The sequence below is a fragment of the Saccostrea cucullata genome, unplaced genomic scaffold (genome assembly GCF_032062105.1).
Source record: "Saccostrea cucullata isolate Sc308-1 unplaced genomic scaffold, CSIRO_AGI_Scuc_v1 ctg2074, whole genome shotgun sequence".
Lineage (NCBI taxonomy): Eukaryota > Metazoa > Mollusca > Bivalvia > Ostreida > Ostreidae > Saccostrea > Saccostrea cuccullata.
The window spans coordinates 11303-83391 of NW_026938183.1; the positions used below are offsets into that span (position 1 = coordinate 11303).

Consider the following 72089-nt stretch of genomic DNA (forward strand, 5'->3'; position numbering starts at 1 on the left):
TAATATTAACAATTTGAAGTGGAAATTCTTGTTAGTTGTCTAAGTTAGTCAAAAAATAACACAAAATGCAATAGAAATTCTTTTTAGTTGTCTAAGTTAGTCTAACTAAGGGATTTTTTCTTGAAAACCCCAAATTCCAATAATCAAAATAATTCCAATTTTAAATAATACACTGTTTTATATATAGCATTCAATTTTTTTTTTGGGGGGGGGGGGGGTGTAAGATCAGTTTTCACTTGATCATGTTGGTAGAATATTTTCCAAGTAAAGAGGATGGTCTCTACATGTATTTTCCAAAATGCCCCTCCCCCCTTCTCTGGCAAAAAAGTATTTTTTTGTTCAATGTTTAAATTGACTATACTAGTGCACAAATAACACAGTCCAAGCAGGTAAAAAAAAAATTATACCTCCAAACTTAAATAATTTTTGCAAGTTTTAGCAAGATTCATACCTATTACTTTCTCTAGTGTAACCTTACTAATTTTTTGATTAAAGAAATTGGATGTAAATACCCTTTTTATATTCCTTTTGTTCAACAATTGTCATGTCAGCCCAGGTGTGCTAATTGTGTTGGCATTTTTTTTTAAATGAATGGAATACAGATATATGAACTTATCTTTAAATTAGGCACTTGTTTAAATAAAGATTTCAATATGAAAGGATATCAATAGTAATTAAACATGTTAAAGTATGTAAAAATTAATAAATGTTTATAATTTTAAAGACATTATCATTTGTTTAAAACATAGGTAATCAAAGATTACGAAGCTCACCTCGACGAATGTTATTAGTTTTAGTAATGCAAATCTCACATCATATTTTCTTAATATTTAGTATTCATCCCAATAACAATATTCTTGCAAGTTGTGTTTAACCCCTTACATGGCATATACACATTTCTATGCGTGTAGCGTGAAAAACATGTATAGTGTAAACAAATATTCATAACTGTTAATACTGCAGATATCAAGGACTTCAAGTTCTTTTGGATTGATCTGTTCCCAAAACTTAAACCTGGTCTCTTGTATGGAAAATATAGGTCAGATCCAGCATCCGAAGCAAGTCTGATAGTGTCCATCCTTAGATGCATTATCCATGCAAGTTTGGTTTAGCTAGGGCTTATAGTTACTTGGGATTGAAAATGTAGGTCAGATCCAGCATCCGAAGCTAGTCTGGTAGTGTACATCCCTAGATACATCATCCATGCAAGTTTGGTTTAGCTAGGGCTTATAGTTACTTGGGAATGAAAATGTAGGTCAGATCCAGCATCCGAAGCAAGTCTGGTAGTGTCCATCCCTAGATGCATCATCCATGCAAGTTTGGTCCAGGTTGGACTTATAGTTCCTTGGGAATAGACCTGCTCCAAAAACTTTAACCTGGTCACTCAACTGGAAAATGTAGGTCTGATCCAGCATCCGAAGCAAGTTTTGTAGTGTCCTTTCCTAGATGCATCATCCATGCAAGTTTGGTCCAGGTTGGGCTTATAATTCCTTGGGAATAGACCTGCTCCAAAAACTTTAACCTGGTCACTCATCTGGAAAATGTTGGTCAGATCCAGCATCCGAAGCAAGTCTGGTAGTGTACATCCCTAGATGCATCATCCTTGCAAGTTTGGTCCGGGTGGGCTTATAATTCCTTGGGAATGGACCTGCTCCAAAAACTTTAACCTGCTCCAAAAACTTTAACCTGGTCACTCATCTAGAAAATGTAGGTCAGATCCAGCATCCGAAGCAAGTCTGGTAGTGTACATCCCTAGATGCATCATCCATGCAAATTTGGTCCCGGTAGGGCTTATAGTTCCTTGGGAATGGACCTGCTCCAAAAACTTTAACCTGCTCCAAAAACTTTAACCTGGTCACTCATCTAGAAAATGTAGGTCAGATCCAGCATCCGAAGCAAGTCTGGTAGTGTACATCCCTAGATGCATCATCCATGCAAATTTGGTCCCGGTAGGGCTTATAGTTCCTTGGGAATGGACCTGCTCCAAAAACTTTAACCTGCTCCAAAAACTTTAACCTCGTCACTCATCTAGAAAATGTAGGTCAGATCCAGCATCCAAAGCAAGTCTGGTAGTGTACATCCCTAGATGCATCATCCATGCAAGTTTGGTTTAGGTAGGGCTTATAGTTACTTGGGAATGGACTTGCTCCTAAAACTTTAACCTGGGACGCCAACGCCGGGGGTATAGCATAAGCTCATCTCGACTTCGTCGAGGTGAGCTAAAAAGTGCTTTTTGTAAATACCCTTTTTATCTTTATACCCTTTACCACTGCTTTGTGGAAAGGACTTATATAGGCAATGCCTGCTGTCCAATCCTTTTATGTTAATTCATAATAAAATATTGTTTAAATCAAAAAAGTGCTTTCAAGAGATCCTGTCGTGCGACACAAAGTGCCCTTTTGATTCCTTGATTACCATGCCCTTTTTAGGGTCTAGATTAAACACTATTTATCCATGCAGGAACACAGTATTTTGTGACATTATTTAATTTTTATGCACCAATCTGCATTAATGTAGGAATGCTGATGCATATTTACTACAAAAAAATGGGAATTTTTCCAAGTCCAAAAGGGCATAGCTCTGTCAAAAATGGTGTGATTGTACATGTACCCAAAACAGAACTTGCCCAAGATAGTCATCTGATAAATCTGTGTACCAAATTTCATATGTGCAACTTCTGCAAAGAAAATGTAAGGAAACTGCAAATAATTGGAATTTTTTCTTAGTCCAAGGGGCATAACTCTGTCAAAAATGGTGCAATGGTACCCAAAACTTAATTTAATCTAGATATTCATTTGATAAATCTGTATACTAAATTTCTTCTCAGTATGTGCAATGGTTGTGAAGAAAATGAACAGAAACTGCAAATAATTGGAATTTTTCCAAGTCCAAGGGGCATAACTCTGTCAAAAATGGTGCGATCATATCCAAAATAAAATTTGACCTAGATATTACTCTGATAAATCTGTACCCTAAATTTCATTTCAGTATGTGCAACGGTTGCAAATGAAATGAATGGAAACTGCAAATAATTAAAATTTTTCTAAGTTCATGGGGCATAACTCTGTCAAAAATGGTGCGATCGTACCCATAACAAAATTTGACCTAGATATTCATGTGATATATCTGTATACTAAATTTCATTTCAGTATGTGCAGCGGTTGCGAAGAAAATGAATGGAAACTAAGTGGACCGACGGACCGATCGACAGACAGCAGCAAAGCAATATGCCCTCCCTTCTTCAAAGGGGGGCATAAAAAATCACTTACTTTTATAGGGTCAAACTTTTGTGGTTTTGAGGAAAAAAATATTTATTCAAGAAAATTCAATTTCATGGGTTTACTTATTTTTTTACTGTTATTTAGAGTTCTAACATTTCTTGGTTGACATGCATAAATTCTAAGGTCTGTTCATACCACAGAAAGCAACAAGCATTATAAAAACCTATATGTACAGCAAAACTCAGTTATAACAAAGTTCCTGGGACCTTTGAAATTACTTCGCTATATCCATAATTCGTTATAACCGTAAAAGAAATTCATTAAATTTATACAGCGTGGGATCAAAAATGACTTCGCTATATCCGTGAATTCGCAATATCCGTGTTCGTACTAAAGGAGTTTAACTGTACTATGAATTCCTTTGGTTGTGGATGACCTTACCCTGATTGGTCTGGGAATATCAGGCTCCCTATACCTCATATAAATCTGTCCTGCAAACACCATGGTCAGGACAGAAGCAAATCCAAATCCCTCCATCTCGATCAGAAAAAAGATATCTTTGGACGAGACATATAGCATCGTCAAAAGAAGCTGTAAGAAAGAAATATGTCTCAGCATTAATGAATCTGAATTAAGAATTCAAATATTATTTAAATGATATTTCTAACAATTAATGAAAGAAAGTTATTCAAAATCAGATAGATCCTATCTTATTCTATCTTATAAATCCTAGCAGATAATACATACACATTGTTACAGTAAATACATAGATCCACACTATGTCTGATGCTAAGTAAGTCAACTCTACATACAAGTATACAAGACAAGAACTAAAAACAAGAGGCCCATGGGCCACATCGCTCACCTGAGCACCAAGGGTAGGACTAGTATAAAATGGCTTTTTATTGTAAAGTTTAAATCCAAAAGTAGTCCCATGACCAATCATGGATTTGCTATTTTTTAGAAAATGATTGAGAAGAAGATTTTTAAAGAATTTTCCTATATATTTCTATGTAAAACTTTGGTCGGCCATTTTGACCCCGCTCTACCCCCAGGACTCATGATTTGAACAAAATTGAATCTACACTACCTGAGCATGTTTCCATATAAATATGATGAATTATGGCTTTGTCATTCTTGAGAAGAAGATTTTTAAAGAATTTTCCTATATATTTCTATGTAAAACTTTGGTTGGCCATTTTGCCCCCGCCCTTACCCGGGGGTCATGATTTGAACAAACTTGAATCTACACTACATGAGCATGCTCCCATATAAATATGATGAATTATGGCTTTGTCATTCTTGAGAAGAAGATTTTTTAAGAATTTTCCTATATATTTCTATGTAAAACTTTGGTCAGCCATTTTGGCCCCGCCCTACCCCCCCGGGGTCTTGATTTGAACAAACTTGAATCTACACTACCTGAGGATGTTTCCCCATAAGTTTCATCTTTCCTGGCACAGTGGTTCTTGAGAAGATGATTTTTAAAATATACCACTAAATTTTCATTAATTCCCAATTATCTCCCCTTGAATAAGGGCGTGACCCTTCATTTGAACAAACTTGAATCCCCTTCACCCAAGGATACTTTGTGGCAAGTTTAGTTGAAATTGGCCCAGCGGTTCTTGAGAAGAAGTCGAAAATGTGAAAAGTTTACAGACAGACAGACGGACGGACAGACAGACGGACAGACGGACGCCGGACAAAATGTGATCAGAAAAGCTCACTTGAGCCTTCGGCTCAGGTGAGCTAAAAATTGACTTTTGTGGTGGGAGGTTTTACATGCTATGCAAATATGATAAACATTTGGGATTGACTGACTTCTCTCAAACAAACATTAGTTAGAAACTTTCTTTTTTTAAAAAAATATTTATTCTAAATAAACAACAGCACTAAATTTCCATCATTTTTCAAATCCTGGTAATATTATACAGAGAATGATAATTTAATTAAGGAATTAAGCTTATTTCAACTTTTGTTATACTATATAACATAACTTGGGGCAGTTTACGCTTTGTAAACCGCAAAGCGGTTTATAAAAAAGCATAAACTGCCCCAAGTTATGTTATATCATACATATCATAAGTTGAAATAAGCTTCATTCCTTTTTCATGTAATTCAATTTCGGTGTAGAAAATGAGACAAATTTTCCTCTGGAAAAGGGCTACAAATTTAGCATATACTGTAAACGTATTATATTTGGCTGTGTATTCTTCTTAGCAGCTTTGGCAGAACGCAGCAACCGCTAAATCAAGTACAACGCTAAATGTCTTTCACATATACACATAAATAAGACAAGAGGCCCATGGGCCTTATAGGTCACCTGAGCATCATGCAACAACTTTACAAAGATCGACTCTGGTTCATGTTTTAAACTAGACGTCATGGCATTCACAATTTTGAAAGACGCACCATTGCTAATCATAACTAAACACTTAGCATGTTTAGTTTGGTTACTTAATACCCATAGACAGAGTAGGGGAACAAAAAAATGCATTCTACTAATCACGCAAGTGAGTTAAGGCTAAATATAGAGGTTTTTATGCAAAATATCTAATTAAATTCCATAATTGCTCTACCTACCGCACAGAAAATGTTAAGACTTGTTTTCTTATACATTACCCACGACATGCAATATCCAGTGTACAATGACGTCATATTATGACGTCATATCTACTACACAAGTTTATGCCACATACCACACACAAGGTATGAAAAGACGCAGGATATTCCAAGGATTTACGATATTGCTGCACAAATGTCGGCGCTGCAACTGTGAAGTTACTATCCGTGCAGTTTTAAGTTTAAACAGGGTAAAAATTCACAGTCCCGTGTAAGTTTCCAAAAATTTTTTTCGATTGAGAAAGTCCATAGGATTTGTGCAGCAATTTTATTAATTTTAATGATATTCTCCTTAATATCATACATTGTTTATTTAAAATTAGATAGGACATGCCCTTGCGCCGACGTGATTTTGTTGATATGATTTATTACCTTGAATGGGATAGAACAATGACGTCATAATATGACGTCATAATGCGCACTTGCATTAATAAACTGTGGGTACTTAGTATGTATAAGAAAATTTGAACTTTTGTACATAAAATATACAATTTATGAATTTTTAAGATTATCATATCAAATAATTCATTACCACACACGAACCCCTGACCCTTGGTCCACACATTTCACAATTTTGGAAAAGGCACCCTTGCTTATCAAAAATATTTGATTGATACAAAGGAGAAGATTTCAATCAAATAATTCATTTTCATAAGTAGAACCCCCCCCCCCGGTCCAGGGCCATTGAAATTCACAATTCAGGAAGAATGGCCCTTGCTCATCAAAGCTATATAGGTAGTTCATCTGCTTAATACCCAGGAGCAGAGAAGAAGATTTTCAAACAATTTCTGCATTTTCTCTATATAACCAATAGAGCCCTGTCCTAACAACAGAAAGCCTGACCCTCGGGTCATAAAATTCACAAAGGTTTTCTTCCACATCATAACTATGTACTTCGTTAGTTTATTTAATACCCAGGAACAGAGAAGAAGATTTTTAAAGAAATAATGTATTTTCACTATATAATCAATAAAGCCCCACCCTAACACCAGAACCCCTGACCCTGGGGCCATAAAAATTCAAAATTTTGGAAGAAGCATTCTTGCTCATCATAACTATATACTTAGTTAGTTTATTTAATACTCAGGAGCAGAGAAGATTTTCAAAGAATTAATGTATTTTCACTATATAATCAATAGAGCCCCACCCTAACACCAGAACCCCTGACCCTGGGGCCATGAAATTCACAATTTTGGAAGAAGCATTCTTGTTCATCATAACTGTATACTTAGTTAATTCACTGAATACCCAGCAGCAGAGAAGAAGATTTTCAAACAATTTCTGCATTTTCTCTATATAATCAATAGATCCCGCCCTAACACCAGAACCCCTGACCCTGGGGCCATGAAAGATGTTCTAAGAATTCATGTATTTTCACTACATAATCAATAGAGCCCCGCCCTAGCACTAGAACCCCTGAACCTGGGGCCATAAAATTCACAATTTTGGAAGAAGCATTCTTGCTCATCATAACTATATACTTAGTTAATTCGTTGAATACCCAGCAGCAGAGAAGAAGATTTTCAAAGAATTAATGTATTTTCACTATAATCATTAGAGCCCCTCCCTAACACCAGAACCCCTGACCTTGGGGCCATAAAATTCACAATTTTGGAAGAGACATTCTTGCTCATCATAACTATATACTTAGTTAGTTTGTTGAATACCCAGGAGCAGAGAAGAAGATTTTCAAACAAATTCTGCATTTTCTCTATATAATCAATAGAGCCCCACCCTAACACCAGAACCCCTGACCCTGGGGCCATGAAAGATGTTCTAAGAATTCATGTATTTTCACTACATAATCAATAGAGCCCCGCCCTAGCACTAGAACCCCTGACCCTGGGGCCATGAATTTCAAAATTTTGGTAGAGGACTCAATGGTCATTACATTCATGCTAACAGTTTGACTGCTTGATGTCCAGGAGAAAAGAAGAAGATTTTTAAAGATTGCACTAATTTTAGTGGTTTTGGCCCCACCCCTCAGACCCCAGGGGGGCAGGGACCATGAAATTCACAATTTTTGTTCCCCTTTACCCATAGATGCTTTATGTAAAATTTGGTGGAAATTGGTTGAGTGGTTGCAGAGAAGAAGCTGAAAATGTTCAAATGTTAACACACGACGAACGACGACGGACGAAAACAGATAGCAATAGGTCACCTGAGTTTACTCAGGTGACCTAAAAATGAGGAAATGCGCTAAATCAAATCTTCGCTTACTTATTCAAAAGTCAATTTCCGCAAAATATCGTACACACTAAATATACTACGTTTACAGTATTTTAAAAGTAATGTCAAGCAGAGTAATACATTTTTGACGTAACTCATTGTGACGTAGGCAAGTTATTTTATACAAAATGAATTAAATCTTCTGTAAATCACCTTTTATTCATGACAACTTCATTTCGCGATTTACAAGGATAAACTAGTTCGCAACGATTAATTTTGCAATCAAGCCTTTTTGGATCTGTTATTAATAGACACATAAACTTTAAGAACCAGCTCGCAGAATAAATATTCACCATGACAAGGCTCTCACGAATTTTGGAATATTTCTCACATGCAAGTTTTAACATTATAATAAAAATATTACTTTCCGATTGATATGGATTTTTGCATGTTGGTCTGATATAGCTAGGTTTTCGGGCCATCATTGATACAAACCTATTTAGTTAGTAGTGTCACTCATAACACACAATGTGAAATCAGAGTATCTACCACTAAGCACTTGACAAATGTTTGGTCGCAGGATTTGTTTAATGGAAAAGAGGTGAACATTTGTGAAACAAATAAGATGGGATAGGAAAGAAAGGGGTTTCTTGAGTGACAAAGTGGGATAAGCAGATATATGAAGTAGGTGATCACTAGTTTCTCCTGAATAATAACGGTCAAAAAGCTGTCCAATACATGTGAATATAGGGCTCAACATCAATGTCCATCCATGTTTAATTCTCTACTCATAAGTTTGATTGTATCATGTCCTTATAAATTAAAGGTCTTTTCACAGTGAAAACCCTAGAACCAGCCATTCAAAAATTATAGTCAAGATTAAAGTCAATAAAGGAATGAAGCTTATTTCAACTTATGTTATATGATAAAATTGTAACTTGGGGCAGTTTATGCTTTATAAACTGCAAAGCCGTTTATAAACAAGAGGCCCAAGGGCCTTGAATCGCTCTTCTGATAAATTGTAAAATCTATCACTTCTATTAGAAGCCTCCAACTCTATTAGTATCATAAGACCCAAAATGCATCAACTTACAAAGTTTGATAATATTTAGCCAATTATGAAATACCATAAGTAGGTCACAGTGACCTACCTTTTGATTGAAATTTTCTGAGGACTCAAGATACATTAATTGACAAAGACTGATGCTGATGATTCTAATTAAATAAGTACCTGAGATATTCAAAAGTAGGTCATCATGACCTACTTTTGGTCAACATTCTCTGAAAACCCAAGATGCATCATCCAACAAAGTTTGATGATTCTAAGCCGATTAGTACCAGAGATATTAAATATAGCCATCAAATGTCAAAAGTAGGTCACGGTGACCTACTTTTGGTCGATGTTATCCAAAAACCCAAGATGCCTAAACTGACAAAATTTTATAATTCTAAGCCAATAAGTATCTGAGATTTTCAAAAGTAGGTCACCTTGACCTACTTTTTGGTTGACATTCTCCGAAAACCCAAGAATGCCTCAACTGACAAAGTTTGATGATTCTTAGCCAATAAGTGCCTGAGATACTTAAATATAGCCATAAAATGTCAAAAGTAGGTCACTGTGACCTACTTTTTGGTCGACAATCTCAAAAACCCAAGATGCATCAACTGACAAAGTTTGACGATTTTAGGTCTATAAGTACCAGAGATATATAATTATAGCCACAAAATGTCAAAAGTAGGTCACCATGACCTACTTTTTGGTTGTCACTCTCCGAAAACCCAAGATGCATCAACTCACAAAGTTTGATGATTTTAAGCCAATAAGTACCTGAGATACTTAAATATAGCCATAAAATGTCAAAAGTAGGTCTTCGTGACCTACTTTTTCATCGTCACTCTCCGAAAACCAAATATGTATCCACTCACAAAGTTTGATGCTTTTAAGCCAATAAATACCTAAGATACTTAAATATAGCCATAAAATGTCGAAAGTAGGTCATCGTGATCCACATTTTGGTCAACATTTTTTAAACACCCAAGATGCATCTACTGACCAAAGTTTGATGATCATAGGTCTGAAGGTAATCAAAATATGCGTTTTAAACAATTTGAAAACAAATGTCAGCAAAATTCAAAAAGTAGGTCACAGTGACCTACTTTTTCATAAATATGTTTTAAGGTCCCAAGATGCATCAAAGTACAAGATTTGATGATTCTAAACCTCCCAGTGTCTGAAATAATGGGATTTAATGTTTTTAAAAGGATAAGTCATAAAGTTCAAAAAGTAGGTCATGGTGACCTACTTTTAAGTTGACATTGTTTGAGGACCCAAGATACATCAACTGACAAAGTTTGATGATCATAGGCCTTAAAGTGTCCAAAATATGCCTTCAAATCAATTTGAAAACAAATCCCCGCAAAATTTTAAAAGTAGGTCACTGTGACCTACTTTTGAGTTTACATGATGTGAAGTCGTAAGATGCATCAACTTACAAGATTTGATGATCCTAGTCCTTATAGTAAGCAAAATATACACGTTTTTATTAATTGTAAATTTAGGTCAACTTTGAAGTGACCTTGAGACCACGCCCTTTGCCCCAGGGTAATTCCCCGTGCAAATTTTAATCTTCGACATATCCTGATCCTTGTATGTAAGTTTGGTGAAAATCTGCCTGGTGGTTATGGAGAAGAAGATTTTTTAGCAACCAGTACTTTTGGTTTTGTTTTCCTGATTATCTCTCCCTGTTTAAGGGTCCTAACCCTTATTTTAGTATAAATGGTAGTCCTTGGGCCAAGGATACCTTGTAGCAAATTTGGTACTGATTGGCCAAGGGGTTCTTGAGTTATGGCCCATATTCTAAAAAGTTTACGCACACCGCACAAATGGCCTTAGCATTAGCTCTTTGAGCCTTTGGCTCAGAAGAGCTAAAAAGCATACGTCATTGACATAAGTTGAAATAAGCATCATTCTTAATATTATTTAATTTCAGTGTAGACAATGAGACAATTTTTCCTCCAGAAAAAAGGCTTCAAATTGAACATATTTTAAAAGTAAGGTCAAGCGGAGTAATATATTTTTTTTTAGAAGTAAGGTCAAGCGGAGTAATATATATTTTTGACGTAACTCATTGAGACGTGGGCAACTTATGTTATATGAAATGTATTAAATCTTTTACCCAGTCAAATGAGGTGTTACAACTACCGGTAAATCTAATTAAAATTATATATTTGATAATCAAGGAAAAAAAAAATGATACATTATATTCCTGTATTACACATTCATTTCAAAAAAGCCTTTGAGATTTTACAACTCCCCACTGCCTATGATTAGAATCTAATACCTTGGTTATTCATACATAGCAAGTCTGGAAATGTCCATCCCCTACACCTACCATCCATGCCAATTTGCTAAAAGTATGGATAAAATTCACGCATGTGGAAAACAATAGCCTTATAGGTCAGATCTGAAGCAAGTGTGGTAGTTTTAATTAGGGCTGCAAAATAATATCAAGATTCTAGTATATTGAGATTCATTAACAAAAAAATATATTGTAATACAGTTTTCCAGTACCAATATACTGACAAACTCTTTGGGCTTTAGATTTCATAAATAAAATATTAAATTTAATATGTCAGAAACATTTTTAATCATTCCAAACAGTGCCAAATGGTAAAGTTGCTGTAAAATGACCATATTGTGTTCATTTTGTTCCAAAACTATAGTGAAATTAACTAAAACTGCTTTGTAACACTGTGTTAATAGAAACAGATGCAGGTTTATAAAATAGGAAAAAGAGAAATTTAAGTGTCTTTTAACATATTGCACTACAAATCACAATAAGATATTTCCAGCAGATACCCAGCCCTTAGTGCCAATCCCTAGATGTGCTGGTACTATATATATGCAAGTTTGGTATAGGTAGGGTTTGTAGCTACTTGGGAATGGACTTTCTCCATATACTTTAACCAGGATGCCTTCACTGAGGGTATAGCATAAGCTCATCTCGAATCCCTCTAGGTGATGAGCTAAAAACATGTAGTTAATCAAGAATTGACTGCAGGATATTTCAATGAAAAAATTTCAACAATTGAGAATATATCAAAATAAAGTTCCATATTCACATGTATTTTTTATGAATGTTGAGCCCTTTTATCTGAAATAGTATACAGATTTATACATTTATTATACTAAGCAGATATTACATCTTTTCTTCATGAGTGTTCTATAAACTCTTTTTAAACCTGTTTAGTTAAGTTCCTTTACGTGGCTGTACCCATGTTTTGCCAATCTGAAATACATCTAATGAAGTCCCTTTGTCATTAATGAATGCTTTATTTTGCATGATTTTCTTTTAGCATCATTATTATGAGATTGTTAATTTAAGGAAGGCCCACACTTTTACGGATCCGGTTCTAATTTTACACAAATAAAATAAAATATAAAAAAATTATGATTTTCACTTTTCTATTGATATAAATCTTTTTGATTGATTGAGAATGATTTAGCAAGTAAATATTTGTTTATTATAGTGTTATTGTGCATATGAAGCATATAATATACATTATTTATGGAAATTAAAACTTTGCATTCTGTCCATAAGACCTATATGTCATTTAGAACTTATCCAGACACAAAATTCTTAATTGCTTTTAAAGACCTAAATCTTTTTAATTTTCTTTTAAGCAAACTAACCTGAGATCTATTTTTATTGATTAAGAGCCTATATCATCCATTTAATTTCTATTATTTAAAAATTTTACATTGAATAATTGAAAAAATTGATATTTCAAAAATGGGGGGTTTACGTCTTCAAAAGACTGTTTTGTTAAAATTCTCTGGTCAATCATAATAAAGTAGATGTTTTTGTTAACATTAGATATAATTCTCAATAGTTTTAAAGAAAAAATGGCATCTAAACATATTGGATTTTAAGAATTATAAAAAATAAAGATATTTTGAGATTTTTTTCTGAAAGGCATGGACAGATTCAACACCGATTTGTTAATGTTTTGCAGTAAAAATTTCAAATTTTCTCTAGGTAAATGAATATTTTTGATCTTCATATGTTTTAACATAAATTTGATGTGATTTGGTGCATAACTAAGAGAAATATGATATCACACTTTTTTATGTGCAATTTTGGCTGTTGAGTTTTTAGAGGTATGTGTGCTGAGACATGTTGTATGAAAATCAATCTGCAAAGATATGTCTTTTAAGGGTGTTTTAGTAAGTTTAAGACTTGTTCAAAGTATTCAAATTGAAAAATTATCAGTTTGACAGAAAATTCTGAAAGTACGGACCTACCTTAATATTTACCAGTTTAGTCTTTAATATCTAAATGCTGAAATGTAGAATCTTTTGCTGTCTAACTGAATTTATCAATATTTTTTTATAATCTAGACTTTGATTTATAAATCTGGGAAAAAATATCAATATTTTGGTATATTGCAATACAACGACAAACAATATCATATCGCAATACATTTTTGTAATATCGATATACCAGCAAAATGCTTTGACTTAGGAATTTTATCATTAAATATAAGAACAAATGTAAGAAAGGTTTGTTATTAAGCCAAACAGTAAGAAGGAACTGTTTTATGGGTGTATTTCAAAACAGAAATTCAATAAAAACAACAATTTTTTTTCTTTTGCTTGCTTATCATAGTTATATATATTCTGTATGTAAATTAAAGTTAATTTAATAAGAAAATGCCATTTTAATAACATTAAAAATATTGCAATTCATATCGCCATACAGTTAAAATTATCGCAATATGAATTCATTGGCCAATACCCAGTCCTATTGATTTACTTAGGAATTCTGTTGCAACTTTCAGAATTTCAGATATGAATTGATTCCAGATTGCTAAATTTATATGAAAAAAAAAAAACATGATGATTCAATACAAAATCTTTTTTCCCTCCCAAGTTGAATGTCGGTAATAAAATTACAAAAGTATATAACTGTCTTGTTAGTAAAATAAAAAAAAATCTTCCAGAGCAGATCGTGTCACTCTTCAAACAACCTGCTTCTAGTTTAAGAGTAGGACTGAAAGTAGAAATACTTACAATGACAAGCAGGGAGGGTGAAGGTGTCATCCTTTTCACGTCAATCATTGACATAAATGTAGGAAACTGTTTATTCTGGGCTCCCACAAAAAACAACCTACAAACAGTAAAATGCTATCAGTGCATTTAAGGGTGGGAGTAGAACATGATATTATTAATTCAATAAATTATATCAAAAAGAAAATTCAATGTGGCAGGCATGTACTTTTTTTTCTTTGGAAGCAGGTGTTTTTTTTCTTTTTCTTGTCAGTTGATCAACAAAATGATATCAACTGATATTCTTACAGTTTTATTCTCTTATATTAATTTAATTATAAAATGTACTTAGCTTTAAATAATGTTATTTAAGTTAATAAATAAAAATTTCATATCAATAAGAAATATTTTGTGTCTCTCTATAGTAGCATATACCCAGTATGATAAGTGAAATAACTCAACTTTCTTTCCTCAACTTGAAAATAGGAAAGAAGATGGGCGGATTTGGCATGTGATCTGCAGGAATCATTTGTACGAAACATTTATGGTTTAAATGTCCATGATTTGGTTGGTGATCATAGCTGGTCAGAATTTACAAACACGTCCATAGGTTTTTTTTCTCATTTAGTTTGAAAGACCTTGTGAGATTGTAACCTTTATGTCTGTTTTTCGTAGGGGGTACTATAACATAGTAATGTTTCACAAAAAATAAACACCTAAAACATTTAATGCATAGATGCATGATACGTCTACATGTACATTATAGAATAGAAGATTGGAATTGATTTCGCTCGAGAACCAAACTGAACCAAAATTTATCTAAATTCAAAATTTTAATACATCAGAGCAAAAAACAAAACGACAAAATAAATGGTTGTTTGCATGAAAAAATATTAACACCCCATGCCAGGCTCAAACCAAAAACTTCTCACTTCAAGTGCACTGAACAGGTAGCCTTAATTACTGAGCTATCACCGCTAAGCAAGTACAGTAGATTTAACAAGAGGCCCATGGGCCACATCACTCACCTGAGAAGATTTAACCATTCTGTTCTTTACCAGATTTCCCCCTTGTAATACATAATGCATCCCCACCCTACCCCACTTATCATAATTTAGATATTTTAAAATCTACACGACTACCCCATGATCCTTCCATGTGCACATAAGTTTCAGCTTTTCTGGCCCAGTGGTTCTTGAGAAGAAGATTTTCAAAGATTTTCCAATATAATTATATTTCTATATAAAACTTTGATTCCCCATTGTGGCCCCGCCCTTCCCTCGGGGGTCATGATTTGAACAATTTAGAATCAACACTACCCCAGGATGCTTCCACATGAGTTTCAGCTTTTCTGGCCCAGTGGTTCTTGAGAAGAAGATTTTCAAGGATTTTTCCTATATATTTTTATGTAAAACTTTGATTCCCAATTCTGGCCCGCCCTTCCCCCGGGGGTCATGATTTGTACAATTTACAATCTATACTACCCCAGGATGCTTTCACATTAGTTTCAGCTCTTTTGGCCAAGTGGTTCTTGAGAAGAAGATTTTCAAAGATTTTTCCTATATATTTCTATGTAAAACTTAACCCTATTGTGGCCCCGCCCTTCCCCCAGGGGTCAAGATTTTACAATTTAGAATCTACACTACCCCAGAATGCTTCCACATAAGTTTCAGCTTTTCTGGCCAAGTGGTTCCTCAGAAGAAGATTTTCAAAGATTTTTCCTATATTTCTATATAAAACTTTGATTCCCCATTGTGGCCCCGCCCTTCCCCCGGGGGTCATGATTTGAACAATATAGAATCTACACTATACCAAGATGCTTCCACATAAGTTTCAGCTTTTCTGGCCCAGTGGTTCTTGAGAAGAAGATTTTCAAAGATTTTTCCTATATATTTCTATGTAAAACTTTGATTCCCCATTGTGGCCCCGCCCTTCCCCCGGGGGTCATGATTTGAATCGTTTAGAATCTACACTATACCAGGATGCTTCCACATAAGTTTCAGCTTTTCTGGCCCAGTGGTTCTTGAGAAGAAGATTTTCAAAGATTTTTCCTATATATTTCTATGTAAAACTTTGATTCCCCATTGTGGCCCCGCCCTTCCCCCGGGGGTCATGATTTGAACAATTTAGAATCTACACTATACCAAGATGCTTCCACATAAGTTTAAGCTTTTCTGGCCCAGTGGTTCTTGAGAAGAAGATTTTCAAAGATTTTTCCTATATATTTCTATGTAAAACTTTGATTCCCCATTGTGGCCCCGCCCTTCCCCCGGGGGTCATGATTTGAAGAATTTAGAATCTACACTACCTTAGGATGCTTCTACATAAGTTTCAGCTTTTCTGGCCCAGTGGTTCTTGAGAAGAAGATTTTTTAATGACCCCACCCTATTTTTGTCTTTTCTTGATTATCTCCCCTTGTGAGGAGACTTGGCCATTTATTTTAACAATTTAAATTCCCCTTCACCCAAGGATGCTTTGTACCAAGTTTAATAAAAATTGGCCTAGTTGTTCTTGAGAAGAAGTTGAAAATGTGAAAAGTTTACAGACGGACAGACAGACGGACGGACGGACGGACGATGGACAAAATGTGATCAGAAAAGCTCACTTGAGCCTTCGGCTCAGGTGAGCTAAAAAGGACAAAGAAGCACCACATTCATACATTTGAATTTTTTGGGGAAAAGTTCATTTTTCAGTGTCTCTGGGTTCTCTCTCCATTTTTTTTAAAAATATGTATTCGTTTCTTTGAATTAAAATACACACAAATAACGTTTCAAAATCATGGAGAGAAGACCCAGAGATAGAAAAATTTTAGAAAAACGTATTTAAAAATGTACCATTTTGTACCAAATGTCTGATCTGGCCAATTTTCAAGTTATTTTTTAGCAAAGCTCAATTTCGGGAAAATATTTTCCTTTCCTGTTGCACAGGAACCCGATAAATTAAAAGAAATGTTAAAATTTCATGTGATATATCGATAAAATTTTCACTTTTCAATTACGCCCAGATTCCTGCCGATTCACTTCCTTTACAGCTTGGTAGAGGGTTTGCAAAAAGAACCAAAATACATGTAGGGTATTAAAAATGGACAGTGACAGAAAGTGATTAGTATTAAAAAGGCATCAGAAACTCCTTGTATGGCCCTAATTATTATTATTTGTTTATTAATATTTGCTATGTTAAATATAATTACATGTACTATCATTTGAAGGAATAATAACTCATTCAGAATTACATGTAACTATATAAAAAGTTTCGTTATAATTATTAAAATAACTACTTTGAAAAATTCATTTATTCACAAATGAATGGATTAAACAAAATTTCAAGACTTCTACAATTAAGGATGAATTAAACTTATCAACTACCTGAGGAAAATTCCATATCAATTCAACAAATAGATTTGCTGCTCTTGAGCAGAAGATTATTTAAAGCTTTTCAAAAGATTTTTATCCAATTCATTCCCATTGTGGCTCAGCCCTACCCTAAGATTTGTGATTTGAACAAATTTGAATCCTCACTACCTGAGGATGATTCCATATCAATACATGTATGACTTACCATGGGTTTGCTGTTCTTGAGAAGATTTTTGAAGTTCTGTTCTTAATCTTATATATTCCTATGTAAAACTTTGATGACCCCCATTATGGCCTCATCCTACCCCTGGGGGTCATGATTTAAAAAAAAAATCTGAATACATCAGATATATAATTAAATAAGGTTTCCCATAAGATTTAACTTTTTTGGCACAGTGATTCTTGAGAAGATTTTTAAAATACACACATGTATACAACATTTTCACTAATTCTATATTATCTGCCCTTGACAGAGATAGTGGCCTTTCAATTGAAGAAACTCAAATCCTTTTCATACAAGGATGCTTCGTGGCAAGTTAGGTTGAAAATGGCCCAGTGGTTCTGGGGAAGAAGGCCAAAATATAATAAGTTTACACTTAAAGAAGTACATAGAGATGGACTAACAGACAAAAAGTGATCAGAAAAGCTCAGTTAAGCTTTCAGCTCAAGTGAGCTTAAGGTAGGATTCTTCTCACACAAAACTGTATTTCTTGTACAGTGTATTTAAAAATAAATATTTACATTTGTGGTATCTCTCTATTATATAAACATACGGGGAACAAATATCTTCAATTCTGTATGAAGTTTGTCTGAGGTCAGAGGTCAATACGTGACCTAATCACACGGCGCAATAATATCTACCGGTGCATAAATATAACCAGAAGTCTCTGTCGAGACTGAAGCTCTACTGGTTTGTACTTATAGCAAAGGAAGAGAAAAGTACTTAAGCAGTTGGAAATTGAAACTTTTCAAAAGCAATAAACAGAATAATGATCCTTGATTAAGTCTCTTTATGTTCTTAGTGCAGCCTACTTGCATGCCACATTTATATTATAATCAGACTAAAACTGTAGGAGGAGTAGCATTTTGAAAGAATTTCACAGAAATTTCTATTTTTAGTAACCACGGCAATACCGTTCATCAAAATCAAAAACCGATACACAGAATTATGTATCTTAGTGTAGTCTACTTGTGTGCCAAGTTACATTGAAATCAGACTAAAACTTAGTCTACTTGTGTGCCAAGTTATATTGAAATCAGACTAAAACTGTAGAAGGAGTAGCATTTTGAAAGAATTTCACAGAAATTTCTATTTTTAGTAACCACGGCAACATCGTTCATCAAAATCAAAAACCAATACACAGAATTGTGTATCTTAGTGTAGTCTACTTGTGTGCCAAGTTATATTGAAATCAGACTAAAACTGTAGAAGGAGTAGCATTTTGAAAGAATTTCACAGAAATTTCTATTTTTAGTAACCACGGCAACACCGTTCATCGAAATCAAAAACCGATATACAGAATTATGTATCTTAGTGTAGTCTACTTGTGTGCCAAGTTATATTGAAATCAGACTAAAACTGTAGAAGGAGTAGAATTTTGAAAGAATTTCACAGAAATTTCTATTTTTAGTAACCACGGCAACACCGTTCATCGAAATCAAAAACCGATACACAGAATTGTGTATCTTAGTGTAGTCTACTTGTGTGCCAAGTTATATTGAAATTAGACTAAAACTGTAGGAGGAGTAGCATTTTGAAAGAATTTCACAGAAATTTCTATTTTTAGTAACCACGGCAACACCGTTCATCGAAATCAAAAACCGATACACAGAATTATGTATCTTAGTGTATTCTACTTGTGTGCCAAGTTATATTGAAATCAGACTAAAACTGTAGGAGAAGTAGCATTTTGAAAGAATTTCACAGAAATTTCTATTTTTAGTAACCACGGCAACACCGTTCATCGAAATCAAAAACCAATACACAGAATTATGTATCTTAGTGTAGTCTACTTGTGTGCCAAGTTATATTGAAATCAGACCAAAACTGTAGGAGGAGTAGCATTTTGAAAAATTGTTTACAGACAGACAGACGGACAGACAGCTAGACAGACGGACGGACGCCGGACGCATTACTATCGCATAAGCTCTTCTGGTCTCTGACCAGTAGAGCTAAAAATGACTTTCTCTGCTTGCTTTTCATGTATAAAAACGAACAAAATATGCAAGTAAAATAATAATTATTTTATTTACAACCTTAACAAGTATTTCATACAGTTTTTTGGCTATCGATTTAACTTGTGTATACATGGAGAATATACCAATAGAAACTAGCTTTTGTTTACAAGTTTTATGTCACTTTTTTCAGCTGTACAGTTTATCCTTATTTTTTTGGAAGACTTTTAGTTAAATCTTCATGATAAACTAATTTTTTCAACAAATTCTACTCACGATACATGTGTAAATCTGTTGGAAAATATCAAAGCACTGCAATCACGCCACTAACAGCTGACAAACACTTTGGCGCTGTCGTAGTTCAATGTAAGCTTTCGCTAGTGTCCCCGTGTTTTGTTTACATCATTAATATGCCTTTAGTTATTGATATCGTAGGTTAAATGTTTTTGATCTTAAATACTTGATTGCAAATTAACTGGCATGGTCAAGTGTTTCCATTCATCGGATCATCCATCCCTTTCTGGCGACCGAAATTCCTCCAACTTTTTCTCATCGATCTTCGGACGTGTTTCTTGTGTCTTTTCAGCATTGATTATCAATTTTCACGAATAAAAATATTCCCAGACAACAATTTGTTCACTATTACTGATCACAAGTAGCCTTTCACAAAATAGTCACTTAGAAATAAAATCCTTAGCCTGGTAAATTCGAAGCATAACCGCCATTCAAGCCGATTTACACCTTGCGTCATTTTTCAAAATCTACGACGGACGGTTAGTGCAATAATTTATATTCAAAAGTATTCAACCGTCTGTCTCAAATGTATATATAAGTAATAAATAACAAGTTTATAAACTTCAATGGGAATTGAAGTGGGTCGGTAAGTGATCAAATCTTCTGAGAAGGCCTTCGGTCTTCACAGGATTTGATCATGTGACCGACCCACTTCAATTCCCATTGAAGTTTATAAACTTATTTATTTCTAAAATGAAATTTTCACAGAATCAAGAAGACAACATTACTAAGTGATGGTATCAGTTGGATTAGTTTTGACCGTTTAATATTGGAGTCAATGTCAGGTCAAAGTCATTACCTTTTCCCTGGTCATTAAGAATAAAAAATAACTGCATCCATTCATGAGATAGAGTCTTCTATTTCAAAAGATTTAATGTTTTTTTTTTGTTTTTTTTTTGCATAAAAAGATATTACATGTACCATATAGGGTCTATAAGATGATATTACCACAATTGACACAAAAAGTTGAACAAAAATTGTACAAAAACAAAAAGTTTTGACCATTTAGTAAAAGAATAAAAACACTTTCTACAGATTTTTGGCTCGTAACTGTACTTAGATTGGAAGCTTTTAAAAGCTAACATAATTGAAGTTTGTTTGGAAATTCATATTTATTTGAAATCTATTAAAACTTTAGTTTCTTATGATTAATTTAGCTAACATTTGAAAAATTCTTCTAGTATTTGATTTCGTTGTTCTATTAATATTTTGAGAGGCAGAAAAGAAGATATTTTCATACGCCACCATTCCACAAAAAACATAGTCCCAGCTAGTTTTCGAACACAATTTACCATAAAAATTTCTAAATAAAGTTGTACAATTGTGACAAGGAAAGAAAAATATGGTCTTTTAAATCTCTTTCACCTAAATATATAAGACAGATAAGCAAATATGTATTGAATATTTCATCTACTCAGAAACCAGAGAAGAATCCCACCTTAAAATCAGAAAAGCTAAAGATTTGTTTCAAAACACAAATCATCAAAATTTAACAGTGTATAATTTCCTACAAAGTATGAATTTTTAATTGAATTTAATCTTTCTAAAGTTACAAAGGGCCTTTAAACACATTAAGTTTCAATGGAAAAACTGGAAAAGAAGTTATTGCCTCACAAATTGCCTAGAAAATAGTGTTGGCAACGAGTATCTGGTTAACCGGTTAACCGTCGAACGATGCGAGTATCGGTTAGTAAAACTGCTATTCGGTTACTCGGATAAAAATACATTTTTCATAGTAAATACATAAAAAAAATAATTTTCTTGTTATTTGTAAATGTATATTGACACATTTCCCTAATTTAATTACCGTTAGGCTAGCGTTAGTGGTTCAGAAATAGGATCTATTTGTTTTGATTAGTTTAATTGATGACTTTAATTGCCAGGGGGTACACGTTTTGAAGACCTGAGTTATAAATACATCTGTACCTCATTTAGACCTGTGTTAGCCAGAGGAACATACTTAGGTGGCAGAGGATAGTTTCGTATAAAGTACCGGTAAAAAAAAATAGAAAAACTAGAGAAACCTGAGGTTTGAATGCATATTATAGGTAATTTTATAGCTAGAATATTTTATGGGTGCATTTGGGGGGAATTGGTGGCCTTGTATATTTTATTGAAATATGACACTTTAGTGTCACTACTACTGTATATTGGATATGGACTAGAAATACGAAACTAAGCTCAAAACTCGCTCTACCGGCATTTCACCAGAAAAGCGGGGTGTGTTCACAGGATGAATTGTAGCTTGAAAACGAGGTGGTTGAGCCATTATCTCTTGCTGTTCATTGGTATGTACAAATGTTATTCTGCAATTTGTGTGGTAGCTTAGGTCAGGCGCACGGGCCTGGAAGCAGATGCGGCTGTGGCGAAATAGTGAAAATGGGCTTGATTCACATGAAATGTTGAGATTGTCCCTGCGCCATCTTTAGGGCTCATTGTGTAAGTTGTACATGTTTTATTCCTAAAAGCTTCAAATTTCTCAAGGGGCTACATCATACTTTTATTACATGTAGAGGGAATTTAAAATTTTTCAATGCACATTTTTAAAGCAGCTCAATATTAGGTAAACCATCAGTAAAACATTTTGGTTGCAAAAAAAACTATCCTCTGCCACCTTAACAAGATGCCACCGCAAACATCTAAAGTGTGGAAATATTGTTTACGAACGACTGACTCGAAATCTGTCAGATGCAATATCTGTGAATCGGAGTTGTCGTATACGGGCGAACTACAAATATGCTAAATCACATAAGATTGAAAAATAATTCGATAACCAGTGACTAGCATGAAACTCAACAAATATAACCAGTAATTACAAAGTGTTACAGGGTATATTAATTCTCCTCGATCCCGACACATATCTTCGGGTGTCGATAAAATTATTTCTTAAACAAAAACAAATTCCCCGTTTCAAGTGACATTTAAAATCAAAATTCTTAGAAGATATTCTGTTTTTGGAGTTTGTATTTGTAAATAAAGTTCATATATCACTGTATATGTAACATTTATTATTTCCTTCTATCAATATGTAAAAGGCTGAGATCAATAATAAATACGGAAACTACAACAAAAATTCATCCGAGTATAAATACGGAAACTACAACAAAAATTCATCCGAGTAACCGGGTACTCGATCGGAAGATTAAGCGAGTAACCGGTTAATAAAAATCGTCCGATTTGCCAACACTACTAGAAAATAATTTTTACTAACGTCAGACATGAAATTCTGCCCTTTAGCTTTCAGAACGTAAAATCAACAGAGCTGTCTTCTTTACGCTATAGAAGTTATTTTGCTCAAAAGGTCAAAAGTTTTTAGAACTATCTTGAAAATGAAATGTTAACAAACAAGAAAATGAAGGACAGAAACATGGAAAGACCAGAATTAATACCATCAAATTATTAGTAAAAAAGGTAATAAAATTTAGCAAAATTATTTTTATGACCCTTTCTGCATCACAAAAAAGTGTCAACATATTTATAATATATATATATTTATCTCATATGTGTGGATGATACAGGCCATTGGATAAACCTAAGCTTTGTCCACGAGTAGATGTTTATCAATAGTACTTCCGGTTTTGACACAATCCCTCACTTCGAGATTTTATTTTATTGAAACTTTTATTTGTAAAATCCGTGCCCTTATAAAATGAATGATAAACAGCACCAATGTCGTTAAAAGCAAGAAAAAGACTCGTACATGTCAAAGAAGTGTCTTATTTTATCAAGGCTAATTGAAGACGGATGTTAACCCCCCCCCCCCCATTCCTTTAAATTGTTCTCAGAGAAAGTATAGCCTAACAGTTAAGTTGTTGTTATGAGATTCCTTTAACATCTTCAACAATGCTTTTTATATTGTACTACGAATGCATTCCTATAGTAGTAATGTAGGTGTAACTTACCATGGATCAACAATGAATCAGCCCCTAGCCTTGCCTAACACGTTTTGTACTGCCATCGTCCAAAGATTTAATTTTCACGATCCCATGGTCCGTACTACTTTCAGTCAGAAGTTCGTTTGATTGAAAGCTCCAGCAATTGTCAAATAATGTTTTCAAAGACGGAGATAGCAAAAATTCTAAATTTTGAACACGATCTACTTTCTTTCGAAGCATGTCAACATCAACGGTGCTAGGTCATCAAAGTTATACATCATCAATTTGAATTAGCAATCATTCATGTAGTTTTGCAGGGGAAGCATCAAAATTTTTTAAACGAAAGTCGTATGAGATAAAAAGAACATCTATAATCGTGTGATTTGATATTGGCTTTATCCAACTCCTTGAAATGGTGTATATTCGCTCGACAAGCCTAACGAATATATACACCATTTCAACTCGTTGGATAAAGCCAATATCAAATCACACAATATAGATATCCTCTATATATTATATATATAAATATATTTTAAAATGATAGGAAAGAAGATAATCTTGTATGTGAAATCTTAATTTGAATTCTAGGCTTGAAGAATATGATTCCTTGATTAAAATCTTGACAGAGAAAACTTTACAGAAAAGGGAATTAGCTAATTAATCTTAAGTTAAGAGTAGATTGAAAGGTACATGTAATGGTGTGTTTTCTTCTAATGTAAAGTTACTCTATAAATTATAAATATATGGTTGCTAATATTTGTTGACATGCATGCTAGCTCAGATTAATTTCTGCAACTAAAAGACAAGGTCGGGAAAACAATGGCACTATAAACTTAAATAAGATTAGAACTCAGAAGGATGTGTATTAGTAAAACACTAAATCTGCACACACTCAGGGGAACCAGTACTCTACCTTGACATACTAAGTGCACATCCATTCATTGTACCACATACAGATATAGCAATAAGAACTGGCATTAGCCATGCCATGATACCCATGGAATATTCACCAAAGCTCTGAAACAAAGGAAACATCACATGCATACTTAAAACAAGAGGCCCAGGGGCCACATTGCTCACCTGAGCAATTGGCTAGGAAAAAGCACACATCAGACCAGAACTAAAAGTTTAATTCTTATAACACATTTGAACAATTGCCACTATGATGATTCCCTATAAATATCACTAAGCATGGCTTTAAAGTACTAGAAAAGAAGATTTTAAAAGGTTTCCCTAGAAATTCTTATGTAAAACTTTTATCGGCCATTTGGCCCCACCCTATTGCCGGGCGTCATGATTTGAACAAATTTGAATCTAAACTACCTGGGGATGATTCCATAAGTTTCATCTTTCCTGTCTCAATGAATTCCTTAAGTTCTTGAGAAGAAGATTTTTCCTATATATTCCTAATTTCCTATGTTAAAATCGGCCATTTTGTACAACCGGTCATGATAACAAAGAATCTACACTACCTGAGGATGATTCCACATGAGTTTCATCTTTCCTGGTCCAGTGGTTCTTGAAAGAAGAATTTTAAAGATTTTTCCTATATATTCCTATGTAAAACTGATCAGCCATTTTGGACCCACCCTACCCCTGGTGGTCATGATTTGAACAAACTTGAATCTACACTACCTGAGGATGATTTCAAATGAGTTTCATCTTTCCTGGCCCAGTGGTTCTTGAGAAGAAGATTTTTAAAGATTTTTCCTATATATTCTATGTAAAATTTTGATCGGCCAGTTATCCAACTGGGGGCATGATAACAAACTTGAATATACACTACCTAAGGAATTCCATATGATCTTCATCTTTCCTGGCCCAGTGGTTCTTGAGAAGAAGATTTTTAAAGATTTTTCCTATATATTCCTATGTAATTTTTGATCGGCCATTTTGGCCCCACCCTACCCCTGGGGGTCATGATTTGAACAAACTTGAATCTACACTACCTGAGGATGATTCCACATGAGTTTCATCTTTTCTGGCCCAGTGGTTCTTGAGAAGAAGATTTTTAAAGATTTTTCCTATATATTCCTATGTAAAACTTTTCGGCCATTTTGGCCCCACCCTACCCCTGAGGGTCATGATTTGAACAAACTTGAATCTACACTACCTGAGGATGATTCCACAGCATCTTTCCTTGGCCCAGTGGTTCTTGAGAAGAAGATTTTTAAAGATTTTTCCTATATATTCCTATTAAAACTAAGATCGGCCATTTTGGCCCCACCCTACCCCTGGGGGTCATGATTTGAACAAACTTGAATCTACACTACCTGAGGATGATTCCACATGAGTTTCATCTTTTCTGGCCCAGTGGTTCTTGAGAAGAAGATTTTTTAAAAATGCCATTATTTTTTCTCTAATTCATTATTATCTCCCCTTGGAAAAGGGCGTGGCCCTTCATTTGAACAAACTTGAATCCCCTTTACCCAAGGATACTTTGTAGCAAGTTTGACATGAAATTGGCCCAGTGGTTCTTGAGAAGAAGATGAAAATGTGAAAAGTTTACGACAACGACAACGACGACGACGACAACGACGACAACGACAGACAACGGACAAATTTTGATCAGTAAAGCTCACTTGAGCCTTTGGCTCAGGTGAGCTAAAAAGAGAAGACAATTTATTGACAATGGGTAAAAGCAACAACAACATGAATTCTTATAACACAGGCCAATGGATCACATACTGTAAATCACTTTTTATTCGCGAGAACATTATTTTCGCGTAATTACCATCGGTTACGAAAAATTCTCGCGTATAATAGAATTCCTTAAGATTATATGGAGCAACAAACACAATTCGTGAAAATTTTGTCTCGCTGATAAAGAGTCAATGACTATCTCGTGAAAATAAGGTGTCGCGAAAATTAAGTGATCTACAGTACCTCCTTAGAACACTCTATGACTATTTTTTGTCATTTTCTTTAAAATTTAAGTTAAACGCATGATAAAAATTGTATTCTGAATTTGCCCCATTATGCCAACTCATGTTCTGCAGTTCATATTGTACTTAGAAACTTCAGGAGAAAAAAGAAATTGTTTCCTCAGGTTAAACAAAGTTTTTGAGAATGGGTCGTTTTTAGCAACTTGGTCGGGAGAGGGCAAACAAGCTTTTTTTTTTTTTTTACAGATAGCCTTACTTTCAGATATCAAAACTTTTATAAGATGAAAAAACCTACATAAAATGTTGTGACTTTTATATCAAAATCTCGAAATTGATCCAGCTTGGTCAACAAGACCTACATCTGTACTAAAACTGCAGCTGGTTGAAAAATATATTCAATCATATGCTTCACTTAAGCATAATAATGAAAGTCACTATGTAAAAACTTTATCCAAGATAAACTTGATAGGCATGCTTCAAATATTTCAGTACAAATGTGAAAGTGGTATGCCTCGAAAACATATAGGCCCATAGGCCACAGTGCTCACTTCTGTCACCTTGGTCCTACTTTCTTCTGATTTCAAAATTTTAATTCCTACTTAATCACCATGAGAAAGAACTTTATGTGGTAATGGCCAACATTTACGCCCAAAAATCAAACTTTGATGGAGAAATATATAATAATGTTTTAAACAAAGGGGATATCTGCAGACTTCAAAGCACTTAATATTTTATGAACCGTGACGTCAGGAAATTGACACATGTTCAAAATTTGCATGATTTCTACAGAAAATGGTGTACATTAAGCAAAAGTCACCAAGCGCATGTCTGCTCATGCTCAATATTTTTTTGGATATATTTACATTCAATGTGTTTTTCTTCAAAGCCAACAGTGAAATTGATTTGAATAACATTTTCGAGTATATTCACGCGTATAAATATACACAGAGAAACGTGCGTTAACATGACGTCACAATGAGGCTGCAGCGACGTTAGTAAATTGGGCAGGGAGAAATTCAAATACTGATAACATTTTAGTTACTTCCAAACATGTAAATTGTAAATATAAGGAATGTTTTTAAGTTAAGTATGAACTATTGGTGTGTGAATCACACAGACTTGCACGTATAGGCATATTTTTTATGAAGCGCTAGCACGCTTCATGAAATATGCCTACCTGTCAAGTCTGTGTGATTCACACACCAATAACTCACAAAAACATCCTTAAATAATGTGTAGAATGATAATATCAATAAAATATGTAAATATTGTTCTCAGAGCACACCTGAACTTGATAAATTTTATAGTAACCAGAAGTCTCTGTCGAGACTGAAGGTCTACTGGTTTGTACTTATAGCAAAGGAAGAGAAAAGTACTTAAGCAGTTGGGAATTGAAACTTTACAACAGCAATAAATGATCCTTGATTAAGTCTCTTTATGTTCTTAGTGTAGTCTACTTGCATGCCACATTATATTATAATCAGACTAAAACTGTATTTGGAGTAGCATTTTGAGAGTATTTAACAGAAATTTCTATTTTTAGTAACCAAGGCAATAATGTTCATCAAAATCAAAAACCGATATGCATAATTATGTATCTTAGTGTAGTCTACTTGTGTGCCAAGTTATATTGAAATAAGACCAAAACTGTAGGAGACATAGCATTTTGAAAGAATTTCACAGAAATTTCTATTTTAGTAACCACAGCAGGGGTGTGCAATTAAAAAAATCAATAACTAGCCCACGGGCTAGTGGCAGCTATAAAGTTACTAGCCCCAAGTGAAAAGTTACTAGCCCAAATATAGGGGCAAAAATTAAAATAAAAAACTATACGTTGAAAAGATATTAATTGTTGAAAAAGTCAGGGTACTGAGGTCATTCTTTTTAAAATTAAAGTTTAATTCTCACTATGAAATTAAATCATGTATAAATTATAATGAAAGAAGATAAAAATGAATCTTTCCTTTTTCTGAACATTGCACTAGCTCATTTAGAATGAAATTTAATTCATTTTGTTCTCATCTTAAACCATTAAATACACTATAAATATATTTTATGTGAGTCATAAAACACTTATCTTTCAGTTGATTGAGTGATCGTAAATAATTTAATGAGATATCTGCATGTATTTACCATAAATAAAAGAATAGAGGAAATTTGGGTTAGGAAAAAACGATCGTTTTTAGAAGTAAATAAGTCAGGTCAGGTCAGCTGCAAAACAGATAAGATTATGGAGATTTATTGAGAGTAGGAGCATGTTGTCAGAAAAGTTTTCACTGGTTGGGAATTTGATAACAAAAACGAGTGAAAATACAGGTTGTGCTTTTCATGTATTGCGTGTGTAGGTATAATTTTTACTAGCCCGACAGGCTACCTCCATGCAGAAAATCACTAGTCCAACCCCAAAAAGTGGTAGCCCCAGGCGTCGGGTGATGCTAATTGCACACCCCTGCACAGCAACACCATTCATCAAAATCAAAAACTGATTCATATAATTATGTATCTTAGTGTAGTCTACTTGTACGGCATGTTATATTAATATCAGACTAAAACTGTATTTGGAGTAGCATTTTGAGAGAATTTAACAGAAATTTCTATTTTTAGTAACCAAGGCAATAATGTTCATCGAAGTCAAAAGTCGATATATATATAATTATGTATCTTAGTGTAGTCCACTTGTGTGCCAGGTTATATTGAAATCAGACCGAAACTGTAGGAGTAGTAGCATTTTGAAAGAATTTCACAGAAATTTCTTTTTTTAGTAACCACGGCAACACCATTCATCCAAATCAAAAACAATATACACATGTACAGAATTAATTTTCAGTTATTTCTCGCATTATTGAAGCAGTAGATTGAGTTTGACGAGGGATTTTTAATATTCGTAAGGGTGATGCGCCCTCCTGGTTGCACTGGCCGTAAGTTTAGACCATTTAGACCATATTCTTTCTGGAAACAGAAAGAATATGGTTGCAGGGAATTTATTTTACGGAGTTTCAGATGAAATTACAAGTGAATGACCTACTTCGAAAATCCAAGATGGCGCTCTCGATGGGTACCTTGTTCATTATTAAATATGGGTACATTTTTTTTAATTAAAAGAAAAATAAGTAACGTCAGGTGCCTGTGAGCTAAATAGGCCTTATTGCTATTAAGGACATACGCAAGGTACCTTACCTACTGATAACTTTTCAAGATATTCTAAATTTAAACTTATAATACCATTACATGTTCTTACACAAAAAATCAGCATGTGTTACCAGGGGTTTTGAAAAGATATCAAATTATGAAATTTTTGCACTATTCAAAGAAAAATGTACAGAAATTACGAAACATAAATTCCAGATTTTTTTTTATCAAAATTTGTTTCAGAAGAGGTGTACAAATCCATATATAGACATTAAAAGTATTGCACACAGGTCCTTCATTTAGTGGAACTCTTCAACTCCAGGGAAGAACCAATTAAAGTGAAAACTATGTTGCGTATGACCTTAATTAAGATTTTTTGTTATTGATTTTAGCCTAACATAATGGGCATTACATAAAATTTGATACTCAATTTTGTCCATGCAATTACCACAAGTCTATTTTTGAAAAAAAAAATAATAAATGTGTGTAACTTTTGAATATTTGCATTTTAATATTATACATAGTGTTGCACTCCTATTCTTGAAAGCTATTTTTTTCTTATTTTCTGTTTATTTGCATAAAAAGTTCCTATAATTAGCCCCAGTCCTCTTTAACTCTGGGGACCATGATTTGAACAATCATATCTATGGAATTATTTGCTCATGATGGCACTCAATCAGAACATAAGGGAGTTAACAGCTATAATATGACAACACTACTAACTATACTGAGAAAAAAATTAAATATACTGCAACATAATACAGAAATTTCCAGGTAAACAAGAAAATAGGAGAATGCTTTACAGTATGAGGCCAACAATCAAAGATGATTTGTTTGTGGGGTACTTAAATAGACCTACCAAATTTGCCCCTACCCAAACCTTTTTTTCAGTACTATGAAATTTTTTATTTTTTTTAAATACATGCAATGTAAAACCTCATATTTTCGAGGGGTCAAATTTTCGTGGTTTGAAGAAAATATATTGGTTCGTGGTTGAAGAATTGTTCACTAGTAATACACACAGGCCTTTAGAACGCTTAGAAAAAAATTGAGGTGTTGAAAAAAAAAATAAAGGCATGGAACTCTTTTCATAGGGTACCCACTTTTGCCTATAAAATTCTTTTAAATCAGATGTTTACAATTTTACTTTCTATCCATATCTATTCAGATATAAACAATCTTCATTACTACCAAAGTTCATTCCGTAATTCCTTATACTTCTCGAGATATTCTGAAATCAATTCCAAAACTGACCTTAATTTTTTTTACTCGACATCAGCTTGGGCCTTAGAAGAGCTACACTAATTGTAAAGCGGGAATGATGGGACAAATTTTCCCCGGAATTTATTCTAAACTCAATGAATATTTGCTATTTGCATTCAAGCTTTACAAGGTTTTTATCTAATTTGATCATATGATCTTACTACATCACAAACAACATTTTAGCGGTCTAATTGTTTTGAAAATCGAGAGGTATATAATGCATTCCAGGAAAAATTTGTTCTACCATGGCTTCATTTACATTCATAATCAACATGGCAGTGCAGTTGTTGATGTAGATGTTTTCAAATTAATTTTTCGCGAAAGGAATTATTACGGACTTAATGTTACAATCTAGAGTAAGAAATCAACTTTAAATTGTTGAAAGATTTGCAAATACTATGAACTCTTCGCTACACTTCAAACACCGTCTGTTTACATGTGAATGACCAGGGGCCCAAGCTTATGTCGAGTAAAAGAATCATTTTTAAAATTGATTTCAAAATATCTCAAGAAATATATGGAATTTCGGAATAAGCTTTGGAAGAAAATGAAGAATGTTTATCTATGAATGAATTTAAATAGAAAGTAGAATTTTAGAGCATTTGAATAAAAATTATTTTATTAGCGAAACTGGGTACCCAGTGTAAGAGTTCCATACCTTTATTTTTTTTTTTACACACAAATTTTTTTTAAGCGATCCAAAGGCCTGTAGTAATACATGTGAAAAATTGCATTTCATGGTGGACATAAATTCTTGGTCTCTTCATACCTTGAAAACCACAAAAATAAAAACCCCATGAAAATTAGTGATTTCACAGTAGACATTATTTCATTTCAAAGATTTACAATATCTTATTTCTTACAATTTTTTATAGCAATAAATATTAAATCTGCCTTGTCCAGAGGATGTTTAATGATAATATCAATAAATTTCTAAGTCTGTACATTTTTGACACTGATTAATCAAAGTATCAGATAGCCAAAAAAATCCCACCTACCTATACCCACCCATTTTGAAAAAATGTGGGTCAGGGTACATCAAACAAACAAAAAAATAATGATGGTCTAAATAAACAAGCTTCCAAAGAAAAGCATTTGCATGCAATACAGCATCAAAATATAGCTCTGTTATTGCAGTTTATGCATTAATACACAGCTCTAATTAAATTACCTGGACATACTCAAAGCAGTACCATTCATAGTACCACTAACAGACACTGCTATTAATACTGGCATCAACCAAGCCATAACACCCATTGTCCTTTCCCCAAAAGTCTGAAAAAGACAGGTTTCTAGCAGTCAAATTCTTTTTATAATATATAATTTTTCCCATCTCATCCACTGTCTTCATGCAAGTTAGTGTTTCTAGCTCAGATCAGCAGTCTACTGATACTGTCATTTTTGCAATTTGCCTTGGCCCACTTCATTCCCTTTCAACTAAATGGAAATTCATAGTTTCAGATTTTTTTTTAAAATCTCACTTCTGATATTCATAGTACACTTAAAATTAATAGCTAAAATTGTCACTGACTATTTTTGAATTTTTTTTTAAAGAAATTCAAAACAATGTACATGCAACATTCTTAAAAGTACCATGATGTCAAAAATGTAAATAGTAGAAAACCAAAGATTTATAAAAATCGAACATCAGTCTCTGAATTCTAACATAAACTACAGGTCAACCTGACTACTCTGGACATAGCTGCACTTCAACCATATCTTAAGTCCCAAAAGGAAATTTCTCATATCACATTTAAGGAAGTACACATGCTTTTTGCAGTGCTGTAAAGATTGTTCAACTTGAGAGATGCAGCACTGTTCAATGAACAAGTAAGTTCAGAAAATGGGTATCATCTTAGTAAAGTACTTATACATATGTACCGGTATTTATTTTTCACATATGTAAATGAGCTAGGAACTAATGACATAACATGTCTCCTCAGTTTCCTTCACCTCTAGCTCTCTTACGTCCTTTCCTTTTCTCCTTGATGGTATTTTGATTTTGACAGGGTTACATCCAACTTAGAATTACCATCACATAGATAATGCTATTTTGCATTTTTGGACTTCACCATATGGCCCATATTGACCAGGGTTTGAATCAAACTCCATCAAAGTAAAAATTTATATGGAAGCCTGTTCATTTTGTTGAAAAATTAATTTATCCTTTTTGTTCCACTAAAGAGTTAGGCTGGAGTATTTTATTTCTTTTCTGTTTGTTAATGTCTATAGCCTAAGCATAACTTTTTAAATACATTAATTTTTTGCTTACACAACATTTTTAGTGATTGCACCAAAGCTCAAGATATAACTGCATGGACAAAATGATATAACTGAATGTGGAAAATTAAAAAACACATTTACAGAGCTAAACTTTTCAACACGTTCAAATCATTACTAATTTATTATAAAATTTTTGGATTGCAAGATTACAGATTGAACTTTAAAAGTCAATGTTTCTACTCCTCTTCTTTGCCCATTAAAACTCTCAATAAGATCACTTTTCTTTTGTTATAATAAATACAGAAATGGTATATAATCTGTATTTTGAAACAAAAAAAAAACTGTTTGGTTATAGCTGATAAAATTTTATTCCAAATGTTATTCAAATATGACCATTTTCAAAAGAGCTAGGTTAGTTTTTTCTTCAATGTACATTAAAAAATAAATCATTGATTTTGTGGTTTTACCCCATGCATTTGAATTAAACATTTTAAAAACAACAAAAAAGCGAGAATTAAGTGTGAATGAAGTGATATTACATGAAGAAGTACGTACCACAGCGACAGCTGGTGATTTGAGCATTTCTACTGGACTCAGGACTCCCAGATAGGCTACGTTGGCTATTAAATACGTCACAATCACTAAAGTCATGGAAATAAGGATGGCTCGCGGTAAATTTCTGAAAATAATCAAAAATCAAATATTAGTCAAACACATACGATAATACAGAAAATCAATATTGGAAAGACTGTATTTTAATCAATTTACAGTAAGCACTTTTTTGTATTAGTCAATCTAAAACTGCTCCTTTTGTTGCTTCTTGTTCCAACATTACACAAGAAAGCTTTTACTGATAATTCTTTTAAAGTTCATCATTTCAAAAGTTCTACAGTTGATAAAAGAACCTTGTCAGCAAATACAAAAAATTCTGTCTCAAAAGTTGTATATAAAGTGATGGTATTTAAAATGACACTCCCAAATTTTGCAATTTTTGTATATCGATCTACATGTACTGTCTATTGAACAAAATTTTCCCGAGGGTAATTCACAATGCAATTATATTTTACTAAAATCTGGTTAAAACTGTAGGAGTTTAGAATTTAGAAAAATAAAAAAAATAAAATACATACAAGCAATGGACACAAAATTTCCTGGTCTAAAATATGATATGTTGAGCTGAAAATTTATTGGGATATGTAAAAAAAAATGGATGAAAAACTTTAAAGTCTGTAATTATACTAAGTTGTATGTGTGGGTGGTTATGCTACATCTACTGAAGATTACATCTTAACAAATGTACACAAATACACGAATTAAAAAAATTACTGTAAAATTAAAATGAAACAGAGCATTTTTTTCTTATTTAACTTCCTTACCTGTTAGGATCAACTAGTTCTCCGACCAAGAAATTCAAGTAACTCCTAAAATTAAAGAAACTGGTTTGAAGTATGTTATTTTAATGCATAACCATTTATTTTGGCTCCATCTTGATACTAGATAATGAGTTGATATATCTTACACTAATTTAGTATAATATATAATTTGAAAAGAACAGGAATTTTGCTTTACCATTTATTAAGGGCTCCATGATTAATTAATACAGCAGGAAGGAAAAGAAAGGGAGGGACTTACAATTTACTATCTACTACGGACCCTATAACTACTACACGAAGGGATAGAAATTCTAAATTACTGTCCAAAACGCTGCCCAAGTCCTGTATGAATAGAGAGAAATTCTAGATCACTATCCACAACAACTTCCCAAGTCCTGCATAAAGGGATAGAAATTCTAGATTACTTTCCACAAATCCTGCATGAAGGGTCGGATAGAAATTTTAGATTACTTTCCACAACAACTTCCCAAGTCCTGCATAAGGGGATAGAAATTCTAGATTACTTTCCACAAGTCCTGCATGAATGGTCAGATAGAAATTCTAGATTACTATACACAACAAGATAAAAGTCCCATTTTCTGCATGAATGGAGAGAAATTCTAGATTACTATCCACAACGACTTCCCAAGTCCTGCATGAAGGGATAGAAATTCTAGATTACTTTCCACGACAACTTCCCAAGTCCTGCATGAAGGGATAGAAATTCTAGATTACTTTCCACAAGTCCTGCATGAAGATAAAAGGAGAGAAATTAATTTACCAAAACTATGGGTCAAAAATCCTGCAGGAAAGGGAATGGAGAGGAATTTTATTTACCAGTACATGTAACTCCGTCTCTTTTATAAAATGAATAGGAGAGGATTCTTCTTCACTATCCACTTCAGCATCCACAATCCATAATATTAAATATTAAACGGAAGAATTACACTTTTCCGTTCTCTAAATGCCCGAAATCCTGCAAAAAATAAAATGTAGAGAAATTCCACATACCATCCACTATAGGCCCAAAATCCTGAATAAAATGAAATCGCAATCGCTCCAGCACTGTAGTCACTACCCTCAAATGCATTCTCAAAATTTTCTGTTTCTCCTGAAATAGAAATTACAAATAAAACAGGTCCAACAACCACAATTGCTACCTGAGTAATAATTTGTATTACTATATAGAAGTAATTGTTGAAAGATTTTTTCAAGCTACGAGACAGTTTGGATGATATTAACACAGTGTATAATATAACTGTACATCGGACCGCCCGAAATGCACAAATCTCGTCACAGGCAAACAGATTTGCATGTATCAATAGTCTGCTTGATGTGAAAAAGTTTTCAATAAATTAAAATTTAGTTATGCTTATTTGATAAACTCTCTCAAATCGACTATAGTAGTATTGGCATCAAAGTGTAACAACTAAATGAGTGGATTTCGTCTATAGGTTCAGGATCAAGGATATGGTGATCAGGACTGTTCACATCATTGTTAAAACCAATTAATAAAACAAATGCTCTCTTGGGTAGGAGTGAAACGGTTCACCCCAGTATCGATTCACCACGGTATTTTTTCTCGGTTCGATACACAGTACAAAATCTCTATTATCGGTTCCGGTTCGTTTTTCAGTCGGGATCATCACACAGTTGGGTTTTGCATAAGGTATAAACATGCACCTCAATATAATTAGTTCAAAAATGTGTAAATTTTTGTGGACTTACAGTTTGTAAATTTTTTTTTAATAAATAGTAATAAATCAATACATGTAGTAATAAATCAATAAAATTGATTTCTTCTATCCATTTTGCACATAAATTATTTTACCAGATAAAGTAAAAGGAAGCATAAAACAACAGTTGACTTTGTTTCCTTCTATCAACTTGTATCATATGGAAAATAACCGAACAGATACCAAATTTTACAATACGTATCAAACCATGAAGGAGGCGAATCGTTTCACCCCTACTCTTTTGGTTTTTCGCAGGGCTGACAACTATTGCCAGCTGTCAGACATAGGTGTGTCAAGCTTATTTTACCGTTAGTTTACAGTTAGTTTTAAACACTGATTAACATCGATATAAATTTTGGGCAGGGCTGATTTTGGACCTACCCTTTCCAATGATGTAGTACATTCCAATGACAATGATAATAGCAAGAGCTATCAGCTTGCTTAAAGTGATGACTACTTGAACTTTGGCTGCCCATTTTACATTACGACAGTTCACTGCAATTAACAGACCTAAATAAACAAGAAAAGGTTATTAAAACAAAGCTATTTTCATTTAAAAGTTATCATAACTGTTAATTTTTTTTAAAAATGTGCCAATCTTCAATATTATGGGTTTAAAAGTCAAAGTACATGTGTATTTTGGAAAAGGTCTTGTCACAGTAAATTAATGCACATGTAAATTATGAACAACTTACCTTCTTTCATTCTAAAACTTTATACAAATGTTAATGTTTTTGAAAAATATGTCAAACTTCAATGTCAAGGTCATGAAAAAACTCTGGATCATATTATAAAAAAAACTTCTTTTTTAGTTTTATAAGATCGTCCTTACCCATGGATTCTCTTTAAATACTGTACTAGAGCAGGTTACCATGGTTACAATCGCAGTCAGAAAAGATATTGATTTTTTGTCAATATGTAGCAAAGTGGTTGCTTGGCAAGGAAAAATTTATACAATTTCCCCCACATTGCAACTATTTTCTTTACATATCATTTTGAATTCTAAGCCTAAACAAACAAAATGAAATAGGGAGACCCCTCCCGATTTAAAGTTGCTAAAGATACTTACAAAATATACAAGCAGCCAGCAATGCCAAGGCCTCTTCTGGTATTTCACAGTCTGGAAACATGGGTTTGAGGATGTAGAGGGAAAATATCAATGCTGAGGCAGCAATACCAACTGGACATATAAGCAGAAAGTTTATCCATAGACAGATAAATGCAGGTATGTCTCCAAACGCTCTTTTGATGTAGACATACTCTCCACCCGATTCTGGAATGGTAGTTCCTAACTCTGCATAACATATCGCACAGAGGGTATTGTAAATACCGCACACAACCCACATTACCAAGGAAAAGCCTACAGACTTGGTTTCTTTCAATATTCCCACTGGAGACACAAAAATACCAGAGCCAATTATGATTCCTACAATAATGGCTACGCCTTGTAACAATGTGATCTGTCGCTTGATGATCACTTTTTCAATTTTTTCGTCGATCGATTCATCAGATTTCTTTGAAGAACTCATAGCTGTCCAATCCTAATTCTGAAAAACAGAACAGAACTAGAAAACTGACACTGTTATTAATAGTTGTTGAGTCATAAGCAATGCACATGTATTCAAACATATTAAGGATTCAAATCATAAGCAATGAGTCAATGAATATTCTTATGTAAAAAGACTATCAATTCATAAGAATAGATCTACACTTTGTTTTATCTACCCACTTTCATGCATAAGCATTTAGCTTACACTTCACTTTTCTAATAGTTTAGCAATTTATGACTTGTGTAAGTATTTTTATGCTCCCATAATCAAAAATTTGGGTGCATAAAGATTTTGCTCCATCAATCTATCTGCTTATCTGTTTTTTTTCTGCAAACACTTTAACCTTGCCTATTACTTAGTTAAAAATGGTTTGAACTATGGCTTTCATATTTCACAGTGTATTCCTTGTGACAAGACCTTTCTTTGAGTACCAACTACATGTACATGTACTATCATATTTGATCTTTTGACCTTAGATTTTGACCCACTTTTGCAAATTTAACCAAATTTACCAAATGTTATAAATCTGATGATATACCTTCCCCTGAACCAAAAATACTTTGTAGAAAGTTTGAATGAAATTGACCCAGTGGTCAAGATTTGTGAAAATTTACAACAACAAAAGATAATGGACAAATTTTGATCAGAAAAGCTTACTTCAGCTCAGGTGAGCTAAAAAGTAAAAAGACCGGCCATTATAATAATATTGTAGCTGTAGAACATTCGCCTTTTGCTTCTATAAATATTAGTCTTTGACCATACGTTACAGATCCGGGAAGTCTGATTATGTGCTGTTTACGGTGGAAGATTTTCTGCACATTGTTTGGGAAAATTTCGACACTTAAATTTCCTGCAACAGTCAATCTATTACCTTTATCTCCCTAATTATTTACACATTCTTTAATCAATGTATATATCAGAGCTGTGGAAAACTTTTTCAGATAGCCAGTCATTCGGACCGACAAGAAGACAAAATATGCCGGTCTGAAGTGATTTTTGCCAGTCCGAAATAGTATAGTTGCAAAAATAAAAAGAAAAGCATTACATTTATTTTCTTAAGTACACTTTACTTAATAAAACATTAAAAAAGTCTTCATTTCCAAGTCTTCGTTTTCGTTTTTTTTGCATTTATAACAATACTAGATTGCATCACTTTTTGGCAGGTAACAATGATAATTCTGCATAATAAACATAATTTTTCTTAAACATTAATGCATTTGGGAATTATATTTTGCCTTGAAAATGAGTCTAAGAAACTCTGTGCATCTATGATAAAGATACCAATATCATGAACATGATCGATGAAAAAAACGAAATCTGGGACAGTCGAAACAACAGAAGTATTAGGTTTACCGCTTTACTCAACTGTGTTTGAATTTTTTTCTGTCAAAATGTTTTTCATACCCAGCTATTTAGCCTGTGTAATCTTTTTTTAAAATGTTTTTTACCTAATTCTGTCCCATTTGTAAATTTAAAAGGTCATGCGAGACAATGCTGGTTTCACTTTCATTTCCTATAGCCTCGATCTCGTGCAAAGAAAAAGTATTGCGCAATCGTTTATATGGTACGATAACTAAGCTGGGAAGTGTGCCGCTGATAGGCCTAAATCAAAATGGAAAATCAAAAACCTTTAACAAAGAAAATTAAGAGGTCGGTCATTTGGGCCGACATCGATAGCATTTTTACCGGTCACAGGCATTTTTTGCCGGTCTTGCCGGCATGACCGGCAATTTTCCACAGCTCTGATATATTATTTTTTCCACCTTTCAACCCATTTTAGTTGTGTTCTAAACCAATGGTGAATATATTGGTCGATAAAAACATGACAATGAATGATTGAGAGATGGATAAAATACATATAAATTGAATAAAGAATGTGTACAGAATACTTGATATCGCGATTACTTAACTTAGCGAAACTCTTTCGCGATGGAGGTAGAAATACCTGTTGGATGGGGACAAATTCGATAGAACGTTCTATTGTTAAAATGATATTGTCCTACGGACCCGGTTTAACAATAGAATTCGATCGTTCCGTATATTTGCAATGTAGCAAAAGAAACACGGGCGATAACTCGTACTCAGTGCATTTACTACGAACAATCCAGAGAGTTCCAAATGTAAACATGGCAGGTAAATTTGAAGCAAGAGAAAATGTTCACTACTGTAAACAATGCCATGCCCCAGTAATCTCGCAAGATTTGAGCTTTCTCGGCTCCCCGCAAAAGAGCAGTAGTTAGATAACTGTGAGGTAATCGCAATATTACTTACTAGAGAGTGAAAGGTAGTTGATTGACAAATGCTGGAACGTGGCACTCAAAATTCTCTTTACCATGTTAACAGTGCCATAGAGAGTGAAAGGTAGTTGATTGATTCAAAAAAATCACCAAAATTTCCAAATGCTGGACAATCGGGATAACGTCAAACTTGTTTATTCAATGCACTCAGATAAGTTTCATTGTTTATTTAACAATGTTAATTAGCCACAGGAAATCACCATGTTAACAGTGCACAAGCTTATAGAATTTGATTATCTTGTCATAAATGCAAGGTGAAACACATAGATTAATGTGTTAATTTTATTAAAAACATAAATTAAAGACAATGAAATACTAATCAAACTGTAAAATCAGAATACAAAGAGATCGTTTTTTGAAAACGAAAGTAGAAAACTACAAAGCATAGCTGCTGATTTTATCTACCTATAATCTAATCTATCTACCTATAATGAAAAATATTGTAAAGTTTGCTAGTTAAAATATTATGAAATTAAGATGAAACAATCAAGTGTATGTCAATTAGAATTTCGTTTCCCTTCCTTCTCCCAAAAGTAATATTTTATAGGTACTAATGGCACCATCAAGCCTGACAAATTTCATGACTGTGTATATTATAAATTTCAGTAAACCAGAATTTCTAATTTATTGAAATTTAAAAAAAAAATCTCAAAAAGTTTTCAGCAGGACTTTACAGTATCAAAATCATATATTTTTTAGCCTTTGAAAAAAATGATTTAAAAGTTGTACAATTTTCAATTTTTCACTAAATTATGTGTCCTGGTAGAAAAAAAAACGTTTTGATGAGAGAGGCACTTATTTTAGCAAAAATATTTCAATTTTGGGGGGAAAAAAATTTTTTTTTAATTTTTTTAAATTAATTTTTTGTGTTAAATTAATCCTTAAGTTGTATTTATAAGTGATATCAAATATTATAAATTTAAAAAAAGATCATTTCATTATCATTTAATTTCACGACAAAATGTTGCGAATTTAGAGCTTTGAAAAATGTAGCATGGGAAAAAAGTTGGCATGCAGAATTGCATAAATTGCACAATATTCAGTTAACTGAAGCACGGGGTCTGTAGTGTTATTTTCAAAGACTAATACTGTATATTATAAAACCATGATGCAAAAGTTTTGCAACTACAATTACTGTAGTTAGAATAATCTAACTGTGTCTCGTGACAAGCCCTCACCACAGTTTCAAAATTCGCAATGTAGCAAAAAATTAACAAACCTTTTGAAGAATACAGAGGGATTTGCACAAGAAATAACTTCAAAATTAATTATAACAAACCTTTTTGAGGTTGCCTATACATGTACCTTTAAACCTAATGTATAATCCAAATAAAGACGAAAATTCAACTAATTTTCTCGTTTTTCTTCACTTCAAATTTACACGCCATGTTTGCTTTGGAATTCTCTGGATTGTTCGTAGTAAATGCACTGAGTACAAGTTATTGCCTGTGTTTCTAATGCTACACTACGTATACATGGAACAAATTCTATGGTTAAACCGGGTCCGTAGGACATTTATCATTTTATATTTAAATCCACTGAATATTTTCTCCTTTATTTCTTTATAAAACCCATTGCATTAATCACTGCATGAACTACATTAGGCATGTCGCCTTTACAGATTTCTTGATCAGTGGCTGTTCCATCAATGAAACGTATAAAGACGTTCTCATCATTAATACAATAATTAAACTTTTTAACCCTTCTTTAAATGATTATTTAAACAGATATAATTATAAACAATAAAATGTCTTTCTATGTTTGTTATTACTGGAATTAACGGTCGCAGCTATTGCAGAAAAAATTTACATATCCTGCTTACGCGCGTTATGCATTTTTTCTGCAACAGCTGCAACCGTTAATTCCAGTAATAACAAACAAAGAAAGCATTTTACTGTTTAAAACCATAGAACATTCTATCTATGATTACTACAAGCTGCTCTGATATTAAATGACATATAGTTAGATTGCAACATGGTTCATTTTAAACATATGTGAGTTGTAGACTTGGAATTATCAATTCAAAATTGAACTATTCAATATGTTCAACTTAACTTTCAGTTTTTGATATATCTATATTTTTACCCCTAAACATTATATTAGATTGTGGTGCTAATACAGTAAGTAATAGAGAGACGATTATCACTGATTATATTGGCTTGTGATGCTTATATAGTAAACAATATTGGAGAAAGTGTAATACAGCTAGATAAGATTTCCAGTTTCATCCAGTTCATGTTGCGTACATCATAGGGCTGCCACGGTTCAGACATTTTTCGGTTCGGTTCGGTTCAGAAAATAAATTCTCGGTTTTCGGTTTTTTCGGTTCGGTTTTCATTTTGAGAATTTAAATAAAACATCTTTATATATATCAAAGGATAATAAGGATTAAGGACATTGTAGAAAGTACTATTTTGCCGACACAAATTTCTATCCATTTTATTCAACAGAACAAGTTGTTAAATGTAACAAAAAATAACAAAGTAATAAACTTCTCGTTTAAAATAAAATAAAATAAATAAAGTTATTGACTAGAGTTATCTTGTTTCAAACAATTGAAAATTCAAAACGTGAAGTATTCCCACACTTGTGATTTGGTTTTCCTTCCACATGTGTATGCCATGTTTAAATGTCTTCGATGTTACCTGTATTTTCATTGGTTAAAGAACCCTTCATTGAAATAAACAACCAATCACAACGCGTGTTGCAAGCAAATTAGTATTATATAAAAGATTCCGGAAAAATCGAACCGAACCGAACGCCATTTCGGAGCGGTTAACCGAGTTTTCGGTTAACCGTGACAGCCCTAGTACATCACCCTAGCTGCAGATCTGTAGCTATCCGGAAAAATGTATATTGATAGACCGGATATCCGGTCTATCAATATATATTTTCCGGATACCCTGCAGCTAACACATTACAGTGCCACCCATTGAAAAAACTGTATATTTATTGCGCACAAAAAAGTGCGCTGGTGATTATTTCTTCCAAATTCTTACCTCAATTGCAAAAGAGGGAAGATTTAAGTTTCCCTCTTCTACATAGAGAGACCTATATATTAGTATATAGGGTTATCGAACTAAGCATATTGGACCGAATTATATGAAACCAAAATGGCAGTATATATAATCGAAATGTTCGATGATGACAATATCAGGGTTATATACAACAATTATGACGAATGTTTTGTTGTGGAAAGAGTCAAAGAATATGTTAGGAACACACAGTTAGTAATATTTTGAGATTACAGTTTTAGGAACATGGAGAAATAAATCGAAAACCGAGCGCACTTTTTTGTGCGCAATAAATATACAGTTTTTTCAATGGGTGGCACTGTAGCTATCCGGTCTATCAATATATATTTTTCCGGATAGCTACAGATCTGCAGCTAACATCACCCACACGCCTGTACAACACATTTTCTTCAATATGCATCTACGATGTTACATATTATAAATATAAAACAATTTTTTATACAATTAATTCGGGTCTACTGCTTTCTTTGTACTAACCGCTTGTTAAGTTGTAAATGAAAGTTTAGTTTGGACCAACGTGCTTTCCACAAGAATCCTTTTTCGCCTTCTGTGACAAAAGATTTTCGGAGGTGTTTTTATTTTTTCGTACCTATTCTATTTTGACCCCCCTTTCTCACAGTGGAGGAGGAAAATGATACACGTATAATTGTTTCCATATATATATATTTTAAGCACATTATTTATTTGTATACATCATGTACATGGTATATGTGTTTCTTTCCAATGGATCCTCTCTGTCTTTTTTTTGGAAGATTAGTTTTTCTTTGAGGCTTAAACACTGATTAGACCGAATTTCAGTGGAGAACCGGTGACTATACAATTTAATACCAGTATGTTTCAGGTTTCTTGTGCATTTTGTGCATATAAGCCAAAAATAACCATTTTTTACACAGTAGGTGGGAACATCTTTTTCTCTAGAAAATTTCAAGATGTTTGTTGAGGATTAAGAGAGAAAAAATAAAATGCAAGGAAAAAAATCAAGCAAAACTATATCATAGTAATAATAAAGCCTTATTTATAATGTAAAATGACAAATTTTAGCTCTGTGTAAATTATGTTGTTTTTTTTTTCTTTTTTTTTTATGATTTCTTTTTCTTTTGAAATGCTTTGATTCAAGAATTAAAAATAAATTTCATTTCAAGTTGAAAAAATATTCCATTAATTAATTATTTATGTCCTTATGTAGTACTGAAGTACTAGGACTAGCTGCTAACTCTGAACATCTACAGCTCACAGTACCATGTCTATTGACATCGATTCTCCTTCTTCTTTTTTTTTAATCTGCATTTAGCATGTAAATCATGAGGATGTTGGGAATCTCCGTGTCCCGTCTCCACATAAAATTTTACTTGTTTTAATAGGCCTATAATCAAGTCATAAAGTCGAATCCTATATTCTGGAAATTATTAGGCCTATTAACAAATGATTAAGTGATTAACAAAAAGTGATATATTTTCAAAGCTTACTGAACTGCTTAATGCGATTTCAAATCTAACATTTTTTAAGAGCTATACCAACAACATGATCAATATACATGTAATGCATTGTGAGAAAGGTCTGAATGCAAATAATCTCAGTCCGAACCATACATAGGGCGAATTGTCCCGTCATCGCCTACGTATGCAAAATTATGGTATGGCAGATATCAAGTAAGTCTAAGAAATGATATTGAACGAAGGGATGAAAAATGGAGACGATAACACCGAATAAACATTTAGATGCATATGTCAATGTGAATGCTTCTTCTGCAGAATCGTATTTTCTTAGCTTCATAGACATGGCTGTGGCACTGGATAAGCCACAGGTGGATCACACGTATGCGTCGCACAAAGGATCTAACGTAAGACTTTCTGGTGAAAAATGTGTGTTTCAAGAAAGGGATCACAGCTACTCTTTAACGAGGAAACATTCGAAGAAAAGTAAAATTAGTCAAAGTTTGAAGGAAAAAGAAGTGAATGTGTCCAGCAAAGTCTTGGAACAAAATTTACCTGTCAATTCATTGTCAGTTAAACTTAAAGATAGTTCTTGTATTCACGAAGATAACAAAACCCGAGAGAAAAATCGTTCAGCTGAATTTGAGAATAAGAATTATCGCAATCCAATTGCTCTTAGCAGTTCTTGGCCGAAAGAGAGCAACTTCATTACCTCGTTCAGTGTAGGAAAGAAGGATGGGACCGATTCGACAGATCATACCTATGCAAGAGAGACTCAGACATTAAAGCAGCAGGAATATTTTCACACCAAAACTTCTCAGAACATGCCAAGTCCAGAAAATTCAAACTTTGAGCTGTTGTCAAAGCTATCAATCACCTCTGATCATGCATATACAGATAAACATTCCGACTGTTCTTCACTGGCAACGAAAACACAGAATAAATCCTTAGCTAGGTTTGATCACTCTTATGTGCACAAACACTCCATACCTAATTTTGTTGAACAAAATTATGAGTCAACCATTACCAGACTGGATTTGGTAAAACCTATAATGTCTGAAAGCCAGAAAGATCACAATTACTCAGGATCCTGTGAAAGTCTGGAGTTAGATTTTTCTGCATCAGACACCGACTCTTGTGAGGAGACAAACGAGACTGTGACAAAATTAGCATTTAAAGCATGGTGCCAGCTTAGAAAGGACCACCCATACTCATCATTTTAAATGGACAAGTATATACTGTATTACAGGTCCCATTAAAAAAATAAATTTTACACAAATATTTTGTGCCTAGCTTGAACTTCTGAGATATGTAATATTTAAAAATACCAGTCTGTTCCAGTTCATTAAGATTGTGACCAAAAATCTCAAAACAATTGGTTTCAAAGTAAAAGATCTTGGAATACTTGGTCCAAGAACAAAGTAAATTGAAAATCAGGTGGTCCGTGTTAATTGTATCTAAGGATGCTTAGACTAACTTTGATGCAGGCTATCTCTGTCCATTGATACATGCACCATGTGTCATACTCCATCTGTTTGACCCAAGAAAGTAGCCTGAAAATTAAGGAGTGGCATTTCTCTGTTTGCTTAGGTTTAACTTTACCTGCTCTCTCTAGTATTCCCTCTATTCTCCCATAAAATTTTTACTTCCAGCTATAAAGGAGTGCTTGTATAACAAATTAGCATGCAGTCAAAACTTGGGTTTGAAAAGTTAATTTTGAACATTTTCAGTTTCTTCTCTATGCAGGCCAGCTGATCAAATTTCATCACAACCAATTTGTTTAAGTACAGGGGGTCAAAATTTCATGGTCCCTCAGGCCTGGTTCCCTGGGGACCACAGTGTTAAAGGTAGGACTAATCATTATTTTTTTCCCATTTTACTACTGGGCACCTAGTGTGGGCAAATTGTTGTCATGATTATTGTGATCAATGAACTATTTACAAAATTAAGAAATTCATGGCCTCTGATTCCAGGGTAGGGCTAACTTGGTCATATAATAAAAAATCATAATATCTTTTAAAATCTTTACTGATGGATATCTAGCAAACAAATGATTTGCATCTCTATATTATTGGATTTCAGTTATTTACAAAATCCATGTGGCACCATTGTGGAGCATCTGCTTTAGAGTCACAGAGTTAGGAGTTGATCCTTACGTAGCGGGTTCAAATCCCACTGTGGGATGTGGAGACCTGTCCTTCCAATGAGAACATATAAACAGAAGTCCCTGTTGCAGTATCAGCTAGTCAGTAGATGTTGACAATTTTAAAAAGAGCAAAAAGGTTTTTTCAATTAATAGCTCAATGGCCCTGATTTAAAAAATATTATGGTCAACATCTTCAAATATTAAAACAAAGCGTGGCAAGTTTGGCATGTGTCATTTTAGTGAAATTTTTGTAACAACCAAATTATACTTAATTCCCCCCCCCCCTAATAATTAAAAAAAAAGCTGTGTGCTCCTGGAGAAGATACTAAGTTAGCTTTGAGTATTGAAGTTTATACATCTTTACTTAGGGATATTTAGCAGGCAAATTATTTGACAGATTCTTCCCCACTTTCATGAAAGTGCATTGACATAAACTCTCATTTGCGAGTCGAGTTGTTCATTTGCCTTGAAATATTTATCAATTTAGCGAAAAAAAACAAGCCCAGAAGTCAAACTTATTGCAACATTAATTATTTTATGATCAATGAAATCTAAGAGACAGAATATTAACAGTAAAAAAATCAAAGAAAATAGAAAGTATAATTTTGGCATGATCTAACAACCTATGGCATCCCCTGTGTGGCACATGTTAGAGCATGCTATATACATTGTTCATGTAGTTGTGGATAAGGACTACAGGGTTGATACTTGATCCTTATGTTGTGGATTTGTGTACCACTGTAGAATGTGGAGACCAGTTTTTTTGGCATTGCTAGTTGATCTTTATGTTGTGGATTTGTGTACCACTGTAGAATGTGGGGACCAGTATATTTGGCATTGCTAGTTGATCCTTATGTTGTGGATTTGTGTACCACTGTAGAATGTGGAGACCAGTTTTTTGGCATTGCTAGTTGATCCTTATGTTGTGGATTTGTGTACCACTGTAGAATGTGGAGACCAGTATTTTTGGCATTGCTAGTTGATCCTTATGTTGTGGATTTGTGTACCACTGTAGAATGTGGAGACCAATTCTTTGGATTAGACAGTATAAAGAGGTCCTGTGTCACATTAGGTGCTGGCACAAAAAAACCCTGCTGCAGACAGTAATTGCCGAGTAGGTCTGAATTTGTAGCTCTCCACTAGCAAATGGTGGCACTCAACATATGTGAAAATCTTTTGAAGGACTGTTTAAAAACCAACCAACCTATGGGAATTACCGCTGTTCAAACTGATCAAAAGAAAATTCTGATTTACTTTTTAAATACAATTTAAAAAAAGAATTGTTTCACATGCATAATATAAATGTAAAATGCATACTAATAGTATTTCGTACGTCTTTCAACTGATTCATAAATTCTCTGTTTAAAATTTCTAGAATAGCAAGGCAGTGGGACTCAGATGAGCAATGTGGTCCACAGGCCTGGTATTTGATAGCTCTCCTACGTTATTTCAAATCATTGAACTTAATTAAGCACATTCATTAACTACCCGGTGTGTTGAAATTTCGCGTGGATGCTAGTTCGAAGTTCAGTTTTTGTCCTTGAAGGGGATGAAAAATGCGCACTATTTTCCATATTTGTTCACTCCCTTCCAAAAACGGCACGGTTTTTGATACACTGGTATATGTAGCATGGCATGTGATGCACCTATATTCAGTGATGTGTATAAAAACAATAATTTAAGCTATTTATACATGTTTTAGGTATTCATCACCAAAAGGGAAGAGTTAGGTTCTAAAAATTGAAACGAAAAATCATCACAGATGTGGATTATGCAGTCTAAATAAAAAAAAATTGCACGAGAATAGTGGTCAGTGTTAGAAATCATTGCCAACAAAAATATTTTAAAAAGTTTACATATGTACATTTTTAATTTTTGAAACAGAAGATAGAAATGTCAATGATTAGTCTCCTTAAGTTCCACTCACCCTTATTATTTCTTTGGACAGGAAGGAAATAAAAATTATTAGTAAACAACTTTGCACCAATGTTCTTATATATACTAATACTAACAAACATGTACAGAGCGATTCATTGAATTCCTTTAAATGTTATGTACGAAGATTAGATCATAATTCATATTTCGGTGAGAATATTTTTAGAAGAGCAGTACAACCAAACATGACGACCTTTTAATATAAAGGACTGGGATTTGGATTACGGCAAAATACTTGGATTTATTCTGTTCAAAAGATTAATCTTAACTCTTGGTAACTTTAATATACTCTTAAGATATGATTTTAAAATCTTCCTCTGCGAATCAAAGTATTGTGAGAATGCCAGAAGTTTGAATCTACAACATTTAAGAAAAATATGAAAATAATTGTGGTCCATTTGTATTTTGTTTGTGTTCAGCTTTGTGGTAAGTCTCTCTCTCTCTCTCTCTCTCTCTCTCTTTCTCTCTCTGAAACGATTTATTATAGATTGATAATAGTATATCTGCATATATTTGTCAAAATAAGATCGACATTAAAGCAAAATTACGTACGACTACGCAGATATAACCACTATAAGTTGCATTTTAAGCAAATAAGTTGTGAAATGTGATTTGTGAATAACCGGTACTTTTTTAGGATCTTCAGGAGCTGAAAGTTCGAGTGAGCTTTTTGATCACTCATTGTCCGCCAATCGTTCCGTAAACTAAACACGCATTTTCTACTTCTTCTAAAGAACCATTTGACCACTTTCAACCATCGGCCCGAGTCCCTTTCAAAGGTAGAAAAATGATCGCACAAAAAAAAAAAAAAAAATCGATATAAAAAATTCCCTAAAGACCTCACTCAACTTCACGATTTTGATATTTTACGTGCCAGGAAAATTTTCGTAAAAAAGTCTGGAAAACGTCAGATAAGTATTTCGGACTTTTAAGGTAGACATCTGCACGAAGCGTATATATTGGGCCGAATTATTTTGCCACCCAAAATGACAGTATAAACAGGCGAACTTTTAGATGGTCTCTATTTCAGGTCTTAAGGGGGCCGACTATAGTTTTATTGTGTGAAAACTACAATAGCGAAACTCTTCATTTTTATACCAAATTGTAATTACATTTTTATACCTATAATTTCTTAATTTTGTTTAATGTTAATGATTAAGCGAAAAAAATTGAATTAAAACAGTAAATACGCTTCATTTTACTATGATGCGCGAAATATTGCGCAATGGAAACTATAGTCGGCCCCCTTAAGGGGCTATTTACCTCGGTTAAAGGAAACTTTCATTGTAGAAATGGTAAATATGTTAAATACATACGGTTTAAATAATATAATATTTTAGATTGCAGTTGAAAAACACAGAGAAACAAACCGAGATTCAGCGCACTAAATCTCGTGTGGAATAAAAATACTGATATACATTGTTTTTCCAATGAGTGGCACTTTCTCCGATGTATCAAAAGAGGCAAATGGGCCACAATGTTCACCTGAATAACTTTGGCAATATGCATGTTGTCCATCAGATTATCCCCCTTGTAATGCCTATATTGTCCCACCTTACTCCCGGGGCAAGGATTTGAACAATTAAGAATCTATACCACCCCAGGATGCTTCCACATAAGTGTCGTTTTTCTGGCCCAGTGGTTTTTGCCGGGGAGCACTTTAAAAAAATGCCTATATATCTCAATGTTAAACTTGGATTCCCCATTGTGACCCCCCCAACCGGGTCATGATTTGAAGAATTTAGAATCTGCACTATATGCCAGGATGCTTCCCCCGAATTTCTTTAGATTTCTGACTCAGTCGTTCTCGAGAAGAAGATTTATTAATAACCCCACACTTTCTTGATTATCTCCCCTTGTAAGGGTAAGTGGCCCTTCATTTGAATAATTTTACGTTCTCTTTACCCAAGGATGCTTAAATCCAAGTTTGGATAATTTGGCCGAGTGGATCTTGAGAAGAAGTTGAAAATGTGAAAAGTTTGCAGACGTACAGACAATAGGTGATCAGAAAAACTCACCTGAGCTTTCTGCTCAGGTGAGCTAAAAAGAGAAGAAAAAACAAGATGTGTTTGTGAAACACTATGCGCCCGGCGGCAACAAACTTTGGAAAAAGCTATTTTAGCATATAGGTCACAGCCAAGGTTACAAGGTCATTTACCTTGGTGTCATTTGAAAGAACTTGATTAGTGGAATATGCATACCGAATATGAAGTCTCTATCTCTTATGATTCAAAAGTTATGGCGAAGGTACGAAAAAAGTTATTTTAAGCATATATCCCGGTAGGTCACAGTCAAGGTCACAAGACCATTGACCTTGGTTTCATTTGAAAAAGTTTAATTAGTGGAGTATGCATACCAAATATGAAGTCTATATATTTCATATGGTTCAAAAGTTATGGCGAAGGTTAAAATTTGCATACAAAAACGCTATTTTTAGCATATAGTTCACAGTCAAGGTCACAAGGTCAATGACATTGATATCATTTGAAAGAGATCAATTAGTGTAATATGCATAGCAAATATTAAGTCTCTGTCTTTCATGGTTCAAAAGTTATGACGAAGGTTAAAGTTTGCAGACAAACAGACAAACAAACAGATAAACAGGCAAACAGACAGACGGGACAAAAACAATATACGCCTCGGATCCAAAGTTCTGCAGCTAAAGCCAATTTACAAAATTGAATTGGACATCAGACATGGCTTATATAAGTCCGCTCCAAAGCTATTAATAAGGTGAATGCATGTTTACATGGTTATGTAATATTCTGGTAATGATGCTTGGATTTTCTTATTTACAGACGCGACATGTACGTTTCCAGAGGAATTGGCAGGAGACTGGCATGCAAGCGATATCGGAGATGTGGTATTTCATAGAAACAAAATGGACTCGAAAAGTAAAATTGTCAATTTTGGAATTCGAAGATTTGAATGCATGACGAGAGAAGAAAACCGATACCTTCTGACGTATGTGCAGATGTAGATACCAAAAATAATATACATGTATATTAAATGACATGCTTCTGTTGAATACTTTATGCAATGTATACTTTCAATTCTTAAAATGATTCATGTTGTCTTTGAGGATCCCTTTAGAAATGCTTCTACAGGTCCATAACGAAGTTGAGGGTATAGGGACACAACCTAAGAAAAAGGGAAAGTTTGGGAAGACTTCATCTTTCTGACTCAGTCCATAAAGTAAAAATTTATATATGTTTCACTTTTTACTAAATTCAGGTCAGACGTCTTTAACTTCTATGGTTCACCCTTCCGACTTGGGTTGTGTTGGGAGTTACAACGAATATCAGCTACACAATACACTTACTACGCAGCTACAGGTTAGCCTTATGATTTTAAAATGTCTGATTCATAATTGGTCAGATAACTTTATTGTTTTACTACATGTAACATACCTAACTGTTGTAATCTGTCAGTTTAACTCTTTGAAAAGATGAACATGAAGAAGGAAAACAAAAAGACTGAGATGACAAAATTATCATTTTTAAGGTTCTTTAATTATTACGTGTACATGTAAAAGAGAACTATTATGGTATAATATGTCATTGTTTCAACAACTCTGAGATAAAGATATGTACGAGTACTTTTCCCTCTTCTCTGTTTCAGAAGTGTTACCAAATACAGCAAATGCAAGATTGCTATTCCGCTTGCACACAGCAGACTTTAACATTACAAGAGATTGTCAATTTAAGTCTTCTTATGATCCATGGCAGTCTAGAGTTCTTTTGAAATTTAGTAAGTATTCTGACAAATTAGTACAATTCTCAGTTAACGTTGGACTTTCAGTAAGGCGTGGCATTCTCGACGTTACATCATTAATTAGCGTCTGAAATTTACAAACTTTCATTCACTGATAATATACCGGTATACATGGGGATAGAAACTCAACGAGTGTAGCAATTATCCAATAGAGCGTCTCGCACGGCAAAAAGGGGCTTAAGTTGTCTCAGCATCGTTATCAACAACAATTTAAAGTTCCTGGTGTTATTAATTTCTTAAGCAATGAGAATCTTTTTGTCATATATGGCTTACTGAGAGTCCAAGGTTAACTGAGAATTGCACTAATGTCCTTCCTGTTCTAAGTTCTAAAGCGTGAAAATAAAAAAGTGGACAGATTTCTTAAAGAATTTCATAAAGAGGAATTGCGAATATATTACAGGTGCCCTGAGTACAAAACAATGTCCTTTAATTCTTCAAGCAAATTTTACGTATACCTTTGATCCTGGAAACGGAAACCAATGCAATGCAAATACTTCCTTAGATGTGTGCTCAGATACTTCAAGGATGGATTTTAACTACAACTTCTGTGCTGTTGAGCAAGGATATTCAGGTAATCGTGGAAGAAGAATCTTTAGTATTAAAACAAGAGGCCCATGGGCCACATCGCTCACCTGAGCATTGTAGCTTGGAAAAAGCAGAAATCAGTTTATTATTGAAAAGTTTAAACCTAGTAGTGGTCCAAACCAATCCTTAAAAGGGAGAGGGTATAATTTGAACAAACTTGAATCTACACTAACCACGGATGCCTGCATATTTCTTTGACTACCTGTGGCTTTATTGCCCTTTACATTTGAACTTACATTGTGGCCCCGCCGTACCCCCGGGGTCATGATTTGAACAAACTTGAATCTACACTACATGAGAATGCTTCCATATGAATATGACGAATGATGGCTTTGCCATTCTTGAAAAGAAGATTTTTAAAGAATTTTTCAACAACATTTCTATGCAAAAAATTGGATTCCATGTTTTGGCCCCGCCCTATTCCCAGGGGTCATGATTTGAACAAACTTGAATCTACACTAACTACGGATGCTTCCATATAAATATGACTGATCATGGCTTTGCTATTCTTGAGAAGAAGATTTTTCAAGAATTTGCCTGTAAATTTCTATGTAAAACTTTGATTCGTCATTGAAGCCTTGCCCTACCCCCGGTGGTCATGATTTGAACAAAGCTGAATCTACACTACCTGAGGATGCTTCCGTATAAATATGATCATTCATGCCTTTGGTATTCTTGACAAGAAGATTTTTAAAGAATTTCCCTATAAATTTCTATGTAAAACTTTGATCGGCCATTGTGGCCCCGCCCTACCCACGGGGGTCATGATTTGAACAAACTTAAATCTACACTACCTGAGGATCTTTCCATATAAGTTTCATTTTTCCTAGCACGGTGGTACTTGAGAAGAATATTTAAAAAAAAAAATCCTGTATATTTCTATGTAAAACTTTGATTGGCCATTGTGGCCCCGCCCTAACACACAATTGAACAAATTTGAATCTACACTACCTGAGAATACTTCCATATAAGTTTCATTTTTCTTGGCACAGTGGTTCTTGAGAAGAAGATTTAAAAAAAAAATTCCTATATTTGCAATATATTGAAATATCGATATTATTGCCCAGCCCTACCTATATATTTCTATGTAAAACTTTGATTGGCCATTGTTGTCCCGCCCTACCCCTGGGGGTCATGATTTGAACAAACTTTAATCTACACTGCCTGAGGATGCTTCCAGATAAATATGATCATTCATGCCTTTGCTATTCTTGAGGAGAAGATTTTTAAAGAATTTCCCTATACATTTCTAAAAACTTTGATCGGCCATTGTGGCCCCGCCCTTATCCCAGGGGTCATGATTTGAACAGATTTGAATCTACACTAACTGAGGATGCTTCTCTATAAGTTTCAAGTTTCCTGGCACAGTCGTTCTTGAGAAGAAGATTTTTATAATATACCACCAAATTTTCACTATTTCTGAATTATCTCCCCTTGAATAAGGGCGTGGCCCTTCATTTGAACAAACTTGAATCCCCTTCACCTAAGGATACTTTGTGGCAAGTTTGGTTGAAATTGGCCCAGTGGTTCTTGAGAAGAAGATGAAAATGTAAAAAGTTTATGACAACGACGACGATGCCAACGACAACGACGACAGATGGCGGACAAATTTTGATCAGAAAAGCTCACTTGAGCCTTCGGCTTAGGTGAGCTAATAAAATACAAGTAATTCGTCTCTGTACTGAATATTCTGTCATTATTTTCTTGTTTGTAGCGACTGGAGAGTTATCATGCGTCCAACAGGAAGCACACAATGGCAGCATTTATCTGATTGTTTACAATAATGATAGAAATACCCCGGATGAAGTCAGCAGATTTAGATTTACATGCTATGTGAGTATTTGTTTCTCCCATCACACAATTAAGAATCATTGTAGTGAGATGTGAAACCAGAGCTGTAGCAATAACTGTTCAAAGGTTTTGGCTAAGTTGTCTTCAAAAGGAGGCAAATCTCAAGTCAAATTTCAATGTCCCCCAAGAACATCTTTAAAAAGATGAAAGCCTTTGAACTAACCGTTTAGAAGTTATGGCTGCGTTGAAAGTTTCAACGTAGGTCAAAGTTCAAGGTTGGTATCCAAGGGAAAATCTTTTCACAAGGAAATTATCTGTGAATTTAGGTTAAAAAATGTCTGCTTCCTGGGAAAAGAATTTGAAGGTTGATATCCTTGGCACAAATCATTCAAAAGTTATAACCAAGGTTAAAGTTTGATAAAATTTGGCAAAAGTGGGTCAAACTGCAAGGTCAAGAGGTGAAATACTGTATGTTGTACCAAAAGAATGGTCGTATCACATGGAATACATATGTGAAATATGGAAATCATACATGACTCCAGCCGATCATGTTAAAGTTTGAGACAAGGTTAACGTTTTTGCGGACAAACAGACAATCAGACGGATGAACAGAGCAAATAATAGCAAATAATACATTACATGCACCTAACAAAATCAAAATCAAACAACATGTCTTTCTTCTCTCAGGAAATTTTACTCACACATGCACAATTTAAAAATGGAAGTGTAGTGTGTTTGGTACAGGCATACGTTTAGCCAAAACAAAGTAAACCAAATCTTTCAAGCCAAATGAAATACTAGTAAAATATAGTGATAATAAAGAATTTTTACAATTAATTTTAAAAATATTTCAGTGTTTTCTAGTGTAGTTATTCTAACACTTTGTTTTGTGTTTTTTAAGGTAATGCAACAGGACAAAAGCGATTCACGTCTTATTCACGTGACGCAATATCCACAGGCGTGTTTGGACGAAAATTCTCAAACACCTCTTCAAGTACTGGGGCCAGGAGCGTACCTCAAGCTTAATCTGTCTAGTCAAGGTAAACACCCTATACTGATATCTATAATAGACCAGTAATGAACACTACTGTTTCATCACAGGGGGCACTGCATTATATTCAGTGAAAGTTACATGTATATTCACTCGCCATCAATTTTTTTCAGATTTAATCTAAGTAGCAATGCTTTTTTGATGTTTGCCAATAAATTTAGAAACCGAAGTTTATAAAATTGCCAGTTATGTGTATTTTTTTATTTGTCTACCCTAAACCGTGGATGCAAGTTGCGCATTCATGAATGCGATAATCAACACAGTCTTCATCAAATGTCGTTTTTTTCACATTATTGTAAATCTTTGCGTCAGTTATAGGTCGTGCCAAAATGGCTATAGCTTGAGAAACTCACGAAAGTCAGATAATCCTCCAAGTTTCAAACAAAAATTTAACCTAGCTTTGACTGCTTGTAAAACGTTTTTTTTTTATTTATCTGAAAATTTTATTGATTTTTTTTCTTGGCTAAGTTTGGGTATAAATAATCATGTATACATAACATATCCACGTGAAATTTCAGTCGTATTTTTATATACAGTACAACAATCAAGTACTTTACAGCTGTAGTAAATCTTGTTTACATGTAGTTCTATCACGAGCATTTAATTTGATAAATTTTAATAAAAATGTCGAGCTACTGCAAACAGGTTCTATGCACTCCCTTGTATAAAAGAAAACACGATTCCTTGATTTGAATTTAAGGGGGCCGACTATAGTTTCCATTGCGCAATATTTCGCGCATCATAGTAAAATGAAGCGCATTTACTGTTTTGGTGCAACTTTTTTCGCTTAATTATTAAAATTAAATAAAATTAAGAAATTATAGGTATAAAAATGTAATTACGATTTGATATAACTGATTTTTTAACCGATTTTGCAATTGATAGGTAGGTTATTTTGTGTTTTTGACGTTATGATAATTTGTAGCTCTTAAAGAAAGGGGTAATAAAAATATTATTAAAGAAAAAGTAATATATATAAACATACGCTCTTGAAATTTAAAACATAGAAATTTGAGAATATCTCCAATATTTCTATTATGTTTTCATGTGAATCCATTGTGTACATCATATTTTGTAATACTCTATAAAATAGTAAAATTTGCTAATTTTTTGCATTTTGAATTATAGAATTTTGTGTTTCTTACATATGTTGTATATTATAGTATTACTCATCAAATATTTAGTTTGAACAAAATGTCTATTGTAGTATTTGTATAATTTGCTTTAAAGTGCTAAAAATTGGCATTTTCCTATATAACCCTGTACTGTAGTAAATGTACCTGTATTTTGAGACGGTCCCTCAAAAATACCTAAATGGTAGATTTCTCCCAAACTTTGCATATACACTGAAGTTAATGTAAGTTATATATGGTATAAAAATGAAGAGTTTCGCTATTGTAGTTTTCACACAATAAAACTATAGTCGGCCCCCTTAAATCACCAAACATTTTCCACACCAAGAGAGCCCTAGCTAGTATTTTTTCAGTCATGGATACTTGATTGTTGATTTACGAGTCCAGAAATATTTATTTTTTTCAGATTATTGTAATAGTAAGTAATTGAATTTAATGGATAGCGAACCTTTTAGTTATTAATTCAGCTGTTTACTTATTACTGAGTTGTATTAATTATAAACATTTAATTTTACCCCTCCCCTTCGTTTTCCTTCCCATACCCCTAGCACTTTTATTTTATTTAAGAATTACTGGTGAAAGTTTGTCTTTCAATAATGGATAATGATAAAAATACAACAAGATGTTTGTAAATCAATTGTTCAATTCTTTATTTCTTTATGCCATATGGAACATCAGAAATCGAAGGATTAAAAAAAGAACACAAAATCAGTAACATAAGGGGGAGGCCCCTCCACCCTTTTTGCCAAACATTATACATTGTCGGACCCAAGAACCAAACTGTCTGCCTGAGGTCGTTAGGCCGAAGGCAGACAGTTTGGTTTGAGGATCGACAAATCGCAATTTGCCCAAGAACATAGTCAAAAAATGTTTTGTTATACCTTTCATTTTAATTATACGCCCGGATCGATAGATCTGGGGCGTATATTGTTTTTGTCCTGTCTGTCTGTCTTTTCTTTGTCTGCAAACTTTAACCTTCGCCATAAGTTTTGAACCATGAAAGATAGAGACTTCATATTTGGTATGCATACTTCACTAATAAAGCTCTTTCAAATGACACCAAGATCAATGACCTCGTGACCTTGACTGTGACCTGTATGCTAAAAATAGCTTTTTCCTGCAAACTTTAACCTTCGCCGTAACTTTTGAACCATAAAAGATAGAGACTTCATATTTAGTATGCATACTCCACTATTTAAGCTCTTTCAAATGATACCAATACCAATGACCTTATGACCTTGACCCTGACCTGATGCTAAAAATACCTTTTTTGTCTTCAAACTTGAACCTTAGCCAAAACTTTTGCACCATGAAAGATAAAGACTTCATATTTGGTTACTTCACTCATTAAGTTCTTTCAAATGACAACAAGGTCATTGGCCTTGTGACCTTAACTGTGACCTATATGCTAGAAATAGCTTTAAAAAATCTTTACGATAACTTTTGAAACATGAGAGATATGGACTTCATATTTGGTATGCATACTCCACTAATCAAGTTCTTTCAAATGATACCAAGGTCAATGACCTTGTGACCTTGAAATTGACCTATATGCTAAAAATAGCTTTTTTCGAACTTTGTGCCGCCGGGCGCATAGTGTTTCACAAACACATCTTGTTTTTTTATGCGCCCGGATCGATAGATCCACAGCGTATATTGTTTTTGTCCTGTCTGTCTGTTTTTCTGTTTGTCTGTCTGTTGTCAACTTTAACCTTCGCTATACTTTTGAACCATGCGAGATAGAGACTTTATATTTTGCATGCATGATCCACTAATTAAGTTCTTTCAAATGACACCAAGGTCAATGACCTTTTGACCTTGACTGTGACCTGTATGCTAAAAATAGCATTTTTCGAACTTTGTGCCGCCGGGCGCATAGTGTTTCACAAACACAGCTTGTTTTTTTATGCGCCCGGATCGATAGATCCACAGCGTATATTGACATATATATATATATATATATATATATATATATATATATATATATATATATATATATATATATATGTCAACTTTAACCTTCGCTATACTTTTGAACCATGCGAGATAGAGACTTCATATTTTGCATGCATGATCCACTAATTAAGTTCTTTCAAATGACACCAAGGTCAATGACCTTTTGACCTTGACTGTGACCTGTATGCTAAAAATAGCATTTTCGAACTTTCGCCATAACTTTTGATGCATGAGAAATAGAGACTTCATATTGGATATGCATACTCCACTAATTAAGTTCTTTCAAATTACACCAAGGACAATGAAATGTTACCTTGACTGTGACCACAGGAGTCTGAAGTTTTTACTTTTTGAACCAAAAAAAGAATTTATATTTGATATGCATACTCCACTAATTAAGTGCTTTCAAACGACACCAAGGACAATGATCGTGTGATCTTGACTGTGACCTATTTGCTAAAAATTGCTTTTTATAACTTTGTTGCCGCCGGGCGCATAGTGTTTCACAAATACATCTTGTTTTTTTTATTTTATACTGTCTTTTTGATGTAAAAACTTCAGACTCCTGTGCTGTGACCTACATGCTAAAAAAAGCTTTTTCGAACTTTCGCCATAACTTTTGATTAATGAGAGACAGAGACTTTATATTTGATATATATACTCCACTAATTAAACCTATTTGCTAAATGTAGCTTTTTCGAACATTTGCCTTAACTTTTGAACCATAGAAGATAGAGACTTCATATTTGGTGTGCATACTCCACTAATTAATTCAATGACCCATGGCCTTGGCTGTGTCTTATATGCTAAAAATCGTTTTTTTTAACTTTGTTGTCGAAAGGATAATAATATATAATATGCATTTTTAAATCCAAAAAAAAAACACATCAAATGAAATTTGATATTATTTTTGATATGCTAAATGGTAAACCTAAAGTGAAATGTTAATGAAAAAGTTCCATCACTGTGTGAAGTAATTGAATTAAAAAATAAATAATCATGGGTCACTTACATTTTCCTTTTTTATTCAGATGATGATTTACAAGCAATTTTTTTTATTCTGTGACATAATAAGCGTCCAACAGTCGATTTTTTTTTTGTCAAATGTACTGTTCACACAGCTCTCTTTTCATTTAATTATTAGGTGGGGTCCTGGGGATTAATGAATTAAGTATAATTTGGTTGTTACAAAAACGCTATAAATTATAGCCTTTTTTCGTATGGATTTGCATAGAAACAAATTTTGAAAGGTATAACAAAACTTTTTAAGTACTATTGGACGTACTTCAGTTGCTGCATATATAACTTGTATTTTCCAGATTAATTTCTTTCCCAAGTGATTAAAAGGCAATGTCAAAATCACGTGCTGCACACAGTTTGAAATACTGCAGTGACTTACATGTACTAATTAACTTCTCTTTTATAGTCCTTATTCGAGCAGTGACACCTTATATGAAAAAAAAGACAAAGCTTAGTAATAATTAGTGAATTAAACAGAAGAGTGGGAATATTTTCTTTGTCGTTCCTAGCAGCAGCGTTTAGCTTTTAAATTCTTACGTACTGTACAATGTATATATCCAGAAAAGGTAGCGATGCAGATATTAATGCAATGAAAGGATTGTGACAATTGTCCCTATTAATTAATCAAAATAATAAATCTCCTTTATATATATTTGATATTACTGAAATGATAAAAACACTACATTGTATTTTTTTTTATTTTACAGGGCAAGGACAGAAAAAGGGTATATATGTCATATCACTTCTTACAACAAATCAATTTGTTGATCAGAAATCTCTCTCTCATGATATTTATTGACCATTACCTTTCTTTTTTTATATTAATAGATCTATATTTTCATCATCTGGTAAACTAAAAAAAAAATAATTTTATCTAACTGATTTTGAAAAATGAACCAAAACAAACGCACTTCGCCTTTTTTCACTGGGAAAATATAGGTACTAGTATACTGGTATGTCCCTGGCTAAATACTAGTATTTAACACTCGACTTTTTTCCATTTAGACTCTTCCTCCGATCTGGTGAGCATTGGTGCCATATCTGCAGTTGTGGGCGTATGCGGCATATTTCTGTTGATTCTCTCTTCGGTATGTGGAGTTAAACTCTACAAAAAGTATAAAGCAAACCCAGTGCAGCCTGTTCGGAGCCCGAGTGTGTCCTCTGTCGACTCCTTTGATCGAGTACAATCAATGTTCAGTCTGGATGGACGGATTTCTCCATTTTCACTTCGCCCGACGCTTTCAGAAATAGCCTACAAACGCTTCGGTCCTTCAAATGAGGAATTCGATTATTTAGATGAAGATATATATAACGACGATGTGTCACTTTGTGATTCACTGAACGATACCAAGTTTTCTAACAGTGTGGAAGCCTCATGTGACCAGTCTGGGTTAATTGACTATGCAATAAGTACTGGGATGACTGATAATGAGGACTGGTAATTAACACTATCGGAACTGATGTTAGAACATTTATTTGATGATTTTTCTTTATATTGAATGCAGTCGTAAATTATTCTTTAATTGTCCAGTGAATTTAATATCCAATCTGATTCATATCAGATCTTTGTATACGCTCCAACATTCTGATGGTTGCTGTACAAACAGGAGCTAGGCGCTTTTGATTGACATTCGGCAGAACTCTGGGCGTACTTGAAAATGAAAATCTTATCGACATTTCACATGAAATTTTGGCAATTTTATTAGCTCACCTGAGCCAAAGGCTCAAGTGAGCTTGTCCGTTGTCTGTCATCGTTGTCGTCGTCGAAAACTTTTCACATTTTTGACTTCTTCTCAAGAACCGCTTGGCCAATTTCAACCAAACTTGCCATGAAGCATCCTTGGGTGAAGAAAATTCAGGTTTATTCAAATGAAGGGCCACACCCTCATTCAAGGGGAGATAATTGGGAATTAATGAAAATTTGGTGGTGAGTTTTAAAAATCATCTTCTCAAGAACCACTGTGCCAGGAAAGATGAAACTTATGGGGAAACATCCTCAGGTAGTGTAGATTCAAGTTTGTTCAAATTATGACCCCCGGGGGTAGGGCGGGGCCACAATGGCCGACCAAATTTTTACATAGAAATATATAGGAAAATTCTTTAAAAATCTTCTTCTCAAGACTAACAAAGCCATAATTGATCATATTTATGTGGAAACATCCTCAGGTAGTGAAGATTCAAGTCTGTTCAAATCATGACCCCCGGGGGTAGGGCGGGGCCACAATGACCGACCAAAGTTTTACATAGAAATGTATAGGAAAATTCTTTAAAAATCTTCTTCTCAGAAATAACAAAGCCATAATTGATCATATATATATATGGAAGCATCCTCAGGTACTGTAGATTCAAGTTTGTTCAAATCATGACCCCCGGGGGTAGGGCGGGGCCACAATGGCCGACCAAAGTTTTACATAGAAATGTATAGGAAAATTCTTTAAAAATCCTCTTCTCAAAAATAACAAAGCCATAATTGATCATATTTATATGGAAGCATCCTCAGGTACTGTAGATTCAAGTTTGTTCAAATCATGACCCCCGAGGGTATGGCGGGCCACAATGGCCGACCAAAGTTTTACGTAGATATATATAGGAAAATTCTTTAAAAATCTTCTTCTCAAGAATAACAAAGCCATAATCGATCATATTTATATGGAAGCATCCTCAGGTAGTGAAGATTCAAGTTTGTTCAAATCCTGACCCCCTGGGGTAGGGCGGGGCCACAATGGCCAATCAAGGTTTTACATAGACATATATTGGAAAATTCTTTAAAAATCATCTTATCAAGAATAGCAAAGAGCCATAATTGGTCATGGGACTACTTTTGGATTTAAACTATTCAATAATAAACCAAATTCTACTTTTTCCTAGCCACAGTGCTCAGGATAGCGATGTGGCCCATGGACCTCTTGTTTTTTTTATTTATCGGGTTCCTGTGAAATGGGAAGGGAAAATATTTTCCCGATTGTGAATTTTGATTTGCTAATAAATAACTTGAAAATTGGCTAGATCAGATATTTGTTACAAAATGCTACGTTTTCAAACACGTTAAAACACTGGGTCTTAAATCTCTCCATGATGAATTAGATAACTTTTATGTACATGTACACCAGTTATCTTTGTCTTTTATTTGATAGATTTGTCAATCTGACAAGGTATTTAAAACTAAAGGAAAAACAAGATGTGTTTGTGAAACACTATGCGCCCGGCCGGTGGCAACCAAGTTCGAAAAAAATATTATTAGCATATATGTCAAAGTCAAGGTCACAAGGCCATTGACCTTGGTTTCACTTAAAAGAACTTAATTAGTGGAGTATGCTTACCTAATATGAAGTCTCTATCTCATATTGTTTAAAAGTTATGGCAAAAGTTCGAAAAAGCTATTTTTAGCATAAAGGTCACAGTCAAGGTCAAAGGTAAATGACCTTGGTGTCATTTGAAAGAACTTAATTAAAGAAGTATGCATATCCAAATATGAAGTCTTTATCTCCCACGGTTCAAAAGTTATGGCGAAGGTTAAATTTGACAACAGACATAAACAGACAGACAGGACAAAAACAATATACGCCCCGAATCTATCGGTTCGGGCGTATAAAAATCTTATGTAAAATCTGACCAGCTATGTCGTAAAAACGTAACACACAACTTGCATGCACATCAAGTTTTATTGAAATCGGACTACTCGTAAAGCTGTTACTGGACAAGCATTTTCCATTTTTAAAGCAATTTTCAATAAAATCCTTATTTTTTACCTCAAAATTTGGTGATTGTGCACATCTAGAGCTTAAAGATTTGACATCTTGAAAGACGCGGTATTTGCAAAACATTGCACCAGAAAAGTTTATGTTGCAATTATTTTGACGTTTGCTCATAGTTTTGGCTTAGTGTTTTGACTATGATTAATGCAACTCCCACGGTTTAAAACAAATTTGAAGAGAATAATTTCTTAACTTCTATAAAACTACATGGTGAAAAAACAGGAATATGTATATATAATGATGGTTAATTTGCTACCTATAAACGTTCATCGATGTAAGATCAAAATATGTTCTATCGTTTAGATCCTCCTTACATTATATAAATTGGTATGTATCAGTCGAAAACGATATATTTAAAAACGGATTATATATACTGTTATAGGGACAAAAGAGTTACATTATCGGTAACATATTAGTGAATATATTTGAATACACAAATTGGGAAAAGGTGATTGCCTGTGGGAAAAGTGGGATAATTTATGCATGACGGGCTTCCCACTATCGTTGATGCCCTGACATGCTATACTAACTAGACAGTGATTCGATCCTTACATCTTTTTTGCCCCCCCCCATGGGCCCAAAATCACATGCACCTGAAGTGTGGATAATACCCCACTTTTTTAATGAAAAAAATGTAAGAGTGTATAATATCTCAAAAAAAAAAATTTTAAATGTCTCCGTCAAAAACATACGAAAGCCCAATGAGCTCATTTCGTAGTTAAGAAAAATATTTTATTCCGCGTTATAACGCGAAACTTTCGCGATATAACGCGTAACTTTCGGGTTATAACGCGAAACTTTTTCTGTTTAACCAGAGATTTGCTTTAGTCTCAACGTTCTTTTGATTTTGTCATCAATTTTATTCATTACAATGATAAGCAAAAGGCTATTTTGATCTTGGACTATCACAAGTTAAATTTTAAGCTTTCTTGCTATTGAATTTATCTTTACCGTCACAATTTTTCTTTCTCAACGCTGTTCAACCAATTCAAAGTTTATGCGAGTTTTCCAAAAGTTAAACTTCCAGATTATTAATTTCGGGGAAAATCACCCCTTTCCGTTTTTTTATGCACTCTCTAGAGAAATTGAAATAACTTTATTTTATAGAGATCAAGATCTCAGAAAATTGACAAAATGAGGTAAATTTCATTTTGTCAATTGTGTCTCACCGCATTTGTGAAAATTGGATAGCACATTTTCATTTGTCTCAGTTGGATCCACTGTGGAAATTCGATATCCTATTTTGAGGTTGCACCACGTTGTCATTCCATTGCTTACGAAAACATTGACAATTCAAAGTGTACAAACTCTGCTGTATACCTTCATAGTTTTTATTTACGGCTAGTCCACAAACTTCTCTATAACCCAATATAAAAATATTGGAGACAATGAAATTATACATTGTTCATTCATGTTTAAGTTATGTTTCTATAGTGTATAATTTTTTGTCCAAAATGACTGATTGCTTAATTTACTAGTGGTACAGTTGTAGTAAATGTTACTGATTAAAAAACAGCTAGAAAAAAATGTAAAGTGGAGATTTTCCTTTAGAAATAATCATTCTAAAGAATTTAACAAATGAAAAACATGTACAAGAAAGTAAAATTCATTTAATTAATTCAATAGTAAGGTTTTAAAATAAAATAAAATATTCTGATGACTAATCTATCCTATTCTCGCATCATATTTTTTCTCGAAATAACGCGAAAGTTTCACGTTATATCGCGAAAGTAACGCGTTTATTCGCGAAAGTTTCGCGTTATAACGCGAATGTTACGCGTTTATTCGCGAAAGTTACGTGTTTATTCGCGAAAGTTTACGCGTTATATCGCGAAAGTTTCGCGTTTTAAGGCGAATTTTACGCGTTTATTCGCAAAAGTTTCGCGTTATATCGCGAAAGTTACGCGTTTATTCGCGAAAGTTTCGTGTTATAACGCGGAAAAAAATATTTTTTTTTTACCTACGAAAATGAGCTCATTGGGCTTTCGTAAAAACATCTATATGTCGTTCTATGCAAGCAAATTTTACCTTTTCTCACGTTTAAAGAATAATATACACCGGTAATAAGGCCATTCTTTAGCCTTAAACGTGGAAAGAACTAAGCTCGCATACATGTATAACGAAGATGTTTTGACGGGGACATTTTTTTGGAGATATTTTACACTCTTACATTTTTTTCATTAAAATAGTGGGGTTTATTCCCACTTCAGGTGCCTGTGCCCAAAATTGGACAAAGAATGGAGGCGTACAAGGCGAGGACAATCCCCCGCTCTGAGAAAAAACATTTCTCAATTATAAAAGTTTTGTTTCAAAATTATATTGTTTATATCATCTTTTACACATCAATTCTGTATTTCATTGTTTTAATATTTTGTTAATAATTTATTTTTTTTTACTAATGTTTTTAAGTTATGTAAAAACAAAAAAGAAAAAGCTTCGCGTACATTGTATGATTCGAACCCTCTCCATAGCGCATTGTTTGGTCCAAGACCGATCGCTTTTTTTCAGAAATTTTTGATTTTCATATAGAATGGGTTCAGATTCCATTTTTTTGGACAAATGAAATAGATTTCACATTAACGTTTCTATCATTTAAGCGTTAACGAAGAATGGAGACTTGACCCATTCATGTTCAAAATTCATTTTTTATAGCTCTAGTAAGGGGACGACCATTTGATTCTGGGGGGGGGGGGCTGGCAGATTTTGGAAATAAATAATCTGTCCCTGAAAATGTTGAAAATAAATAATCCGTCCTCCTCTGCAAAGAAAATAAATAATCTGACCTTGACTTATGATATTTAAATATTGTGAAAACACCTTTTTATTTCTGTGTAATTTAACCTCAGAATCTTCAATTCAGCATTTTTTTTGGCTCGCTTCGCTCGCCATTTTAGAACCAAATAATATTTAAAATCAGATTACCAGACTGGATACTTGTAGTCAGTTGATCAACATGACAATGTGCACTCAGTAGATGTGATGAATCACTTTAAATACAAGCAAATTCTTAAACACCACAAAAGATAAATTTTCTTGTCAAAGAATTATACTTCCCGATAAATTAATTACAAAGTATACAGTGGCGGATTTAAGGAAGGCATACATGTGTATCACCCCTCCCCTAAAATTTCAAAGTATGATATGAATTATATTAATCTTGCCATACTTTAGTACAATACCAATATTTTTGTGCCTAATTTTACTCTTAAAATACACAAAAACCCAAGAGGCTTCGCCCCCTGGGCCCCCTTCATCCAAAGTATGATATGACTAGTATCAATTATGTCATACTTTGGAACATAACTAACCAATTCCTAGATAATTGTGCCTGGTTTTACTCTTAAAATACACAAAAACCCACAAGCTTCAGGGGGCTTCGCCCCCTAGACCCCCTTCATTCAAAGCATGATATGACCAATATTAACAATGTCATACTTTGCTACATAATAACCAATACCACTATAATTGTCCTGGTTTTACTCTTAGAATACCCGAAAACCCAAGAGCTTTTGGGGAATTTCCCTCCCTTGGCCTCCACCAGTGCTTCGCCCAGGACCCACTGGGGGCCTTAAGGCGGCCCCAGACCTCTTGCCTGAACGAAGTTATACACGCCCCCCATCCTGAATCCGCCTATGGTATATAAATGATTAGTCTTTTAGATCAAGGTACCGTAAGACAAAGAAGAAAATAAATAATCTGTCCTCGATAATCTTGAAAATAAATAATCTGTCCTTGACAGGCATGAAAATAAATAATCCGTATCAAAAAAATTTGCCAGGCCCCCCTCAGAATCAAATGGTCGTCCCCTAAACCCGTTTTCCACTAAATATGCTTAACTGTCAACTTTGAAATAAAGATTATCAAATAATAAGTCCTTCAATGAAATAAAATTATAAAATGTTTTGAAGATGACATTACCGAGAACATGATTTTAGAAAAATAAAACTTTTCTGTGAATTTTGAAAATTGAGAAATATTTTTTCTCAGAGCGGGGGATTGTCCATGCCTTATTCGCCCTCTTTCTTAATTATCGGCCGCAGCAGCGGCCGATCTATTTGTGGTTGTGTTAGAAAGTGCACATGGGGAAATGAGATGTTATTATTTTATTAGTTAAGTAAAATAATTTTCAAATGATAACATGTATAAAATCATAAGTAAAATATTTTAAAAACTTGCTTTAAATTAAGTTTTAATGGTTGTAATTTTGTTTCAGTTTTATTTACATTTGTTATCAGATAATTGATAATTTATGGTTAAATAAAAAGAGTTTACAATAGGTACTCCCCATCCAGGGAGTGTGTAAGATATGAAAGGAAATCGTTATGATTTTCCGGATAATAATGACGTGCACGTGGTAAAAGTGCATGGTGAATAAAAAGTTGAAAAGTTGCTCTAGTAAAAACTTGTTTGAAAATCCTACAGCTGCGAATGACACAAAGATTATTTTTATACATTTTGCATCTCACCATGCAGCATAGCCTACTCTGCAGAAACCATATAGGCATTATCACGTGACAAATAACCAGGGTATCAGCTCGAGGTATATCTTGAAAGGCACACATCTTCCTTTTGATGACAATAGGTTCTCATATCATAGGCGTCGGAACCATTTTTTTTTTGCAAATATATACATTATATAGGCATTGAAAATGGGCTTTAACATTTTTTGTCGGTTTAGCCCACCCCCACCCACTTTCGATTTGCTTCCGACGCCCATGCATATTCATCATAGACTTTTTTTACATCGATAAATCCATTGGATGAGCAAATGCACTAATATTTCTAGTTTAAAATATATATTTTATTATTGAATTGGATTGAATAGCAGGCATGATACTAAAATTTCTATCAAATTTTAAAAAATATTTATCTATTTATTCTTTGAAGACTGCCTGAAATAAAAATGATCATTATTTCAGCTTTGAATATCCTGTTCTTTTCTTTCATGAATGCTTTTAATTGTGAAAGTACTTTTTGACATGTTAACATGTTAAATATGTTAGCGGCCGATTTGATGCTTTGCATCAATTAACTTGTAAATCTTGTATCTTGCATACGAGTTGATTGTACGTACGAGTTGACTTTGTACAAGGTCTGTGTACGAGTTATTGTGTGTACAAGTTATCTAAATCAATATGGAAGTAGTGAAAAATTGTAGACCGAAACGCTTGGAGTTTATCTTCATCATGTGAGTGACTGTCTGTTGTCACTGTCAGGATATTGGTTTAGAGAAAGCTGTCGAAGTTAAAAAGCAGAATTTCTCTGTGGATTTCGAAGATTATATGTAAACACAATACAAGCACAATTATCTTTATTAACAGGTCCAGTCCAAAGACTATTTCTACCTACGTAGGTATTAATAGCTACCTAGGTATTTAAAGCTACCCAAAGTAGCTATTTTTACCTACTTTCTGCTGTACTTGCATTTTGTGGCCAGATGCAGGAACGGCGCAACATGGATTCTTGATACAGTCACAAATTTGGCGAAAAAATGAAAACTTCGTATATTATCAATTTTGCATAGAAACTAATGTAAAATTGCTGATTCAGGAATTAATCATTTTTTGGCCAAAATTGTATCGTATTCATCATTAGTGTGACCGTATCAAAAAATATGGTATTCACCATGTTGCGCCGTTTGGTCTTTTGGTTGCAAAATGCAGAAATTATATAAAGTAGGTAAAAATAGCTAGCCTACTTTGGGTAGCTTTAAGGTAGGATTCTTCTCATATTTCTAATATTTAAACATTAATGAAATTTTCACAGAATCAAGAAGACAATATCAGTAAGTGATAGTATCAGTGAAATTAAATTTGACCGTTTTATATTAGAGGCAAGGTCAGGTCAAGGTCATTATCTTTCTCCTTGACATTAAGAATAAAAAATAACTGTTGCCAATCATGTGATACCTACTTCTATTTCAAAAGTTTAATGATTGTTCTTTTTGCATAAAAACTTATTACTATATCGGGTCTATAGCATGATATTACCAAATTTACATAAATAATATAACTTAACTGGATATTGGCTAATCCGAATTTTCTCTGTTTTTCTTAATTTTTGAGGATATATTAGTTATTTTCATATGCTTCCTATATTTAACTTTTTCTTATTTTCACATATAATAAAGTAGTCTTATAAATGTACAAAATGATACAAAAACAAAAAGTTTTGATCGTTTACTAAGAGAGAAAAAATACTTTTTATGGATTTTTGGCTCAAATCTGCACTTTGATAGGAAGCGTTTAAAAGCTAATAAAGTTCTAGTTTATTTGAAAAATCATATTTATTTGATATATTTTGAAAGTTTAGTCCCTCATTATTAATCTAACTTACATTTGAAAATTTCTCCATGTCTTTGATTGTGTAAAAATTATAACTAAATTCATTGTTCTATAATAATTTTGAAAGGCAGAAAAGAAGATATTTTCATACGCCACCATTCCGCCAAAAATATAGTCCCTGCTAGTTTTCAAACACAGTTTACCATTTCTATTTAAAGTTGTACAATTGTGACGAGGAAAGAAAAATATGGTCTTTTAAATTCCTTACACCTCAATATGTATGACATATAAGCAAATATGCTTTGAATATTTCATCTAGTCAGAAACCAGAGAAGAATCCTACCTTAAATACCTAGGTAGCTATTAATAGCTACGTAGGTAGAAATAGTCTTTGGACTGGACCTGATTAAGTTTCATTAAGATTAGTTAGACGTAGAATAATCTATAACCAGGTCCGGCACAATGTCTTGATTAAGCTATATAGCTTGATTTAGCTATATAGCTTTATTAAGCTATTCGGAATAGCTTGATTAAGCTATATTGTTACAATTTTTTCTCAAATGTTTTATTTTTTCAGCATGTGCAAAAAGTCGAACCTTGGTGAAGTGGAAATATTAAACATTGAACTCTTCTGAATACAATGCATGTAAAAATCACTCACCAAACTCCTTGAGAGACTTTGTACACAAATTTTTAAAAATTTGGGGGGCTATTGATGAGTGACCACACAGTTATTTCTTGAATGAAATTATAAAGGAGGTCAGTTATAGCCAACAAGATAATTGATTGGTAACAGTTCAACACAATGAGAAGCAATCATACTTATCCATGCCTCACCGCACTCAGTAGGACACTCTCCACCAGTGCAGTTACCCAAACAATGGAAATTCATCCTTTGCTTAAAAGTATTCAACAACAGCAATGTTAGAACTTTCTATGATTTAGGTTGTTTTTTTGAAGCCCAAAGTACATATATGAATAGTCAAATACTTGCGACTTTTTGTTTATTTCTCACTAAAAACGTTTTTGTAAAAAACTGCATATAAATAGCTTTATTAAGCTATTTTAAATAGCTTACTAAAGCTATATAGCTTTATAAAGCTATATAGCTTAATTAAGACATTGTGCTGGACCTGATAACTGTGTCTATTAATAATTAGTAATATTTTGAGAAACGGCACCTTTTTGTGCGCCGTAAATAATATACAGCATTTTCAATAGGTGGCACTTTAAATAGCTCTACGGTCTGTCAATATATTTTTTTTTCTGAGAGCTAGTATAAGCGCCCTCCATGTAATTCTGTAAATGAACAAAGATAAGTATATAAAGGTCTACCCCCTCGATACGATAAAGTCAACAAGTTCATTTTATAGTATAGAGGGGTAGACCTATATATAGTTATCTTTCATCATTTACAGAAGTACATGGGGAGCGCCTATGAGAGCTATAGACTAGTTCTGGAGCTACACAGGAGTTGGCCGATTTATCCATAAAGCAACGTAAACAACATCCAGTGAGCTAAGGGACAGAATGGCAATGCATTTATGGCGATTTGTGCTCTGGCACTTTATTTTAATAAAACTTAACTTCAACAAATGGTTTAATTCATGTCAGTCGATGTTTCTTACATTGAACAGAAATCAACTGATGAGAGTAAACATAAATTATGCAAGCAATGTGTATTATTTTTGATACAGTGAAATAATTTTAAGATGCATGCATTTTCAGAAATTGAAGATGACAGAAAACATGAGCTCATCAAAGACATTATTGAAAAACCATATTCGCCATGCAACAAGTCATAATAAGGTAAATGAAAAAAAACATAATAATGTAAATAGTTTCTTTAAATATGTTAAAAGTCTCAACTACCTTTCAGTGTATATTGTCAACCTTTGTAAAATAAAATCACATTATTTATTATTTTAATGCTTCTTTTTACTGAAACAGGCCTTGACAAAATAAGAATTAGGTCTT

At 33.6% G+C, this 72089-nt stretch overlaps 3 protein-coding genes across 8 annotated transcripts in view; 2 read left to right on the top strand and 1 right to left on the bottom strand.

The window, feature by feature from the left end:
• Positions 1–3596: 3596 nt before the first annotated feature.
• LOC134249581 (large neutral amino acids transporter small subunit 1-like) lies at positions 3597–43809 on the bottom strand. Of its 4 annotated transcripts, none has more exons than XM_062731914.1 (9): positions 43763–43809; positions 37437–37932; positions 36749–36877; positions 35643–35742; positions 34635–34679; positions 33814–33937; positions 32207–32310; positions 14086–14182; positions 3597–3812 (listed from the first exon to the last, which is right to left on the bottom strand). In XM_062731914.1, exons 2-9 carry the CDS (start codon positions 37894–37896, stop codon positions 3612–3614), a joined length of 1260 nt encoding a protein of 419 aa, XP_062587898.1. In that variant the 5' UTR covers positions 37897–37932; positions 43763–43809; the 3' UTR covers positions 3597–3611. The 4 variants fall into 4 exon arrangements, with proteins under 4 accessions (XP_062587898.1, XP_062587901.1, XP_062587897.1 ...); XM_062731917.1 differs by lacking the exon at positions 32207–32310 and adding an exon at positions 24672–24775 and having other exon boundaries at positions 37437–37914; positions 43727–43774; XM_062731913.1 differs by having other exon boundaries at positions 37437–37914; positions 43727–43774.
• Positions 43810–48844: 5035 nt separating this feature from the next.
• On the top strand, positions 48845–62618 carry LOC134249579 (uncharacterized). 2 transcript variants are annotated; one of them, XM_062731911.1, is made up of 9 exons: positions 48845–49189; positions 51562–51727; positions 51998–52098; positions 52385–52513; positions 52938–53108; positions 54837–54955; positions 55815–55953; positions 60781–60798; positions 61079–62618. In XM_062731911.1, exons 1-9 carry the CDS (start codon positions 49141–49143, stop codon positions 61513–61515), a joined length of 1329 nt encoding a protein of 442 aa, XP_062587895.1. In that variant the 5' UTR covers positions 48845–49140; the 3' UTR covers positions 61516–62618. The 2 variants fall into 2 exon arrangements, with proteins under 2 accessions (XP_062587895.1, XP_062587896.1); XM_062731912.1 differs by having other exon boundaries at positions 48846–49037.
• Positions 62619–71840: 9222 nt separating this feature from the next.
• Positions 71841–72089, top strand: part of LOC134249582 (uncharacterized protein NKAPD1-like) — a 22320-nt gene continuing 22071 nt past the window's right edge. For both annotated transcript variants that reach the window (XM_062731919.1, XM_062731918.1), the window contains exon 1: positions 71841–71921. In XM_062731919.1, coding sequence (XP_062587903.1) covers positions 71850–71921 — 72 coding nt within the window. In that variant the 5' untranslated portion in view covers positions 71841–71849. The remainder of the gene's footprint in view (positions 71922–72089) is intronic.

Excerpts from the sequence above, each read along its gene's own strand:
- LOC134249581 (XM_062731914.1), bottom strand. The coding sequence starts at position 37,896 with ATGAGTTCTTCAAAGAAATCTGATGAATCGATCGACGAAAAAATTGAA. Across the intron at positions 34,680-35,642 it reads TTTTGGGCCTATAGTGGATG|GAGTTACTTGAATTTCTTGG; the intron begins GTATGTGGAATT and ends CTTTAATTTTAG. Across the intron at positions 14,183-32,206 it reads ACTGCTTTGAGTATGTCCAG|GTTGTTTTTTGTGGGAGCCC; the intron begins GTAATTTAATTA and ends TACTGTTTGTAG.
- LOC134249579 (XM_062731911.1), top strand. The coding sequence starts at position 49,141 with ATGAAAATAATTGTGGTCCATTTGTATTTTGTTTGTGTTCAGCTTTGT. Across the intron at positions 52,099-52,384 it reads CACTTACTACGCAGCTACAG|AAGTGTTACCAAATACAGCA; the intron begins GTTAGCCTTATG and ends TCTCTGTTTCAG. Across the intron at positions 54,956-55,814 it reads GATTTAGATTTACATGCTAT|GTAATGCAACAGGACAAAAG; the intron begins GTGAGTATTTGT and ends GTGTTTTTTAAG.